The following is a 72,089-nucleotide window of genomic DNA, read 5'->3' as shown; positions in this document are numbered from 1 at the left end:
ATTTAATTAGATGATGATCTGATCCAGGCATAAGCTTAACGTCCTTCAGCCAGCAAAGATAAGTTTTAAGAATGGTCCCTTGCATAGCATATCGTTTCCTAAAAGCAAGAGTTGAATAGTATGTGTAATTTTTGCATGAAACGAGAGACATATTTCAGTACACTGCTGTAAGATCATCTTGAATACCAACCTGTTGTAACTTCTGAAAGGCCTCAAGTAAAAAAAAAAAAAATCTAATTTGATATAGTATTGATGATTTTTGATAAGTTCATTAAGGGGCTCATTTTCAAAGCACTTAGACTTTCAAAGTTTCATAGGTTACTATCAGGCTTGTTTTCAAAAGAGATCGCCGGCGATCTTCCGACACAAATCGGGAGATGGCCGGCCATCTCCTAAAACCGGCCAAATCGGTATAATTGAAAGCCGATTTTTGGACACACTCGCCGGCATTCCGTCGCGGAAGCGGCTAAACTTCAAGGGGGCGTGTCGGCAGGGTAGTGAAGGCGGGATGTGGGCGTGCTTACGAGGTGGCCGGCTTCAGCTGATAATGGAAAAAAGAAAACCTGCGATGACGAGCATTTGGCCGGTTTTACTTGGTCTATTTATTTTCACGACCAAGTCTCAAAAAGATGCCCAAACTGACCAGATGACCACCGGAAGGAATCGGGGATGACCTCCCCATACTCCTCCAGTGGTCACCAACCCCCTCCCACCCAAAAAAAAAAAAAGCTTTAAAACATTTCCTTCCTAGGAGGGGAAGCCAGTCGGCCAGCTCGTAAAAAAAAAAAAGGATCTTGCTGATCAGTTATGTTATGACTTACTTGTTCTGAAGTGCTGTATTTTGTGATACTGTTTTGAGAAATGTTCAAGAAAGACTTCATACAAATTAAAAAAAAGTCCCTGCCGTTCATTTTCCCTTGATTGCTGTCCCTGATGTGCACTTCCCTTAATAGCCGTCTTTCTCTCTGAAAGTGCACTTCTCTTAATGGCCGGCTTTCTCTCCAACATGGAAATCAAAACCGTTTTTGCTCACAGTTTTTTTTAGTAGTAACAGTGGGATTTCAAACCAGCCACCTCTGCATTACAAGACCAGTGATGTAACCACTTGGCCACAGCTCCACTTACTTGGGTGTCCCTCCCTTTTGATTATACCCCTTCAGGTCTCTCTCAGCCAATCACAGTGCGTTAAGCTGTCTGTGAGTGGCTGAGAGAGACCTGGAGGGGTATAATCAAAAGGGAGGGACACCCAAGTAAGTGGAGCTGTGGCCAAGTGGTTACATCACTGGTCTTGTAATGCAGAGGTGGCTGGTTCAAATCCCACTGTTACTACAAAAAAAGCAGTGTGCAAAAACTTTTGATTTCCCTGTTCAGGGAGCAAGACGGCCATTAAGAGAACTGCACTTTCAGAGAGAAAGACGGCTATTAAGGGAAGTGCACATCAGGGACGGCCATCAAGGGAAAATGCACAGCAGGGACTTTTTTTCATTTGTATGAAGTCTTTCTTGAACATTTCTCAAAACAGTATCACAAAATACAGCACTCCTGAACAAGTAAGTCATAACATAACTGATCAGCAAGATCTAAACATCCAGAAGTACCAGTGCAGTACGAATGCTAGCCCCTCTCACGGCCAAATGCCTTGGATTTGACCAGGTTTGAGATGGCCGGTTCCAGCTTCCATTATCGCTGAAAAACAAAGTCGGCCATCTCAAACCCAGCGATCTGTGGCATTTGGCCGGCCCAACCGTATTATCAAAACAAAAGTTGGCCGGCCATCTTTTTCGATAATACAGTTCCGGCCAGCTGTTGCGGCGCCGCCAAAATAGATCGCCGGCAATCGATTTCGCTGGCGCCGTTTGATTATGCCCCTCTGTGTAACTTTGTAAGTCTAAGCGCTTTGAAAATACACCTCTAAATTTCTCATTTTCTTTGTTTTGCATCAAGTTAACCTACAGCACTTTTGGTTTCAGGCAATGATATAGTAGTGGTTTGGGGTTATTTTTGTTTTACCTTTTTTTGTATTTTTTTAAACCATAATGCTGTTCAACTTATTGTGGCTTTCTGTTTTTTTTGCTCCCTCCCCCTCCCCCCCTCCAGAGACCCACAATCTGCCAAAGCAACCACCCCTCGCCCTGGCCATGGGGCAGGCCATGCAATGTCTAGGACTTATGGCCCGATCAGGAGTTGGCTCCTGTGCATTCGCCACCGTGGAAGACTATCTGCACTAACTATGCACAGAGGAAGAGCTCAGCATGGGGCATGTGTTCAGCATAGAGCCAGACCTGGGAAATCATCTCTGCTGATTTTGAATTTGGATTTTTATTTTAATGATTAGTTATGTACTGGGGACAGGTTTCTTCTGTCACTTTATGGCTGCTTCCTAGTTTACAGCATGATGAAACGTGTGTTTTGTTTTTTGTTTTGGGTTGTTTTTTTAATTTCTTTCCTTTTTTTTTTTTTTTTTTTTTGAAACTTCCCAGTGTTAGGAAGAATTTACTTCCCCATTTTCAACCTCTTATAAAAATTTAAAAAAAACAACCAAGGGCACAAAATTGTTTTGATCTAGCAGCACACAGAATAATAGTTCTTATAATTTCACACAGTTTGAATTTGACATTAAAAGTCCCAGTAACTTGAATTAATAGGAGCCATTTTCCCTTTCAACATAATTTGTATAAGTCAAATTGGGAAAGAGCCAAAAACAAACCAAATAATCATTTTAATAGAACAAAAACAAAAATACCACACCCCTTACCTTTTGTGAAGGGGAGAGGGATGTAGGAGGTGTATGTATGTGTTTTTAGCATGTGTGTGAGGTAAAGTTCTAAGCTGGACAAGTTCCCGTTCTCCCATTTAGCACACTGGTCAGTCTGTACTGTGCAACATGCGTAAGCATCTGACAGTTTACAAAAGATAGTGCTGTCAGAAGGAATCCATCTTTCTAAATGTGTTCTGTAAAACTTGAAATACTCAGGAGCTGAGTGAAAATGTTTGTTGCTATTTACAATCCCTTTTGCCCCCTCAGCCTGTCAATCCCAGTAGTTATGTTTTAACATGGTCTTTTCAATTTTGTTTCCTGTTAACTACAAACCGACTTCAGTCATAGACTCACCAGTTTAACTGTTGTATTATAACAGTATTACATGTCAACAGAATGTGTGGTTATGACCTTTATTTATATACGAGAACCAAATATTTAGTCAATTTACATGTCTTAATTTAATCTTTGTACACCTTGCATTTTTAAAAGTGCTTCCATGAGCACTTGATTGCAATAAAAATGTAATGATACCATGATTAACCAGCCATTAAAGATTTACTTCTAGAGATACAATCAACTTGTGGCTCTTTTAAGACTGCTTTCATGTTACTGTGTTAAAATCAGCTTACCTGTGGAGAAAAGTGGAACGGATCCAGCACTTTCTTCATGCTCCTTCCTAATTCCAGTTCATTCAAAAGCCTGGCTAGAATCTGAAATCTAGCATCTTCATGGAATTCTTTCTCCTATTTTATACCTCACACAGAGACAGATTAAGGCTTAGGCAAACTAGGCAAGTGCCTTGGGCCCAAAAGTTTAAGGGGCAGTGTCAGATGTTCTCAGGATTCAAGAGGCTAGGGTTTCCAATTGTCTGGATTTGTTTTCAGCATGCTAAACCAGAAGGATGGCTAAGTGTGTGGATATTTTTCAGAGTTTAGCCCATGACTTACTCACCACTGCTCCGCTTCCTGTTCCAGTGCAGAACAGTGTAGAATCCAGCCAATGGGAAGCCTCTAATAGTCACAGGAAGGGAGGGGCTGAGCTGTAGAGGAAGCTGAGCTCTGCACAGGGTCTTTGGAGTGTTCTTGGGGATGGGATATTGTTAAAAAGGAGGGAAAAGTGTGAAGGGTCTTTCTGTATGCTGAGGAAAAGAACAGGCAGTAAATGCCAGAATTTTACATGATGGTGGGCAGACCTGATGAGAGGCGGGGGCACTGCCTGCATGAGCACATGACATGAGCAGCAGGACAGAGAGATAGAAATGCATGTCAAGTACTTGTGGTTGTTTCTGTGTATCCTGGTGAGTACAGTCTCATAGAATTGAAGCTTCCCTTTGAAAATTTAGGTGGGAATGTGGAACTTCAGTGGTACAAATGTACCTGTGCACATACTAAGTGAAGGGAAGTTTTCAGCCTAGGGAATTTACCCTGTTAACTATTAAATTCCATTATAGTTTATTTTGCTTTTTTCATTTTTGAACCTTTTTTCACATGTAAAATTTTGTAAATTTATATCATGGACCCATTGCCCTTAAATCTCAGTCTTTCTGGCAGTCCATCTTTTGAATCTCTGGTTTGTATCGGAGGCAATAGTGAATAAGAGTTGCCCAGCTTCCCTGGTTCTGAGCCCACCACTGCAGAGCTGCCAAGTTACCAGTTCCAGTCCAGGAGGGAGACTTTTTGTCCAGTCCTGTTTTTGAATTTATATCCCAAGTCTGTGTTTTTGTAGTCTCTGATATCATTAATTGAAATCAGCACTTCAGGTCCCATAATGTACCAGGATAGGGTGGAAGAAATCCAGGACTGGCTCAGAATTTCCCTCTTGGAACTGGGTAACTTGGCAGCTCTTCTCTACCCATTAAGCCTTTCCATTCAAAGCATATGCTTGCATAGTCCCTATGGTCACTCATAAACTATTACTGCTATCATAACCACAGTTAGGCTGCAGCCTGCACTTTTCTCTGATACTACTACTTAACATTTCTAGAGCGCTACTAGGGTTATGCAGCGCTGTACAAAATAAACAAAGAAGGATGGTCCCAGCTCAAAGGAGCTTACAATCTAAAGAACGAAATGTCAAGTTGGGCAGTCTAGATTTCCTGGGTAGAGGTTAGGTGCCGAAGGCGACGTTGAAGAGGTGGGCTTTAAGCAGAGATTTGAAGATGGGCAGGGAGGGGGCCTGGCGTATGGGCTCGGGAAGTTTGTTCCACGCGTGGGGTGAGGCGAGGCAGAAAGGAGAGGTGAAATGATGGTGGGGATGGAGTTCCTGGTAGGGGGGCCCACAAATTTATGTTTGCCTAGGGCCCCTATAGTGTTAGTCCAGCCCTGACCCCACCCCAATCTCAACCCATCCAATTGGGTCATTGTGGTCATGGTTCTGGGTTGAGAGCCATGCAGCTGGGCTCCTTCTAGAATCCTTCAGTTAATGGCCCTGAATACAGTCACTACATTACCCTTTCTGATGACCACAACTCCCAACCCTTGAGAGAATACTCAGACATAATCAGAGACCTTCCCCATAGCAGTGTATAGCATTTACCACATGAACCACAGAGCTACTGTGGGGCTCATTTTCAAAGCACTTAGACTCACAAATTTCCATAGGTTACTGTGTAACTTTGTAAGTCTTAAGTGCTTTGAAAATACACCTCTATATAACTTACATTTAAGGCAAAAAAAAAAATTGCCTACTTTCTAAATTTTGCAACTAGGTTTTGACCAATAATGCTTCTAAAATACTATGAAGTTTAATTTATAAGGACTGGGGTACAGCTGTGAAAAAGTCTTCTGGGGCACAGCCAGCCACCAGTCATAGCTCTGCTCACCCCAACTTGCAGCATCCATGTCTTTTGGTGTCAGAGAAAGTTGGGGTGAATAGAGCTGTTATGAGTGACATCCAAGTCCTGTGAAGCTGTTCAGTTCCCAAAACATCTATTGTGTGGCAGCTGGTTACACATTTATGTCTAAGAAAGCTATTTAGCTACCTAGTAATTCTATTATTTTTTTCCAAAGGGGCGCTTTAAAGTGAATAACTAGATTTCTCTCTGTCTCATCATGTCATTGTCACAGATCAATGATAAGAGTGCAACAGAGTTCACTGGTACATAATAATCTGACAGGATCTGTAATGTGAACAAACTGTATCGACCAGTGGAATTGCTGTTATCCTGTTTGTTGGATTTGGCATGGGATCAAGCTCCACCTTGTTTGATTGTTTTACCAGCAATACTATCTGCTCTCTGCCTCTGGTGTGGAAGCAAACTCCACCTACTCCCCATATACATCAGCACCACAGGCTCTTTAAAATCAAAGCCATGAACTGTTCTACACTGCCCTGACATCCTTCAGTGGAATTGCTTCTATCCTGTTTGTTAGATTAGGTGTGGGAACAAGCTCTACCTTGTTTCATTGTTTTACCAGCGATACTATCAGCTCTTTGCAATACTTCTACCTCTGGCATGGGAGCAAGCTCTGCCTACTCCCTGCATACATCAGTTACCACGGGCTTTTTACCGCAGAACCTAGCAGCACGCCGCCTAAGGTACAAGCTCTAGCACAGCATCTTGAGTAGCGTAAGTTCTGTTTTCTAAATTGAATGTTTTTTAAAATTTATAATGGCCTGGTGTTTTTGTTTTCAGTTATTTCTTATTGAGTAGTTGTAATATGTTATATGGTCATACTTTGGGGTTGGCTGACCAACCTCTAGTTCCCCAGATACCATGACCTTTTCAGTAGGAATTTGATTTACCATTTGAATATTGTACTATCTTACGCTCCGTCATCATGCGCTATTGAATCTTTAAAGCCAACCATTAGAAATAGGAGTTCTACCTGTTTCAGAAAATGAGGTTTTGGTTTTAGTGCACATAATATAATCTTGAATATATTAATTAGGAAAGAACTAATCTTAATCATTTGTCCCCATTCGAAACCTGCCTAATCAGGGATTGGATTAGTGATAGTCAACCTGGTTGTCTAACTGAAACCTGTTTTTTCTCTGAAGTTGACCCATGGATTAATTAAATCTGTCCAGCAGGCTATAAATTGCTATCTTTATCCAGATGTGGTAAGAGAGTCAGAATCGCTTTAGTGGTTCCCAAACCTGGTCCAGGAGGCACCCCAGCCAGTCAGGTTTTCAGGATATCCACAATGAATATTTACAGTGGGGGAAATAAGTATTTGATCCCTTGCTGATTTTGTAAGTTTGCCCACTGACAAAGACATGAGCAGCCCATAATTGAAGGGTAGGTTATTGGTAACAGTGAGAGATAGCACATCACAAATTAAATCCGGAAAATCACATTGTGGAAAGTATATGAATTTATTTGCATTCTGCAGAGGGAAATAAGTATTTAATCCCTCTGGCAAACAAGACCTAATACTTGGTGGCAAAACCCTTGTTGGCAAGCACAGCGGTCAGACGTCTTCTGTAGTTGATGATGAGGTTTGCACACATGTCAGGAGGAATTTTGGTCCACTCCTCTTTGCAGATCATCTCTAAATCATTAAGAGTTCTGGGCTGTCGCTTGGCAACTCGCATCTTCAGCTCCCTCCATAAGTTTTCAATGGGATTAAGGTCTGGTGACTGGCTAGGCCACTCCATGACCCTAATGTGCTTCTTCCTGAGCCACTCCTTTGTTGACTTGGCTGTATGTTTTGGGTCATTGTCGTGCTGGAAGACCCAGCCACGACCCATTTTTAAGGCCCTGGCGGAGGGAAGGAGGTTGTCACTCAGAACTGTACGGTACATGGCCCCATCCATTCTCCCATTGATGCGGTGAAGTAGTCCTGTGCCCTTAGCAGAGAAACACCCCCAAAACATAACATTTCCACCTCCATGCTTGACAGTGGGGACGGTGTTCTTTGGGTCATAGGCAGCATTTCTCTTCCTCCAAACACGGCGAGTTGAGTTCATGCCAAAGAGCTCAATTTTTGTCTCATCTGACCACAGCACCTTCTCCCAATCACTCTCAGCATCATCCAGGTGTTCACTGGCAAACTTCAGACGGGCCGTCACATGTGCCTTCCGGAGCAGGGGGACCTTGCGGGCACTGCAGGATTGCAATCCGTTATGTCGTAATGTGTTACCAATGGTTTTCGTGGTGACAGTGGTCCCAGCTGCCTTGAGATCATTGACAAGTTCCCCCCTTGTAGTTGTAGGCTGATTTCTAACCTTCCTCATGATCAAGGATACCCCACGAGGTGAGATTTTGCGTGGAGCCCCAGATCTTTGTCGATTGACAGTCATTTTGTACTTCTTCCATTTTCTTACTATGGCACCAACAGTTGTCTCCTTCTCGCCCAGCGTCTTACTGATGGTTTTGTAGCCCATTCCAGCCTTGTGCAGGTGTATGATCTTGTCCCTGACATCCTTAGACAGCTCCTTGCTCTTGGCCATTTTGTAGAGGTTAGAGTCTGACTGATTCACTGAGTCTGTGGACAGGTATCTTTCATACAGGTGACCATTGCCGACAGCTGTCTGTCATGCAGGTAACGAGTTGATTTGGAGCATCTACCTGGTCTGTAGGGCCAGATCTCTTACTGGTTGGTGGGGGATCAAATACTTATTTCCCTCTGCAGAATGCAAATAAATTCATATACTTTCCACAATGTGATTTTCCGGATTTAATTTGTGATGTGCTATCTCTCACTGTTACCAATAACCTACCCTTCAATTATGGGCTGCTCATGTCTTTGTCAGTGGGCAAACTTACAAAATCAGCAAGGGATCAAATACTTATTTCCCCCACTGTATGAGCAATGTGCATGCACTGCCTCTCTGTTATGCAGATCTCTCTCATGAATATTCATTGTGGATATCCTAAAAATCTGATTGGTTGGGGTGCCTCCAGGACCAGGTTTGGGAACCACTGCTTTAGTGTATAAAATAGTATTAGAGGTAATTTTAATTGATTTCATTTAATTCTTCTGACATTTTTTCATGTCACATAAGAGATTCCACCTTAACAGATACATTGGGTTGTATTCTGTTATTGTTCTCCTGATAGGAGGTCTAAAGCATATCCTCTTTTTTGTGACTTTGTTGTCAAAAACTCGGTTTCTAATTCTTACAATTTATTACTAGGAGATGTTAATTTGCACTTGGAAAAAGTTAATGATTTTAAAATAATTTAATTGTATTCATTTTTATCTTTGTTGATCTATACCTACTATTTCTATAACTCACGAGAAAGGTCATCAGTTGGATCTGATTTCCTTTTCTGATTCTTCTTGTATTAGGTTGACATATGTTCTCTGGGAACAATCTCTATGGTTGGATCACTATACTTGTTATTTTAGAATTCAATGGAGGGAATTTAAGGGTCATCCCAAATCAGTCAGTTTGCTATTCTTCTAGAGGCAACATTGATCAATCAGCTTTTTGGGACTTGGTATTAAAGCAGTGGGCACAAAATAATAATAACTTTAAGTTAAAGAGCTGAGTTTTCAGATTATCAGTTGGATGCAGTTTTTGAATTTCCTTCTTCTGTCATGTAATGGATTCTAGGAGCCAGAATTTGGAAAGATTTCTCTCCAATTTGCTGGAATGAATTTTGAAATTATATAGTAAGTATATTACATTTTACTATATACTGGATAGTTGTCATTGATGCAAGCAGCTCCTGTCCTTTTGCATAGCTTTGTGCGACTGGATTCAGGAGCAGCTATCTCTAGACTCATTCCAGTTGAGTGAAATAATTGTCATTCCTCTATTGACTGACTCAATTACCTGTTTCCACTATATCCAATTACAGTTCAGTAGCTTTGATTCCATTTTTTACTAAACTAATAGATAGTTTTGTAATGCAACAATTAAATCAGTATTTTTAGAGAAGTTTTCAGTTCTGCATTCTTAAGTCAGGGCTTCAGGCTTTTTTTTTTTTTTTTTTAGTACTGAAACATTTGTCAGTTCTCCGATAGATAACGCTAGATGTTTTTTGAGTGAAGGGGAATGTGCATTGCTGCTATAGTTCGATCTCTCGGCAGCATTTGATTTGGTAGATCCAAAATTCTGTTAGTCTCTTGAGGATGTGCTTGACTGGTCTGGTGATTTCTTTGGTCGTTCTTATAGAGTTAGGGTGAAAGATGTTTTTTCCTGCCCATGGTGGAACATGTGGAGTTCACTAGGGATCACCCCTTTCGCCATTACTTTTTAATGTTTTTTTTTTTTTTTTTACAATCTTTGTCCATTGTTGCAAAGTGACAATTTTTTACATTACATCTATGCAGACAATACCTCAGTTTTGATCCCATGTGACTATCTGGAATTGATCCCTTGTAAGTCATTAGATAATATGCTTTGATACTAATCCAGTGAATATTCCTAGGTCAATTTGCATTTATCAAGTTTCCTCGCTAGTCAAGAAATGTTTCCTTTTAATGAGGAAGCTAAGGTGTAGGCATAGTTATTTTGAACAAGATCAATTTAAATTACTGGTTCAGGCACTTTTTTCTCAATTAGACTATTGCAACCTCCTATACTTAGGATGTAGTAAAGGTCTTAGGAGATTGCAAACTATTCAGCACACGGCAGTTTGTTTGATTTTTGGTTTATCTGTTTATGATAGTATTTCTTCCAGTTATCTAAGATTACATTAGTTGCCCATTGAAGCCAGAGTATATTTTAAGTTGGCTTCTTTTCTGTTTAGGATTTTGCATGGTTTAGCACCAAGATGAAAAGGTGATGCTGGTTATTCATTCCCCTCAGCTAAGGGGAAGAAGAGATTACGTTTATTTGAATTAAGCCTGGCCTTTCAGGCAGCTAGGTTTTGGAATGATATTGCTGATACTTTCACTCTTCTAAATCTTATTTTGTTTAAACATGTACACACTGGAAGGGTAGATACGACAAAGACATTTACATTTTTGAAAAGACAACTAGTTGCAAGTAGAAAATTTTAAAAAACATCAGAAAATTTTCTTGGAGGGTGGTGGATGCCTGGAATGTTCTTCTGCAAGAAGTGGTAGATCAGAAACAATGAAAATCAAAAAGGTGTGTGATAAGCACAGAGTAGAAGAGTAGGCTAATGGTTAGTGCAGCAGCCTGAGAACCAGGGGAACTGTGTTCATGTCCCACTGCAGCCCCTTGTTGACTCTGGGCAAGTCACTTAATTTGCCCCAGGCACAAAGTAAGTACCTGTCTATAATAAGTAAACCGCTTAGATTGTAACCACAGAAAGGTGGTATATCAAGTCCTATTCCCTTTCCTATATCGTATGAAGATGAAATAAAAGTATTTAGCATTTCCACTCACAGTAAAACTTAAATAACTCTCACATTTTAAAGGAAAAAGAGACTGCATCAGTTACAACTCTAACGTAGAGTTACACGGGGACAGAAATCTTACCTGTCCCCACAAGAATTTAATGGTAACACAAAAAAAAAAAAGTCCAGTCCTCCCTCTCTGGGTTTGAGCTGCAGGCAAGGAAGGAACCGACATTGGAACTTGGAACATGCTGGTGCACGATTGTATGACTTGTTTCTGAGTCACTGGCACTGTGTGCTAAAAGGTTCCCACATGCATGTGCCAGTAGGTCTGGTGCCATCTGATGCTTGTGCATGTGTCACAGCTGAGGTCTGTGCATCAGCCCAGGTGCAGACAGGATTAATAGTAACGTAGTAAGTTACAGTAGATAAAAACCTGAACGGTACATCCACTTTGCCCAACTCAACAATGAACATGATATTATATACTTGATTATGGTGTTTCTGGGGATGAAGTCCACCCTGCCCTATCCTTATGTTCCAGCCATTAAGGTTGCTATGTAAGACCTTTCCAGCCCATCCTAAACCAGATTGCCATATATGAGAGACAGACCATACAAATCTGCGACACATACATCCATTTAAGTTCAGGTTTTTTTTTATAACTTCAGAGATTCTTTGTGTTCATCCTACACCTTTTTGAAATCCATCACCATTTGTGTTTCTTCCACCTTCTTAACGGAGGCTTTCCGCATCTGTGCTGTTAAAGCAAGGAGCACTGAAAGAAATTGATACTTGGTAGGTGAGAGGCTGGTGCAAGTGCAGCATACACTTCCACGGGAACCCCGCAGGAATTGCTTCCGTCCCCAAGGGATTCCCACAAACCCTGTTCCCGTGCAGGTCTCTACTCTAAAGACTTGAAAAGGGAGACGATGGAGTACTAACCCACATAGCATCACACATACAACCCTGGCCACCTTTCTGAGCAGACTGATACTGGTCTTCATTGGCCTCATTTACTGTATTACTATAAACAAGAAGTCTGGACTCTTCTGGAGACCAACAACTCCCCTTCCACAAACTACAAACTCACACCTAAAGCCAAGCCAGCACAGCAAGACTAGTCTGTATCCATTAAAAGAAGACAGTTGCAACTTTTCTAAACAGGGCTACAAAACGTATTTTAATGATGAAGAAATATACAAAACTACAAATCCCTTCCATGTATTTTAAAGCACTCAAGCATTATTGTGTACATAAATAAACATTAAGGCTGCTGAAGACCTGCAACATAACCTAAGACTAAGAGGACAGTGAACAGGCTGACAGGCCACTAACCAATCCCTGCACTCAGCCTCTGGGAAGTTTTTAAAGCTCCTTTTAAAGATCATAATGCCACCAGCTGCACATAGCAAATGTACAGGTTTAGCAAACAAAAAAAAAACCAGAGATGGTGATTCACCATGATGCTGCATCCTTGAATTCTTGTTAAGCATTTATACTAGGGTAACAACATTCTGTGGGGGTTTTTTTTTTTAGCACATTTCTTGTAAACCGCTTGATTTTAAGAAGAGTGGGACATCACATTAGAATTAGAACCTACCTTTAAACCTGAATCCCCTCTAATCATATTGCCCAAGTCTGTGGAAGAAAGGCTGATAACTAGGGGCCGGAAGCAATATTCCCTCTAAGCAGAGCACGAGTGATTGCTCATGTTTTAGGAGCATTGCTCTCAAAAAAAAATTTTTTTTTTGTGCTATCTATAGCGATGAACTGCTACTGGTGCTGAAAAATTGATGCTTTTAACACTTGTTGCTCATACGAGAGAAAAAACATTTGCACACACCAGGCCACTCCTTAGAGGAAACATTGGCCAGAAGCACTGTCGCTGCAGCATCCATCCTGGCACTGGAACCAAATCCCTTTCACAACAGCTGAGTTGGGTGCAATACTCACCTTTCAAATAACCTTTCAATCCACAAGCCATCTTGCAAAGGGGCTAGAAACCAGCCTTGCAAAACAAAACAAAACAAAACTCAGCTATCAGAGTAACTAAAGAAAACAAAACAATGCAAAAGGTTTTATTCCATCAGTGCAACCTGGCTGTTTACACTGATACACAGAAGTTAAGATGTATTTTTCTTAACAAGGAATAATAAATTTCAAAATAAAACTCAAACCGGGAAGGTAACGTTTCTTTACAGCTATGTTCTTTTACTGATATCACTTTGAAGTTTTCTAGCAAGCACCACCACAAAATACAAATAATAACTTTAGGCAGGAGGATGAAAACAAGGAAAAATATAGTAAAAATCTATGCAGCGATATATAAGGTTGTCTGAAAGCTGCTTTTTTTTTTTTTTTTTTTTTTAATTCCCCCCCCCCCCCCAAAAGATAAAGACCGTTAACTGTTTGCTCCTGAAATCCTAAGTTTTCATACAGTAAATAAAGAGCACATGACAAATTGGTTTGAAGAGGAGTCGTGCAATGGGACGAGGCCTGCTGTGCTAAGGAGTATGGAGAGTGTTAACCAGAACAGACTTTGCTCAAAGCTCAGAGTGTTATTTGCCTACATGAGCACTGTGTTCAGGCTTTAGGGTGTTTAGGTCTAAAGCTAGTTGCTGGTAGCCCTTGGCATTTTGAGTCCAGGTAACCTTTAGAATTCGTGCTTCCAAGTCTTCAATATGGTCAGAAGGAGGTCAGCTGTTTGTGAACCCGACGCAGCTTAAACCTTTTGGCTTTCTGTTTTTCTTCTGTTCCTGGAAAAGACAAACAAAAGTGTATTATTCTATGCAAACCATAAGAGAAAAGCAATTCCCATGCCTGCCAACTTCTCTGACCCTAAAAGCAGCCTTATAGGGGAGCTAAGCATTTTTTTGGGGGGGGGAAGCCAAAATTCACACAGGTGCATATAGTTTGGAGTGAGGTATTTTTAAGGGATACTGTGAAATATGTGAAAAAGCGGATATTTGAATGACATGCAAAGACTCCAAATTTCACAGGACAACTGCTAGTAATAAGCTAGTTGTGAACAGGAATAAAAAGAATGGGTCAGATACACAAAAGCATTTATCCATATAGTGGCTGCCGCTATTCCGACAAGTGCCCTATCCATCAATTTTCTGTGACATATTTGGACAGTGCCAGGGAGAAGTGAAAACATTCTGCCTAACTATGGATAGCCAGCCATACAGCTACGTGATTTAAGCTTAGTAAGTCCAGCCTATAGTGAGGGAAGGGGATTAAACATACGGCTTTGTTGTATTTTATTTTCATCCTTATGGTTGAGATTTTCCTACTGAACAGAGTATATGCCCTCACACACTGTGGGATGATTATGAAGATTACCATGTAATGAAGCTTTCCTTGCTTTGTATATCCACTCCTACCCTAGCTAAGAATATTCAAGCACCTTTCTGACCTCATGTGCAACTTTCTTAAGTTAGTCGCCTTATTTTCTTACTCCTGTTACTCACTCTATCTTATCTATCCATATATTCCATCTTTGCTTACACCTTATACTGTCTATTAAAATGTTTTAGTGTGTTGACATTGTAACGTAACATACTATGCCATACTTTGTATTGTTTGAATATTTTTACTACTGTAATTATCTATAGCTTATGTTTGAGTGGTTCATTGAGTGTCCCCTCATTTTTGTACTTTATGAAACGGTAAACAATCGATTCACATTTACCTGTTCCATTCCAGAATTTTATAGACATCTGTCGTATTTCCCAAGCCTTCTCTTCTCCAAGCTGATGTGCCGTAACCTCTTTAGCCTTTCCTCGTATCAGAGTAGTTCCATTCCCTTAATCATTTTAGAATACCTTAAACACCTTGTGGGAAAGTATCGGGGGCCTCAGATATTGTATAGGTTGGATATTAAAGACCTCAGACAGAATTTTAAATCTTCAGCAATACTCAACTGAAGGACTCAATATTTGTTAATCTGTATTTCTACTGTACTCTACACAATTTGATTCCTATTCGGTCTTGACTAGACTAGCGTCCTGTGATGGTACAAGAATTTGACTGAAAAGGGCACGTACGATGCTTTTTCCCTACTATAGACTACTATTCTTTAAAAAAAGAACTGAACGAATTCTGTTTCAATGTTTTGTATAAGAGGAAGGTGTGATGACTGGATTCTGTTGGTAGGTGGCAGAGTTTTAGTGAGATAGGTAAGGAATGCTGATCTTGTCCTTAGTCTTAGAGGATTTTTGGTATGCCACTATGCTGAAAAGCAGCATGATGCAAGAGCTGAGGATACAACATTTTCAGGTTGCCAAGGAGAAAAATGTCCAGTTCCTAGTGAAGCTCAGAAGCCCTATGAATCCTAACAGAATATTTCCATCATGGTGAAACACGATCCAAAACTTGGAACACATTATACAAGGAGAATATATATGATAGTAACTCTGGAACAGAAGGGTCTCACTGACTGTACCTTATTGGTGGTGGTGAGGGGAGTAATTTAAAAGAAACATTTAAAATATGTATTCTTTACCATGTAAGATGCTTTCTTTTACTATGTAAGCCGCACTGGACCTGCTGTATGTGGGAAAGAGTGGGGTACAAATGTAATAAATAAATAAAATAACCCGCTTTACCTTACAACTCTAGGCAGGGTACAAAATAAAACCTACAGCGTATCAAATTGCATAACAAAACAAACAAAATCTCCTGTAAATCATGACAAACTGATAAGCATCATGCTGCAGACAACAAGGCACCTATTAATCAAAGGCCTGCACAAATAAAAGTGCTTTCAAGATGACAAATTCCTTGGAAAAGCTAGGGAGAATCAGCATGATTCAAAATCCTTGAATTTTCTCCAAGTATAGTAGTTTATTCTGAAGCAAGCTTGAAATAAGGTAATAAGTAATTCTTCTACTAGATTGAGAACCATGATCCAAAAGCTTCCAGGAAAGTCAACAATGAAATAAACTCTGAAAGGAGTGGGGAGATTGGTAACTTCATAAATGCCAGAAAAAAGCAAAATGCTTGTAAATTCTTAAAATTTAGTATGAAAGGGGATCAAGATGGCATTGGAGGTGGTTGTGCTGCTCTGGGCTCTGTGCACTTAGCATTTTTTCAGCCTACCAAGAATCTCCTTGTGTTTGTTCTCAAGAGGAAGAGAAAGGTTAAGCTTCGGGTCGTACCTCCAGCCCCGGCAATACTGGAGAGCTGTGTAGCTCAGAGTACTAAAGTTCAACTTGCAGCTTCAGGGGCAACAGCTAACCAAAGCATCAAAGGGGCGTCTTACAGCCCTGATCAGCAACTAGCTCCGCTGAGACCTGGAAGCATTTCCCGCGGTGTTGGAGGGCATGGAAGCTTGGATCAGAAAGTCTTTCTCCTGAGCCCCAGCCTTGGAGGAGTGCCAGCCGCTGTGTCTACACCCTGATAGTCAGAAGTTTGAAGCTGCTGATGAGGTAGTAGCTTCAGGAGGTGACATTCATAGCTTGGTGAGATCAGCAGGAACACTATACAGGGCCTGCACACTGTGATGGTAAGGTTTTCAGCTCAAATAAGAAAGATATGGTGAATCACGCTCAGGAGCTGGAACAAGCTTCCAGAATCTTGGCTACAGAACAGAGGTTGGAAGGTTGCCAGAACTTGGGGAATGTTTTGATTAAAGAAAAGAAAATGGAGTACCTTGAGACCCAACTGAGGGAAAACAATTTAAATCTTATTAAATTTCCAAAGTCACTTTTGATATGCTGAAAAAGTATTTTAAACCCTTTAGTGTCCAATGTTCCCATCAATCTGTTCCCATATGGCTTATTACGGGAACTTAAAGGGTTAAGGAGATCCTTGGGTTCCAGAGGACAACCTTCCACCAACAGTAAATGCCTATTATATATCTGGAATAAGAAGATCAGAGGCGAAGGAACACATTGAGTAATGAATCTCACTAAATTTTTTGAAAGCTCATTGGAAGTAATTATAGAGTGTATAACTCCAATTGTTAATTTTGCTCTTGAGATAGATAGAAATAACATTTTGCATTTATAGTTTCAGCAAAAAAAAAAAACAAAAAACACAAATGGACCTTCAAGATTGGAACCATGATCAGCAGCAAGACCAACAAATTGCATCTATGTGGTTTCCGTGTTGGAGCAGGCACTGTGGCATTTGTATGATTTGTTCCATTCTGCTTAGCAGTGCTGTTTGAAGGACTTTGTCACATTTTCTTTGCTTTTGCTGCATTCATTTTTGAACCCTGAGGCAGGCCTAGTTTCACCGAAACACGGCCCATGTTGGGTCTATCTAATTAAAGAACTCTCTATTGTTCCGCGCACATTTTGTCGGCGGTTTCACTGACCTGCCGGGTATTTATCACAGCTTGGCGCTGTAGGGTGCTCTTCTCCTGACGAAGCCCCAGTGGTGAAATGGGACCGTTGGGGAGCCCCTGGTTGGAGCAGCAACAAGCTAAGTAGTTGTGATGATTGTTATCTTTGAATATGGTAGTGTTATTTAACACTAACAGATACTAGAAGCACACAAATGAATATTGAGGTAGGAGGTTGGCAGAGGACCAGTGATTACATGTTTGTGGCCACATTGATATAATCTTATTGATTAAAAAAGTGTCACTGGTCTGAGGTCCTCTCCTCCTCTGTCACTTATTCACAATCGATATATAATGCCTGCTGTTCTCTGGTTTGTCCACTCTTGAAAGCCCATTTGTGCTTCTTTTTTGCTGTTGGTGTACTTTTGAACCCTCTTTTGCTACCTGCATTTTATATTTTGTTATAAGTCTACGCTGTTTATGGGATTTCCTGCACATTTCCCAATTTTTCTAGGGATATGCAATGGAAAGAAAATAATTCTTGTTTTTAAAACTGAGAACTCTTGCTCTGGGAGCGGTATTCCTTTTGAAGTTTCACTGTAGATGTTTACATTTTGAGTGTTTTTATTTTTTTGTTGTTTGAACCCAAACAGCTTCTTAATTTTCTTGAAGCCAAGGAGGTTGGATGTGGGATAAACCTGGGACAAAATCATGTGCTTGCTGGCTGCTGTAGTTGAATTTCAACCACTCATTTTATATATTTGTGGGTCCTTTGTATTTCCTTATCTTGATCCAGGTGGACTAATTTGTCAAAGTTTGTTTTATGTTTTTTCATGTTATTTCGCTATTTCCTGTTATTCAATAATATGTTTGGATGCTATTTTGAAATAAAGATTAAAGTTTAAAAAAATAAAACTTTAGTATTTATTTAAAGTTTCCTGAGTTCCAAAGGTAAACTGTTCCATAACATTGGTCCAGCCACATAAAAAATAGTTGTTCCATATTCATTCAACCTTATAACCTTAAATGAGGGAACTTCTAAATACATTTGTTGAGTAGATCTCAAACTTCTTGATGGGCGGTACACATGCCAACTGGCTGTTAATATCTTTGAAACCATTCTCATCAAGATTTTAAACACTAGAAGCTGGATTTTAAACCTAATCCTAGCATCAACAGGTAACCAGCATAATGATTTCAAAATGGGTTTGATATGTTCATATAGAGTAGTTACTCACCTGTAACAGGTGTTCTCCGAAGACAGCAGGCAATATATTCTCACTGATGGGTGACGTCACGTCGGCCCGGAGGACTTTCCAGCAAAGTCCATGACAAAACTAAAAATGTCCCCCGTCGCGCGGGCGGATGCAGTGCGCATGCGCGCGTCCACTTTCCCGCCCGCCGCGCGGGCACATTCCTCAGTTAATTACAAGAATTAGAGGAATACAACTCCAAAGGGGAGGTGGGAGGGTTGTGAGAATATATTGCCTGCTGTCTTCGGAAAACACCTGTTACAGGTGAGTAACTACTCTTTCTCCAAAGACAAGCAGGCCAATATTCTCACTGATGGGGTATCCCTAGCCCCCAGGCTCACTCAACACAACAAAGAATGGTCAATTGGGTCCCGCAACGGCGAGGACAAAAAACAAAATTGACCTGAAACCAAATTCAACTAACTGAGAGTGCAGCCTGGAACAGAATAAAATGGGCCTAGGGGGGTGGAGTTGGATTCTAAACCCCAAACAGACTCTGCAGCACCGACTGCCCAAACCGACTGTCGCGTCGGCTATGCTGCTGAAGGCAGTAATGTGATGTGAATGTGTGGATCGAAGCCCACGTTGCAGCTTTGCAAATCTCTTCTATGGTGGCTGACTTTAGATGAGCCAGTGACGCCGCCATGGCTCTAACATTATGAGCCGTGACATGGCCATCCAAAGTCAGCCCAGCTTGGGCGTAAGAGAAGGAAATGCAATCCGCTAGCCAATTAGAGATGGTGCGTTTTCCGACAGCAACTCCCCTCTTGTTGGGATTAAAAGAAACAAACAGATGGGCGGACTTTCTGAAGGGGCGTGTCCGCTCCACGTAACAGGCCAGTGCTCTTTTACAGTCCAAAGTGTGCAACTTGCTTTCGCCCGGGCTCATGTGAGGAGGAGGAAAAAATGTTGGCAAGACAATTGACTGGTTCAGATGGAACTCCGACACCACCTTCGGTAGAAACTTTGGGTGCGTGCGGAGGACTACTCTGTCATGATGAAAGACAAGGAATGGTGCATGAACTACCAGGGCTTGAAGCTCACTGACCCTACGAGCTGAAGTAACAGCCACCAAGAAAATGACCTTCAAGGTCAAGTACTTCAGATGACAGGAATCCAGTGGCTCGAAAGGAGTTGTCATCAGCTGGGTGAGAACGACATTGAGATCCCATGGCACTGGAGGAGGTTTGATAGGGGGCTTTGACAAAAACAAACCTCTCATGAAACGCATGACTAAAGGCTGTCCAGAAATCGGCAAGCCATCAACATGTGAATGATAAGCACTGATTGCGCTAAGATGAACCTTGACCGAGTTAGTCTTAAGACCAGACTCGGATAAATGCAGAAGGTACTCAAGCAAGGTCTGTGCAGGACAAGAGAAAGGATCTAGACCGTTGCTGTCACACCAGACAGCAAACCTCCTCCATTTAAAAGAGTAACACTTATGTGTGGAATCTTTCCTGGAAGCAAACAGAACTCTGGAGACACCCTCAGAGAGACCAAAGGAGGCAACCTCTATGCTCGCAACATCCAGGCCGTGAGAGCTAGAGACCGGAGGTTGGGATGTAGAAGCGCCCCCTCGTTCTGAGTAATGAGGGTCGGAAAACAGTCCAATCTCCATGGCTCTTCTGACGAAAGTTCCAGAAGAAGGGGAAACCATATCTGGCGGGGCCAAAAAGGCGCTATCAGAATCATGGTTCCGTGGTCCTGCTTGAGTTTCAGGAGAGTCTTCCCCACTAAAGGGATGGGAGGATAAGCATACAGGAGTCCTGTCCCCCAAAAAAGGAGGAAGGCATCCGACGCTAGTCTGCCGTGGGCCTGGAGTCTGGAACAGAATTGAGGAACCTTGTGAGTGTCCTGGGAAGCAAAAAGATCTATCGATGGAGTTCCCCAAACTCGAAAGATCTTTTTGGCAATAGTCATGTTCAAGGACCACTCGTGAGGCCGCATAACTCTGCTCAGCCTGTCGGCCAGACCGTTGTTTACACCGGCTAGATAAGTGGCTTGAAGAAACATTCCGTTTTGATAGGCCCATAGCCACATCTGCACGGCCTCCTGGCACAGAGGACGAGATCCCGTACCCCCTTGCTTGTTGGTATAATACATCGCCACTTGATTGTCTGTCTGAATGAGAACAATTTTGTTGGCTAGCCGATCTCTGAAGGCCTTCAGAGCGTTCCAGATCGCTCGCAATTCCAGGAGGTTGATCTGGAGATGCTTCTCCTGAAGAGACCAAGCTCCTTGAGTGTGAAGCCCATCTACATGCGCTCCCCACCCGAGGAGGGATGCATCCGTCGTCAGCACTTTTTGAGGCTGAGGAATTTGGAATGGGCGCCCCAAGACCAGATTGGATCGAATGGTCCACCAAGTGAGGGAATTGCGAAAATTGGTGGACAGCCGGACAACATCCTCTAGATTCCCTGTGGCCTGAAACCACTGAGAAGCTAGGGTCCATTGAGCCGATCTCATGTGTAGACGTGCCATGGGTGTCACATGAACTGTGGAGGCCATGTGGCCAAGCAATCTCAACATCTGCCGAGCTGTGACCTGCTGAGATGCTTGTACTTTGGAAACCAGAGACAGAAGTCTGTCTGCTCTGGGTCCTGGGAGATAAGCACAAGCTGTCTGTGTGCACAACAGAGCTCCTATGAATTCCAATTGTTGAACTGGGACGAGATGGGACTTGGGGTAATTGATGACAAAGCCCAGCATCTCTAGCACCTGAATAGTCATCCGCATGGACTGCAAAGTTTCTTGCGGGGAGGTGTTCTTCACCAGCCAATCGTCCAGATAAGGGAACACATGCACTCCCAGTCTGCGTAGCGACGCTGCCACAACTGCCAGGCACTTTGTAAAAACCCTGGGTGCAGACGCCAAGCCAAAAGGCAAAACACAGTACTGAAAGTGCTGTGATCCCAGCCGAAATCGAAGATACTTCCTGTGGGCTGGAAGTATCGATATGTGAGTGTAAGCATCCTTCAAGTCCAGAGAGCATAGCCAATCGTTTTCCTGAATCATGGGAAGAAGAGTGCCCAGGGAAAGCATCCTGAACTTTTCTTTGACCAGATATTTGTTCAGGGCCCTTAGGTCTAGGATGGGACGCATCCCCCCTGTTTTCTTTTCCACAAGGAAGTACCTGGAATAGAATCCCAGCCCTTCTTGCCCTGGTGGTACGGGCTCGACCGCATTGGCGCTGAGAAGGGCGGAGAGTTCCTCTGCAAGTACCTGCCTGTGGTAGGAGCTGAAAGATTGAGCTCCTGGTGGGCAATTTGGAGGTTTGGAAATCAAATTGAGGGTGTACCCGCACCGGACTATTTGAAGAACCCACCGATCGGAGGTTAAGAGAGGCCACCTTTGGTGAAAAAATTTTAACCTCCCTCCGACCGGCAGATCGTCCGGTACAAGCACTTTGACTTCGGCTATGCTCTGCTGGAGCCAGTCAAAAACCCGTCCCTGGTTTTTGCTGGGGAGCTGCAGGGGGCTGCTTCGGTGCCCGCTGCTGACGAGAGCGAGCGGGCTGGGGTCGAGCCTGAACCGGCTGACGGGAATTAGGAGTGTACCTACGATTTCTAGAAACGTAGGGAGCACTTCTTTTTCCCTTAAAAAACTTCCTAGCAGTGGAAGTGGTTGCAGAAGGCGCCCGGCGGGAGAGAGAGTCCATAGCGTTATCACGCTGGTAGAGATGATCAATCATCTCTTCAACCTTCTCTCCAAAAAGGTGATCCCCCCGGCATGGGATATCTGCTATCTTCCGCTGAGTTCTTTCCTCCAGGTTAGAGGCACGCAGCCATGAGAGCCTGCGCATCGCTATACCTTGAGCGGAAAAGCGAGATACCACATCGCAAGTGTCAAAAATGCCCCTGGACAGGAACTTGCGACACGCCTTCTGCTGCCTGATCACTTGGCGAAAGGGTTCAGCTTTCTCCTCAGGGAGTGTATCTACTAAACTCTCAAGTTGCCTCACAGAGTTCCGTAAATGCACACTCGTGAAGAGTTGGTATGACTGGATTTTGGTAGCGAGCAGACCAGCCTGATACGCCTTCCTCCCAAAAGAGTCCAGAGTTGCAAATTCTCGCCCCGGGGGCGCCGAGGAGAAATTCCTGGAACTCTTGGCCCTTCTGAGAGCGGAATCCACCACCGCTGAATCATGAGGCAATTGGGTCTGCATGAGACTGGGTTCCCCGTGGATCCGATATTGGGACTCAACTTTTTTAGGGACGGTTGGACTAGAAAAAGGCTTCTCCCAGTTCCTCAGCATAAGTTCCTTAAGAGTCTCATGAAAAGGAACTGTGGCAGAAGATGAAGGTGGAGATGGATAGTCCAGAACCTCAAGCATTTTGGCTCTGGGCTCGTCCACAATTTCCACGGGGAAGGGGATGGCCTCAGACATCTCCCGAACAAAAGATGAAAAAGACAAGCTCTCGGGAGGAGACAGCTGCCTTTGTGGCGAGGGAGTGGAGTCAGATGGAATACCTTGAGAATCCTCGCCAGAGAACTCCCCATGCACTCCTTCATCATCCTCAGATGAGGTATCATCAGATGGGGCTAAAAGCTCAGACAGAGCCGCCCGAATCTGAGCCCGTCTCGACGAAGAGGCTTGACGGCCTCTATGATGGTGCCGAGAAGTTGATGGTCCCTGAGGCTCCGGGGAAGCTTCCTGCTCCGATGCCTCGGGAGAGTCAACTCGGGAAGTCAAAGACACCGGCACCGGAGGCGGCACCGGTGAGACAGACCTCACCACAGGCTGAAGGCCTGATGCAGAAACATCCGGCATCGGTAATGTCGACACCTTCGACGCCGTCGGCACCGGTGCCTCTGAAAGCATCGACACCGGCCCCGTCGACGCCGTCGGTACCAACAACCTCGATGCCGACTGCCACTGCTGCATCATGTCCATGAAAAATGGGAACATGGCCTGCATACGCTCATCCAGAGCTGGTGTCGGAAGAGGCTGCGGGGTCGGTTGAGGTGTCGGAGGCAGAGTCTGCTGAGGTTGGGGAGTGGGGACTCGGCTGCCAGCGACCCCACGCGTCGGAACCTCAGTAATAGAGGGAGAGTGATCCTCTCGGCACCGATGCTTCTCGGGTATCGAGTGTATCGATGACCCGGAGCTCCCGGTGCCGTGTCTCGAAGGAGATCGACGACGATGCTTCTTGGCCTTCGCCCGACGCATGTCGTCGAGACTCCTCGGCACCGGAGAGGAGGACGTGGAATCCACACGTCTCCTCGGGGCCGGGTCCGACGCAGGACGGTCCCGGGGGGCCTGCACAGCAGGAGGCGCCGAGGCGGGTGGAGACCCACTCGATGCATCACTGCTCCCAGCGTGCATCGGTCTAATGGCAGCCTGTCCCCTGTCTCCCGTTGCCGACGCCTCCTTCGACGTCGACCTCGACGACACCGGCCTCGAAGACATCATCCTCAACGGCACCGACTTCACCGGCGCCGATTTGGAGGGCGCCGACAGACGACGTCGACGGCGGCGCAGACGCCGAAGCACCGGGCCCAAAAATCTTTTCTCTCTGGGCGTCTCGAGAGAGCAGTGTCCGCTTCTTCATGGCGAGACACAATTTACAACTCTCCGAGCGGTGATCCAGCCCAAGGCACTGAATACACCACGAGTGTGTATCAGTGCCAGAGATGGCCCGATGGCAGCGGGCACAAGGCTTGAAGCCGCTGGGCGTCTTCGTTGACATCTCGGGAAAAATTGTCCCTGCCAAATTAAAAGACGCGATTGTGTCTATAAAAAGATGACACAAGAAAACAAAAGAAAAAACGGGAAAAATACCCGACCGAGCGATTTAAATAAAATCGCAGTCTAAAAGAAAGGAAACTTAAACAACGAGAAAAATCTAAGATAACTAAAAAAGGATACTTCGCTTTTTTCTTCTTTCTTCACCTCCGGGCACAGGAGGAACACAAAGACGAAGGTCGAGCTCCGTGTCACCTCAGACGCGGAGAAGAAAAAACTGAGGAATGTGCCCGCGCGGCGGGCGGGAAAGTGGACGCGCGCATGCGCACTGCATCCGCCCGCGCGACGGGGGACATTTTTAGTTTTGTCATGGACTTTGCTGGAAAGTCCTCCGGGCCGACGTGACGTCACCCATCAGTGAGAATATTGGCCTGCTTGTCTTTGGAGAACTACCCAACACCCCTCAGAACTCTAGCCATAGCATTCTGCACAACCTGTAAGGCCTGCAACTAAGAATTTTTTTTAACTCTGTATTAATATAAAAAATTAATAAAAACTGCCATTAAAACCAATACACATCATACCTTGATTCTTAGGTACAATGCTTTGCATACCCCTAGAGCAGCCTCCCTCATCCCCCTATACTCCCTCCTCCCGTAACATAGGGTTCAGCACAAAATTTAAATGACTAGGTATTCACAGTTGTCTCTGTTCTTGCCATTTAATATAGATATCCCATGATCAAATAAATTTCTGCAGTCTATTTCTTCTAAGAGCAATGAGGCACGACATCTGGCACATATAGTCCACTTTAGCAAGCACCTGTGATCTGGATGGGAGGAAAGGCTATTTCCAAGAAGCTGCTAGTAATAAGCGGGCAGCCATTACTATGTGGAAAGTAAGTGGAACATATTTCCCTGGTAACTCCTGCAGCTTGTTGAAAACCACAGAAATATCTAGTGTTAAGAAGAAAAAAAGAGTCTTTCTTCACTGAACCCTGTTCTTATTTCATCAAAAAGTGACAACAACAAAGTTTCCATATCACGATTTATAAGAAAACAAAATTGGTTTATATCCAAAATATCATTAATACCCAAAAACTAGAGGAAACAGGCTGATAATTATCCACCAATTCCCTACTTCCCTTTCAGTCTTGCAAAACTGGCTTCACTGCCACCAGCATGCATCCTTCATCAAAACATCTATTCATTATCTGAACATACACTGGCGCCACTTGCTCTTTCACCTTTTCACTACACTAGGCTAACAAATATCTAATTTGCAGTAGCTGTTTTTCACCCAATTCATAATTTTTCTTGTTTCAAATTTTTTATTGATGACACAGAAAAAGAAACACATCCAATATTCAAGGTACATCAAGAATTGAATCTCAAAACATCCAGCAGAAGAACACAAGAAGGTCCATCATCAATAAATTTTTGAACAATTTTCCCCCTTTCCCGCCCTCTCCATGTTCCCCCACCTAGTATTTAGAAAGAACAATTGTTATATAAATATCCGTAACAACTTATGTCAAATGCAAGAATACAACTTAGAAAATACATTCACCCTCTACACTCCTTCCCACCAGCCCCGGTGGGAGCAGGGAAAACATACTATAGAAACTCAGCGCATGATAGGTTCTCATGGGACAAAAATAAAACTTATCTATCCTAACCCATAAACATCCCACAACTGTTAAAGACCACCACTGCACCAGATAAAATGCTGCAGTGTCTGAGGCCGTGGCTCTTCAATCCCAGACCAAAATAACGACCTCTAACAGACTTAACCCCACAGCATCCCATCCCCCTTCCTCATGAGTTTCCAAGTCCCTAGTGCGTTATGGATAGAGCTTCAGAGAATCTATCAAAGACCTGACTGCGTGCCCCTGGAGATATCCTCTGTAAATATGGCCCCCAGACTGAAAGAAATCGCTTCTGACATTTAGAGGATAGGTGATACCCAAAGGATTCCCATAACATTAAAGAATGCAATTTATTGCGCCAGTACCAAATGGAAAGTGGGTAATCGGAGAGCCAATGATTTAAGATACATTTCTTCCCCAGGATACAAGATTTGCTGGCAATTTGTCCCCACTGCTCCTTAAACCTATTGCTCCAGTGGAATCCAAAAGTGTCCCCTAAATTATTGCCCCTGAGTCTCCATTCAGGGGACACTTTTGGGTTCCACTGGAGCAATGGGTTTAAGGAGCAGTGGGGACAAGTTGTCAGCAAATCTTGTATCCTGGGGAAGAAATGCATCCTAAATCATTGACTGCCCGATTGCCCACTGTCCATTTGGTATTGGGATCTTACCAGGTATTTGTGACCTGGATTGGCCACTGTTGGAAACAGGATACTGGGCTTGATGGACCTTTGGTCTGTCCCAGTATGGCAATACTTATGTACTTATGGCAACTCCATACTGGACAGATACGCTTCACCATCTAAAGTGGAGCATAGAGGCGGAGTATAAATTCCCCAAGAAATCTTTTAAAATACTATTAATATCTCTGCTATGAAAAAGCTCACCCAGAGAATTCCGCAAGGTAGCAATCTTTCTAGGGTCCTTGCTCTAATTTAGCCAGTAGGCTACTACTTTTGTTAGCGAATCTATACAGCTTGTATTTATAACCACCAATACATTTCTGTATGTTCTGATGAAGAAGTTCACTGTGTTTGTTGAGCCTCCAGCAACTGCCCTCTAAGATTAATAGAAGGACCTCTTCCAAGCCTGCTATGCAGTGTTGTCACTTGCCTTTTGAGGCAGAGTACCTCCTATGACGCACTTTCTTCTGAAAACTGGTATAAGGAATGATCTCCCCCCTGAACACCACCTTTGCTATTTCCCAAAACAGGATGGGATCATCTGTATGTTCCCAATCATTTTCTGCATATGATTTCCATTTGGAAAGTAGGATAGGTAAGAATTTTCCATCCCTATAGAGATAAGGGGGAAACCTCCACAGTACTCTACTGCCTGACACAGAACCCAAAGACATTACCAAAGCCACCCATGCATGATCAGAAATCATAAATGGCCCAATCAAACCATCCACTACTGAGGAAAGGAGAGCTCTCAAAATAAGAAGAGTCATCCAGAGTTGGATCTGCTACATCATTAAAGTCACCCCCTATCAAGATGAGGATGTCCTTAAAAGTGTTTATATGGCAAAAGAGACGTTGATAAAAATATTTGATATTTGTCATAACTGTTAGGGAGCATACACATTGCACAACATAGGTTGATTCTCCAATATCACCAAGGCTAAAATAAATCTACCCCCTGGGTCACTTATCACCCCCCACCCTTAGTCTCCAACTTAAGATCTTTACGAATTGAGATTATCACACCTGCCTTTTTATCTACTGCAGGTGAATCAAAAGAATATCCCACCTACCACCTATTCAATTTGGCATGCTCGATAGTATTTAGATGGGTTTCTTGTAGAAAGGTAACTGATCTTTTTATCATTGACAGCTTTAAGAATTGTATGCCTTTTAATTGGGGAATGTATTCCTCCCACATTTCAAGTATAAAAGCTATGTGATCCCAGGGCCAAAAAAAATTTCTCTTAACCCAAAGCAGATAGCATAAGTAGTAATCCCAGAAGGGCGTCCCAGCCACCACCCTCTGAGCAAACCCTCGAAGCCAAGCCATCAAAACTCAGAAGCCCCAGAGGAGCTGCCCTAAACCCTGTGTCCCTCTTATTGCTAATAAAGAGAAAGACAACCCCCCCCCCCCCCATAAACAACCCCTCACCCCATCCCCAATCCTACCTCCAAATTCCCCAATCCAGCCCCCCTCTCCAAAATCTACCAGAAGCACCCAAATTGGGTTCCTACCCTGAGGAGCCCCTCCCTCCCTGTACTAACGCTGCCAAACAAGCCCTCATAGAAAAATTCATCATTTATGGAAAGCTCCCCCCCAGAAGAACCTCAGGGACAGCTATCTCAGAGAGAATGGAGAAAAACCTACAGTACTCATGGACACAGCAAATTATGAGTAATTTCCACCAACAATAATTTAAATACTAGTGAACGAATTGCAGAACAATAAAGCAAGCCTTCCCCCTCCCACAAACTAAAGTGCTTTCACCCTGTCGCTGTCTTGACAAAGAATGAAGTTCACATTTCCATTACCCTCATGCACCTTATCAAATACACGTGGTACAAAGTATAGTGTCGCCAAAAGCGGAGTCTGAGTCACCAACAGATTGGTAATGATTCCCATAAACCAGTTATCAGACAGCAGAAATTATAATTTCCTAGCAATCGGAAGTCTTTCCAAGCACCCTCAACCTCATACATGCTATCTGGTACACATAGCATAGGTCATCATTGGATTACATGAGAGTCAGGACCCCCTGTGTGAACTAACATTAGGAAAAACAAAAAAGGTTTAACCCTAATGGCTGAACTGCAACTAGGTGTGCACACACCCGATAAAATCAAGTTAAGTGCGCCCATAATTATGGTTTATTGCTTGTAGAAATCATTGAGTATATTATGAGAGGATGATACAGAAATAGCACACAAGCGTGATAAAGAGTGTATGAAACGTTGCATACCTGCAACTACATTGGAAGTTGTCAGTGTATACAGTGTGCATAAGGTTGGTGGAGTAAGTGACAGGATTGACCTAGCAATTAAGTCAATAACACTAATATTTCTTTTAGGTGAAGTGTTCATTATTATTTAAAGAAGAGCACTGGTGTGTATTTGCTCACATAAGAATTAAAAAATCTTTCGGAGAAGTTCTATGATCGAGAAACTTGTCCACCCTTAGAGGCGGAATCTACTTTGCAGTGCAGCTTCACTTGGGTGAGTTAACACTGAGAACTTCTCCTTCATTTACAAAACTTTCTTTATATGTTTTCTGGGTCAATCCTTCCACTGTTTGTCTCCTTAAGGTTATACTCTGGTTCTTTGTAAGTGATTGTTGAACTGCAACTAGGAGCAGGTGAATCTATCAGGACTACAAGCCTGAAAGTGCAAAAAGCCCCCCCTCCCCCCAAAAAGGGGGGGGGGGGGAGTATCAGATGAAAAATATATGTCCAAAAAGTCAGTCCCAACTGCAGATATCTAAGCGAGTCTGGAAACAGTGTAGTCCACGAATGTATGCAAAGTCTATAAGCAACGAAATTTTAGAGAGATCCCACAGTATAAGCCAAACTTCTCTCATGGGATGTCTCAGCCAGAGCTTGAGGACTCCAAGTTATCCACAAACTTAGCAGCCTCAGAGGCAGAATCAAATGTTGTAGTAACCCCGTTATTTGAGATGCGAAGTTCGGCGGGGTATGCTAGCGTGAAACGTATCTTCTTCTGCACTAATTTAGAACATACAGGCGAAAATTCCTTCCAGACCACCGAGACCACAACCGAACAGTCTTGAAAGCATAATATCGGTTTGCCATCAAACTGCAGTGATCTACCACTTCGAATCACCTGTAGAATGTCTTGCTTCTGAATATAGTTGAGGACTTTAAAGAAGATGGCTACTGTTGGTCACCCTGCCGGTTCCTGCCGCCGACCAAGACGATGGGCTGTCTCAATCCGCAGGAGCCCTGCTTCTGCTGGAAGTTGTAGGGCCTTCGTTAACCATTTTTCCAAGAAACAGGGTAGGTCTTGATCTGCCAGGGTCTCAGGTAGCCCTACTAATTGGTATTATTGCTCCTCAACCTATTTTCCAGTGTGTCCAATTTATCCTCAAGGCTCCGCAGCTTCCTTGCCACATGGGGTTTGTCTTGCTCTAGAAGCTGCACCATGTCCTCCACCTCCCCAACTCTGCGCTGCACTGTCTGCAGATCCACTGAGAGTTGTAAAACACTGTTCTGTGGTATCTAATTTATTGATAATTAATTGCAATTTGGTTCCCACTGTTTGCTCCAATGCTGCCTGTACTTCCGCCGTGATCTCAGCTGCCCACTCTGAGCTAGGCGAGGGCGATGCGGGAGCACTCTTGTCAGCCACTTTGTTGTCTCCCAAATGGCTCTTCTCCCTGTCCTTACAATTTATGTGGGATGCCATAAAAGATTATCTCCCTGGGTACAAAATGTTAAACAGTCAACAGGGAAGCACTTCTAATTCCACAGTGTAAGTGCAAATTGGGCTATACCTACGATAAGTAGCAACTCAATTTAGGAAAGTCAAGAGCTCCTCAAACCTCCATCTTCACCCCTCCATATCTTTACCGAAGTCTTCATATTTATTTTAACAGTATCTGTTGTCACCAACACAAGTTAGACCACTTATCCTCTCCTTTCAATAGACACACTCCTTCAACCAGCCCTTTTGAGTAATCAAAACGTTCCACAATTTGATCAACCTTGTGCTTAAATGCTTTTACAAAGTCTGTACTGGACAATGCACTGGAAACCACCCTTGAATTGTCCTTACTACTAGGAAACCTAGAAACTACAGTGAAGAATTCCTTCATACTCAAAGATGCTTTCTCAATGGAATAAATGTACTCACTCTGCTGCTCCCCAGTATCTCTCCACACTCGTCCTTCCCTACACCCCATCCCGTGCACTCCGCTCCATGGATAAATCCTTCTTATCTGTTCCCTTCTCCACTACTGCCAACTCCAGACTTCGCGCCTTCTGTCTCGCTGCACCCTACGCCTGGAATAAACTTCCTGAGCCCCTACGTCTTGCCCCATCCTTGGCCACCTTTAAATCTAGACTGAAAGCCCACCTCTTTAACATTGCTTTTGACTCGTAACCACTTGTAACCACTCGCCTCCACCTACCATCCTCTCTTCTTCCCGTTCACATTAATTGATTTGATTTGCTTACTTTATTTATTTTTTGTCTATTAGATTGTAAGCTCTTTGAGCAGGGACTGTCTTTCTTCTATGTTTGTGCAGCGCTGCGTACGCCTTGTAGCGCTTTAGAAATGCTAAATAGTAGTAGTAGGAATCATTAAAAAAAAGGTACATTTTACTATATTAGTCTGCTCCCTATATTCTACTAGTTTTTTTTTAAGTAAATTTCCTGTGTATAGCCTGATGGAAACATACGTCATTCTCTTTCATTTTTCCTCAATTCTCTCTTTAGCAATCTAAGCTCATCATTAAACCAATCTGCCTTAATGATTTCTTACCACCCTTTGCTGCTTCATGAGTGCAGCCTCATTAATTGTATCAAGTAACAAAGTATGAAGCATGATCTAGAATTGGGAATAAAGTGGAGTTTCAACTCTGAAGACTGGATTGGTGAAAGTTTATCCCAGCTTTCTGAGAGCTGAGTACATTCAATTATTCTTGTGGAGCAACTTATATATTTTTTCCTGCAAATCAGCCACAGCACCTTTGAAACCACAATTTTGGAATATGTGCCATTATTCTAGGGTGTTAACTACATCAACATTGGCTGCCAGAGGAGACTGGTGACCCTTACGTTTGAGTGATTTCAAACACAGTCCATAATACCATCTACTTGATAAAAATGAGCACCCCCTGCATCTTATGAAAAGCTTACCTTTAGGGCTTCTTTTATCAACAGGCAAAATAAGGCAGTTGCCCTGGACCTTGCATAATAGGGACCCATTATTAAAAGGCAGCCATGAGGCAGTAAGAGCCCCCCCCCCCTCCAAAAAAAAAAAAAAACCTCAAAAACAACTAAAATGCCAACTTAATTGCTGCTCTTCTCAGCCCTTGTGTAAAAGGAAGGGCAACAGGGTGTTTCAGCAAGAGCAGGACCAGGATTTATCCAATTTCAGCACCAGTCAGAAGCTGGATCTCATTTAGGAACCAACAAACTGCAGCATATTAGGCTTGGTTTCACCACTTTCCACGGCAAATAATAATAGGGTACATACACAGTCTCCAGAGGGACACAAAAAAGAACAATGATGTTGCAGATGGAGCGATCTTTGATCCCTAGATATCTAAGCCAAAGTTTGTTGTTGACGCCGCTGCGTGACGCTTGGCAGTTCTTGGGGAACTGCTTGAAAGTGGATACTGGAATCACGGAATTAATGACCATTAGGGGGAACCCTAAGTTTGTGTCAGGCTTGGAGAATCCAGTATTTAAAAGATGGGAGGAAAGAGGAATAACTTGTTTGGAAGATGTAATTGGAGTCGAGGGACAGATAAAACCGCAAGAGCAAATATTGGGTAATGAGTCGCTGCAATGGGGGGACACTTTTGCTTACTGCCAATTGAAGCACTTTATACATTCTCTAGATGGGGAGAAACTGAGACAAAAGTCGGGGTCCAAGTTGAAAGAATTCTTTGAGGAAATTTCAGATACCGAACCATCCGTCTCTGATGTGTATAAGGCATTAGGGTCAGTGGGGATGATTAAAGATTTGACAACAGTTAAAGAGCGGTGGGAGAAAGATTTGGGAATAGGCCTCCCCAACTGGGATATAAACAGACAAGTGAAAGGTATTGCAAACCAACTGGGATATAAACAGACAAGTGAAAGGTATTGCAAACTTAGTTAGTGGAGCCCATTATCGGGAATGCGCTTTTTGAGTACTTCATAGGGCTTACTTCACACAAGTACAATTAGCAAAATTTGGGGGAGCACAAAATGCAATATGCTCGCGATGGAAAAACGCAGAAAACACATTTTATCATGCATTTTGGAGTTGTGAAACCATACAGGGCTTCTGGTCAAGAGTAGCCACTTATCTGTCAAATTTGCTGTCTTGTGAAGTAGTAGGAACCCCCTCACAGATGTTATTGGATATATATGGGTCGTTCAGAGGAAACACCTAAGAGGAAACATTATTTTTTTGTAAGGGGTGTCTGCTAGCAAAGAAATGTATATTGCAAAACTGGACTTCAGAGGCAGTGCCAGAATTTTGGCACTGGCGGAACATGGTACACCAGCTGCTGATGTGGGAGGCAAGAGAAGCCAGAGGATCCCCAAAACGAAAAACTCAGTTCTTGAAGATCTGGGGAAAATATATAGATACCTTATCAGCTAAGGGTAAGAGTTTTGTACTTAATGTGCTGTAGACACTATATTGATACTGAATGCGGGTCAATTCCCCTTTTTTTAGGATGTTTATGAGTTTTCCATGGGGAGGGAGGGAACAGGAGAGTTAGCGGAGGGAAAAGTTTTTTTTTGGGGGGGGGGGGGAGAAGGGGAAGGGGGGGGGTTGGAGAAAGGGAATAAATAAGAGAAAACAGTAGACCCGAACTGTTTGATTAGAATGGAGTTTCATGACTTGTTGTATATATTGAATATCTGTTGTTGATAAAAGTGTACACTGTTTTCAATAAAAACCGTTGAAACATATATATATACACACATACATCCTTTAGAGGGATGGGATAGGGGAGAAAAACTGGAAAAATACTAAGAGCCATGAATGACAGTTCCTTCAAGAGGAAGATACAATTTTGGGAGACAGATTTGACTGTATGTTTTATATTGTTGTAAAGTTCATTGATGCAATGGATGTTAAAGGCAGTATATAACATGTACTAAATGAAAATTAAACTACTAAATCCTGGTAAAATCTGGGGAGAGAAAATTAAAAAAAAAGAACAATGATACTATTTCTGGATCTGGGTAAACCAAAGCAAAGGAGATGTGTCTTGCCAAAAGTCTAGGAAGGGTTTGAATTTGTGGTCTCTCCATTCACCCTTCCTCTATAGTTTTCCACATGCATTGTGAAGAGCTAGCTAAAATAAAAATAGACAAAGGGATGGGGCCTGATGTGATACAACTGAGGGTACTCAAGAAACTCAGAAGGGTTCTAGTGGCTCCCTTGTCTGACCTTTTCAATGCTTCTTTAGAGTCTGCAGGTGCCAAAGAAGGGTAGAAGTGGTCCCCCTGTACAAGAGCAGAAGTAAGGAGGTAGTTGAGAATTACAGGCCTGTTAGCCTGACCTCAGCTGTGAGTAAACTAATAGAACTGCTTCTAAAACAGAGGATTGTGAGGTTTCTAGAACTGAATGGACTGCAGAACCCAAGGTAGCATGGTTTCATTAGAGGCAGCTCTTGTCAGACAAATCTGATTGATTTCTTTGACTGAGTGACCAAACAGTTGGAAATGGGTGGGGCACTAGAAGTGGTGTACTTGGATTTTAGCAAAGCCTTTGACATGGTTCCGCATAGACGGCTGATAAATAAACTGAGGGCCCTCAGTATGGGACTAAAATGACTGACTGGGCTAAAACTGGTTAAGAGGAAGGAGACAGAGGGTAGTGGTAAATGGAGTTTGACCTGAAGAAAAGGATGTTATCAGCGGTGTACCATAGGGGTCATTCTCGGACTGGCTCTTTTTAACATCTTTATGAGTGATATTGCGGAATGTTTGTCTCTTTGCTGATGATACCAAATTCTATAATAGGGTGGACACTCCAGAAGGTGTGAATGTCATGAGGAAGGATCTAGCGAAGCTTGAAGAATGGTCCAATAATTGGCAACTAAGATTTAACGCTAAGAAATGCAGGGTCATGCACCTGAGTTGCAAAAATCCAAGGGAACGGTACAGTATAGGGGGTGAAGTGCTTCTGTATACAAAAGAGTGGGATTTGGGGGTGATTGTGTCTGATGATCTCAAGGTGGCCAAACAGGTAGAAAAGGTGACAGTCAAAGCCAGAAGGATGCTCAGGTGCATAGGGAGAGGAATAGCCAGTAGGAAAAAAAAAAAAAAAGAGGTGATAGTGCCATTGTATAAGTCTCTGGCGAGACCCCATTTAGAATACTGTGTGCAATTCTGGAGACCGCACCTAAGAAAAGATATAAACAGGATGGTCGGTCCAGAAGGCTGCTACAAAACTGGTCAGTGGTTTTTGTCATACAGTGTATGAGGACAGACTTATAGACCTCAATATGTATACTCTGAAGACAAGTGAGAGAGAGAGGATATAAGAACACTAGTAAAACAGGCCCATTTCTGACACAAATGAAACGGGCGCTAGCAGGGTTTTCCTCGGAGTGTGTATGTTTGAGAGAGTATGTGTGAGATTGACTGTGTGTGAGAGAGAGAGCGTGAATGTGCGAGTGTGTGTGTGTGACAGAGATAGAGTGAGACTGCGGGGTGCGAGTGTGTCTCCTCTGTCCCCCCTCCAGCCACCCAGCGATTCTCCCCTGCTCCCCCTCCAGCCACCCAGTGATTCTTTTTCCCTTGCCCCCCTCCAGCCATCCACTGATGCTATTCTTTCCCCTGCCCCCCTCCAGCCACCCAGCGATGCTCTTCTTTCCCCTGCCCCCCCTCCAGCCACCCAGCGATGCTCTTCTATCCCCTGCCCCCCCTCCAGCCACCCACCGAGTCTCCTCTGTCCCCTGCCCCCCTCCAGCCACCCAGCGATTCTCCTCTCCCCTGCCCTCCTCCAGCCACCCAGCAATTGTCCTATCTCCCCTGCCCCCCCCCCCTCCAGCCACCCAGTGATTCTCCTGTCCCCTGCCCCCCCAGCCACCCAGCGATTCTCCTTTTTCCCTTACCCCCCTCCAGCCACCCAGCGATTCTCCTATTTCCCTTGCCCCCCTCCAGCCACCCAGCAAATCTCCTCTCCCCTGCCCCCCCTCCAGCCACCCAGCGATTCTCCTGTGTCCCCTGCCCCCCTCCAGCCACCCAGCGATTCTCCTCTCTCCCCTGCCCCCCCTCCAGCCACCCTATTTCCCTTGCCCCCCCCCCTCCAGCCACTCCTCCATTTTATATTTCAACTGTTTTTATTGATGATTCAACATTATAAACATTTTAACATTGCCAGTACATCTATCATTGGGCATTATAAGTAATACAGCATAATAACTTGTATACATCAATAAATTCCATCATCAATAGTTTTATGCATCTTCCCCTGGTCCCTTTGCCTACCCTCCCAAACATGCTCATTAACAGCCAAACGTACATTTAAGTGGGGGGTGTTTTGTTAAATATACATCACAGGCATCTTTTATATTCCCCCCTCCTTCACTCCTCCATTTTAATCAGCATATATTAAATTCCCCCCCATGTGCTACAGAAAAGCACTGAGCATTTGTGCGCTCTATAAGGCTCCATCTCCTCAATTGATGACACGTAGTTCCAGAACGTTGCAGGAATGCTTCAAGGCTTGAAGGCTTCACTTTCTCGGCCTCAGAATGTTGGAGGTGCGTTTTATTATATAGAATAAGAATAGCCATACTGAGTCAGACCAATGGTCGATCTAGCCCAGCATCCTGTTTCCAGTAGTGGCCAACCCAGGTCACAAGTACCTGGCAGAAACCCAATTAGTAGCAACATTCCATGCTACCAATCCCAGGGCAAGCAGTGGCTTCCCCGTGTCTGTCTCAATAACAGACTATGGACTTTTCCTCCAGGAAATTGCCCAAACCTTTTTTAAACCCAGATACGCTAATCGCTGTTACCACATGGTATGATAGAGACATTTAAATATCTCCATGGCATTAATGTACAGGAGGTGAGACTTTTCAAACGAAGGAAAACTCTGGAACAAGAGGGCAAATGATGAAGTTAAGAGGTTATAGGCTCAGGATTAATCTAAGGAAATACTTTTAAGGAAAGGGTGGTGGATGCATGGAATAGCCTCCTAGTTGAGGTAGCTGAAACAAAGACGGTGTCTGATTTCAAGAAATCATGGAACAGGTACATGGGGGCATCTTTTACTTACGCATGCTGGAGTTATCGCACGCTAAAAATAGGCATGTGCTAAACGCTAAAAACGCCCATAGGAATACATTGGCGTCTAGCATTTAACGTGCACCTATTTTTAGCGCGCACTAAAAATACCCAGCGTGCCTTAGTAAGAGACCCCCGGGATTTCTTAGGGAGAGGAGATAGTGGATGCTGCAGATGGGCAGATTAGATGGGCAGTTTGGCCTTTATCTGATGTCCTGTTTCTATGTTTGTATAGTACGGTTACATACCCCAAGTGTTGTCCACAAACTGCATGGCAGGCTTTTTGATGGTTCCTTTCTTGTTGGCGAGCGAGAAGAACTGGTTCACTTGAAAAGAGGAGGGAAAAAACAGACCTTCCATGTTAACCCAAACACACAAGTTAGTAAGTAGCATCTCATTGGAAGCAATGCTCAGATCATTCTCTTTACCTGTCGTCCTGTTACTGCCGGGTCCATATAGGCAGCTTTGTATAAAGTCTTTGGCTGCCTGTTCCTGTAGGCTGATCTGGTCCCAGGCTTTCAGCTGCACTGCCCTGTAGCTTTCCTGCAGTCTGGTCAAAGCAAAACAAATCACCATTAGCACAATACATGGTTTGACTTTCTCTGAAGCACACAATGCACACTGGCTTTCAATCTGGAAAATTTCAGAAGTCTATTACGCAAGAGCTGCTTCTGAACTTTTCCTTCCCCTTCAGCCTGAATACTCACAGGATCCAGCACAGAACAAAGCTTTCACAGGATTTTAGATGGATGGTATGTAACAATTAAAAAAAAAAAATTGTTTACAGAAGAGCTTTCTGCCTGCCCTCTCTTCTGCTGCTGCTTTGTGACAGAAAGTTCCTCAGTTAAGAAAAGCAAACAGCTCCAATCTCTCAAGTTACAAGCCACATCTTCTCCACCTGAAGGAAGCCCACAGGCTCTTTTCACAGCCTGTGTTCAGTATCATACCTGTCTTTCGTCAGAAAACAGGAGCAAGCCTCTCGTGACCTCAACACTAGGTTTGTACCATTACTGAAACAGTAGGGAGCATTTTCTGTTTTTATGTTCTCTGGCTTCGGCAGCTGGGGTCATGATTGTTGTGGCTGTCCAGGCCTTACCATGTCTGAGTATGTGAAACCGACGTTTAAGCCATAATGCCGTGGCTTTCTTCAGACACAGCAAAAACTGGACAACCGCAACAATCATCCTCTGCTTTCATTTTTACAAGCTCACGTTTCATGGTTCTGTATCAAGCCTCGACTCTGGTCCCTTTAAATAGAGTTCAGGGAAAGCAACACAATACGTCTTCTATGCTCTATGGAGAACGGATCGCTAGAAATGGCTCGCTAACAGGTATGTTATCTTTATCATTTGTTCATGACAGTTAGTAAGGGTATGTTTTATCAGTAAGTAGGTCATGAAAATATTTTTAGGAGTAATACGAGTACAAAAGGAAGTGTCAGCAGTTTGAAAGTTTTTTTGAGCATCTTAACATTACAACAACTTCACGCCATTTTGTAAGGCTGGCATATTTTTAAAGAAACATTTATCTTTCTTGGTATGTCATTTCATTTAGGTTTATGTACTCATTTTTTTATACCTATTTCTATTTGTCTACAGATGGCTTTACCCCTGATGCAGCCCTTGGTTTGGACCAATATGGCCATACTAAGTCTCTGATTTTATAGTTTTATGTAATAAATATGTATGTTTGTATGAACCTGTGATCTGCTTTGTTCTACTGAAAAAGGTACATAAAAACATAAGTATTGCCATACTGGGACAAACCGAAGGTCCATCAAGCCCAGTATCCTGTTTCCAACAGTAACCAATCCAGGTTACAAGTACCTGGCAAGAGCTCAAAACAGTAAGACAGATTTTATGCTACTTATCCTAGAAATAAGCAATGGATTTTCCCAAGTCCAACTTAATAATGGCATGGCAGTGGTTCCCAAACCTGGTCCTGGAGACACCCCAGCCAGTTAGATTTTCAGGATACCCACAATGAATATTCATAAGAGAGATTTGCATGCAGTGGAGGTAGTGCATGCAAATCTCTCTCATGAATATTCATTGTGGGTAGACGAATAGCAAAGAGGCGCCAAGTGTCTTGCAACAACAGAAGAGATAAACAGAGAGCAGACACAAAGTCCAAACAGATTCTTTATTCATACAGACCCAACGTGGCCATGTTTCGCCAATGAGGCTGCATCAGGGGCAACTTCAGCAGTTGTTCCTTCACAGAAGTGGAGCAGCAGCTTCAATCCTCTGTATGCTGAAGTCATCTTTGATGATCAGTTATGCTATCCGGGCTAAGCCTTTCTTGTCCCTGGTTAGCTGCTTTATGTCACTACCCCTTATGCAACCTTATGGGCGAAACATGGCCACATCGGGTCTGTACGAATAAAGGAGAAATTAGACCTTACATGCTAATTTGCTTTCTTTTAGTCCCTCTGGACCGGCCCAGGATTGGACTGATGGGTTGTGCACGCCTTCCAGCAGGTGGAGACTAAGAAAAATTCTGACTCTAGAGAGCCGATAAGAGCCCTGGCCATGTGACCCTAGCCTCAGTATTTGAATAATAAAGCAGGAAAGAATAGAAAGACCAACCTTCTGTGTCCCGTGGAATCCAAGCAGCCACAAAACATTCTCAAAACGTACTTAAACAACAGCCAAGCCGTGTAACAATGCTCACCACCAACTCCCAACGGAGAAGAGATATGGCTCAAACATAATATTTATTTTATAACTTTTATTTATTTTTTATTATGCAGAACTGTAAACTTGCAGAACAGCTCTGTCGCAGAAGACCGAAAGAACTAAACTCCGAAACTATGTACAAGTCTGTACTCTTGAAAGAACATGGGAGGGATCTGGGCCAGTCCAGAGGGACTAAAGGAAAGCAAATTAGCAGGTAAGGTGTAATTTCTCCTTCCTTAGCATCCCTCTGGACCAGCCCAAGATTGGACTGATGGGAAGTAACAAAGCAGTAGTTCTAAGGGAGGGACCTCAGCAAACCCGCTGTGAGTACTCGAGTCGCAAAGACCGCCTCCTGTCGACACTGTACATCTAGTCTGTCATGTCTAGAAAAAGAATGGAGAGAGGCCCACATCACCGCCTTACAAATATCCGCGGGTGGAACCAAGAACCGCTCCGCCTATGAAGCCGCTTGTCCTCTCATGGAGTGAGCTTTAACACTCTCCGGGACTGCTCTCCCTGTGAGAAGGTAAGCAGAAGCTATCATTTCCTTAATCCACCGAGATATAGTGGGCTTAGAAGTGGCCAAACCCTTACACCGACCAGCAAGGAGAACAAAAAGACAATCCGCGTGCTGAAAGTCTTCAGTAACCCTCTGATAGCGTTTAAGCACTCTCTTTACATCCAATGTACGCAACTTCCTCTGATCCTCCGTGCACGAGGAAGATCCCAGGACAGGAAGGAAGACTGATTGGGAAAATGAAACCGAGAAACTACCTTAGGCAGGAAAGAAGGTACCGGACGAAGAACCATTCGCTCTTTGGAAAACTCCAAAAACGGAGGCCTGCAGGAAAAGGCTTGCAGTTCCGAGACCCTTCTAGCTGAAGCAATGGCCACTAAAAACACTGCCTTGAGAGTCAAATCCTTAAGGGAACAAGAAGACAGCGGTTCAAAAGGAGGACCTGTCAGTGCGGAAAGCACAAAATTGAGATCCCAAGACGGAAAGACCGCTCTGGCCGTAGGGCAAAGAAGACTAACTCCCTTCAAAAAACGGGAGACATCTGGAAGACTAGCCAACGACTTACCACGTATCCGACCTCGAAAACAGGAAAGGGTCGCAACCTGCACCTTAAGAGAAGAAACAATCCTTTATCAAAGCCCCGCTGCAGAAAGTCCAACATCTCCACTACTGAAGCCCGGAAGGGAGCAATACCAGCATCTGAACACCAAGCCTCAAAAATCCTCCAGGTGTGAATATAATTTAGAGACGTAGACGGACGACGCGACCGAAGCATGGTAGCAATCACTGGAGCGGAATATCCTTTCTTAAATGGGCCCATTCAAGAGCCAGGCCGTAAGACAAAATCGAGTTGGGTCTGGATGAGAAATCGGTCCTTGCAATAGAAGGTTCTCGTGAACAGGGAGACGAAGAGGAGGCGAAGACAGAAGACGCTGGAGGTCCACATACCACGGATGTCGGGGCCAATCTGGAGCCACTAGAGAACTACCAGTCCACCGTGTGCCTCAATCCTTTGTAAGAGACGACCCAATAGAGGCCACAGAGGAAACACGTACAGAAGCCCATCAGGCCACTGTTGTAAGAGGGCGTCTATCCCTCCTGCTCTTGAGTCTCTTCGGCGACTGAAGAAGCAAGGAACCTTTGCGTTGGGACTGGAAGCAAAAAGATCTAGCACTGGAGTGCCCCACCAGGCTACTATCAACTGAAATGCCCGAGAGCTGAAAGACCATTCCCCTGGATTGAGGGTGTGACAACTGAGAAAATCTGCCTGAATGTTTTCGACCCCCGCCACATGAGCAGCTGAAATGGCGGACAGGTGAAGCTCCGCCCATGCCATGAGACTTGCTGTCTCCCGTCGCAAGAGCAGACTCTTTGTTCCCCCCTGGCTGTTGACATAGGCCACAGCCGTGGCATTGTCCGACAGAACTCTCATCGCCTTGCCTGCCACCAGGGACAAAACCCCTCGAGAGCTAGACAAATCGCTCTGGTCTCCAAGAAACTGATGGACTGGGACGCTTCCAGGGGAGACCAGAGGCCCTGCGCCAACCTGCCTAAGCAATGGATGTGCAGCAAAATGAAAATTACCATGCGTCCATTTTGGGTCTAAGACCGTACCGCCAGCCAGGGGCGTAGCCAGACACCCAATTTTGGGTGGGCCTGGGCCCAACATGGGTGGGCAGAAGAACTCTGCCCTGTGCCACAAGTGATTTGGTCTCTCCCTTTCTCGCCTGGATGCCATATGGTCTCTCAAATATCCCCCTCACATTGCTCATGTTGGCCCCACAGCCTTCCCCCTGATGCAACTTCCTGTTTCCGTATAGGCAGGAATATATCAGAGGGAAGCCCCTAAGACTGGCACTGATCATTAATGCTATCCACTGTGGAGACTCCAGTGGCATTCCTGTGGTGAAATTCTCCGTCCGCAACCACCAGATGAGACTGCTGTGCTCTTGGGAATGCAGAGGCAACCTCATCTGAAGGGAATCCGTCTAAGAGGACCATCTGGACAGGAGAGAAAATTGGAGAGACCTCATGTGAGCCCTGGCCCAGAGGACTACCTCTATAGCCGCTGCCATGGAACCCAGGACCTGAAGATAATCTTGAGCACAGAGACCACACCTGTGAAGTAAACTTTGAATCATAAGTACATAAGTACATAAGTAGTGCCATACTGGGAAAGACCAAAGGTCCATCTAGCCCAGCATCCTGTCACCGACAGTGGCCAATCCAGGCCAAGGGCACCTGGCACGCTCCCTAAACGTAAAAACATTCCAGACAAGTTATACTTAAAAATGCGGAATTTTTCTAAGTCCATTTAATAGCGGTCTATGGACTTGTCCTTTAGGAATCTATCTAACCCCTTTTTAAACTCCGTCAAGCTAACCGCCCGTACCACGTTCTCCGGCAACGAATTCCAGAGTCTAATTACACGTTGGGTGAAGAAAAATTTTCTCCGATTCGTTTTAAATTTACCACACTGTAGCTTCAACTCATGCCCTCTAGTCCTAGTATTTTTGGATAGCGTGAACAGTCGCTTCACATCCACCCGATCCATTCCACTCATTATTTTATACACTTCTATCATATCTCCCCTCAGCCGTCTCTTCTCCAAGCTGAAAAGCCCTAGCTGAGATCGCAGTTTGAGAACCCTGCCCTGGGAAAGAAAAACACGACCCCACGCTGTGTCGAAGATAACCCCTAAATACTCCAGGGACTGCGAAGGAATTAGATGGCTCTTGGCTGAATTCACCACCCAACCTAGGGACTGCAAGAAATGCACTACTTGGTCCGTGACCTGCTGACTCTCCAGATAAGATTTCGCCCTGATGAGCCAGTCATCCAAGTACGGGTAGACGAGGATCCCATCTTTCCTGAGGGCCGCTGCCACCACTACCATGACTTTGGTGAACGTACGAGCTGTCACTAGTACAAACGGCAGAGCCTGAAACTGAAAATGGTGTCCCAGAATTGCAAACCGCAAGAACTTTTGGTGACCAGTCCGGATAGGAATATGCAGATAAGCTTCCGTCAGATCTAAGGCCGTTAGAAACTGTCCTGTACAAACTGCCACTATCACCGATCGAAGGGTCTCCATTTGAAAACTTGCGACTTTGAGAGCCCGATTGACGGCCTTGAGATCCAAAATAGGACGAAAGGAGCCCTCCTTCTTGGGAACCACAAAGTAAATGGAATAACGACCCTGTCTGTACTCTGAAGGAGGGACTTGGCAAATTGCTTGAAGGTCCAAGAGCCTCTGTAGAGTGTCCCGTACAGCGCCTGCTTTGTGGCGAGAGTGACAGGGAGACTCCAGAAAGGGGTCTGAAAGAGGCTTGGTGAATTCTAAGGCATAGCAGTCTCGAATAACCTCCAAGACCCACTGGTCGGAGGTAATGGGCCCACCTCTGAAAGAACTGTGACAGCTGAGCTCCTACAGGAACCAGAGGAGAGGCCCGCACACCTTCATTGGGACCGGAATAGGGCACTTGAGTCTCAACCTCCCCTACGAAAACCTCAAAAGGACTGAGTTCTGTTGAAAAACCTAGACCTCTGAGCCTGAGCTCCGCGGCTAGGATGAAACCTACGGAAATCTCTCGCCCGACCACGACTAAACAAAGCACCCCGACTAGGCGGGTGAGGCCTATCCTCCGGGAGACAAAGAACTTTCATATCCCCCAAAGAACGGACCAATTTATCCAACTCTTCTGCAAACAACAGAGTACCCCTGAAGGGAAACTTACTCAGTTTAGATTTGGAAGCCGCATCCGCCGACCAACCTTGTAACCAAAGGGAGCGGCGAGCCACAACCACCAACACACCAGAGGATGCTCTGAACAGATCATACAAGGCATCCATCAAGAAGGCAGATCCCATCTCAATCTTGGCCATCTCCACATCTACAGCAGAAAAATTATCTGAGGATCTATCCAAGACTCTCTCCGCCCAGCGGAAACAGGCTCTGGCCACCAGGGAACCTCAAATAGCCGCCTGCACTGCCAAAGAGGAAACATAACTATTCTTAAGAAGAGAATCCAACCTCCTGTCCTGAACATCCCAAAAGGCTGTTCCCCTGTCCACGGGAACCGTATTAAGCTTGGGAACCGCTGAGACTACCACATCCACCACCGGGACCTTAAGAAGAGCCCTGTTCACTTCTGGCACTGGGTAAAGGCGGGTCATCGACCTGGCTGGACGAAAAGAGGAGTCGAGAACATCCCACTGCGCCCTAATAATGTCCCAAATGTCTTGATGCATGGGAAAAGTTCTACCTGAAGATCTAGTGCCTTTGACCAATAGATCAACCTTGCGAATCTCGAGAGTCGGGTTTGGTTGTTCCTCAAAATGTAGAGAGGAGGAGACCAAGGAGATGAGTTCCTGTAAGTCCTCTTTATGAAAAATCCGAGCCACAGAAGGATCTTCTCCCTGGGGAAAGGATTCTGTAGCAGGGTCCGCAGGAACTTGGTCCTCCCAAAACTCCTCTGCTAAGCCCTCCTCCTTCCAGGAAGGGTACATCCTGATCCTGGTCAGACAGTGGATCCGAGCATCTAGGACTTTTAGATGAAAAGATCTGGAGGAGGACTCCCCTACAACTCCTGCCCCAAGACCAGACTTCTTCATCAAGAATGCCTGGTACATCTGGAGGACAAACTAAAGCCCCCCTCCTGAGTCCCTCCAGACTGCACCAGAGACACTGCCTTCCTGCACTCCTGAAGGCTGAACATCAGAGGAGAGCTCGCGTGCTGCAGGCCCTGCAGCTGGAGACGATGGCATTCTGTCGCGCCAAAATCAACGAACCAGGGAGATCTGCAGCAGAACAGGAAGGCGCTGAGGCAGACGCGACCGAACGGGAAGATGAAGAGGCAGGCACAGTCACTGACGCGGACAGAGGAAGAGGCACCGCTGAGACTTCTAGCGCTGTACAAAACTTACACAAGCCGAGGGCGCCTACTCCCCGGCACTGGCAAACAGTACAGTGCTTCAATTTCTCCGCCATAGTGGAGCTCTCCCTGCCCTCAAAGGAAACGCTTTGCACTTTTTTTTTTTTAAGAAGCCGTTCCGAAAAAAAAAAAAACGCAAGGGAAAGGAGGAAATTCAGCACAAAGAAAATTGCTCGTTCAGTCCTCGGGGCACTGTACTTTGTACTCGTTTTGTTTTTGTTTGTTTTTAAACAGCTGAGCAGGAGAAGTAATTCCACACCAAAACAAATAGAGCACAACGGAGCTGTCTGCTCGTTAGTGCTCTGGGGAGAGAAAGATTTTTGGTTTTTTTTTAACGAAGTGGCTGCCTCTCCCAAAGGCAAAAACCCTTTTCCACCGAAAGGGTAGCCCGTCCCAAATTAGTAAAGGGAGATGGGGAGGGACCCGGGGACACCCAATTTTAACACCCCAGAGGCTGAAGAGGAAAAAAAATCTCCTATCTGCCAAACCTCTAGATTCCCCAGGCACAGAAGAATTAATATTTACTTAATTTTTTTGTTTTTTAAGAGAGAGAGACTAATGGGCTCACATCCTACCTGCTGGAGACTGAGAAAATACTGAGGCTAGGGTCACCTGGCCAGGGCTCTTATTGGCTCTCTAGAGTCAGAATTTTTCTGTCTTCACCTGCTGGAAGGCGTGCACAACCCATCAGTCCAATCCTGGGTCGGTCCAGAGGGAAGCTACGGAAGAATCTGTTTGAACTTTCAGTGTCTGCTCTCTGTTTATCTATTCATTGTGGGTATCCTAAAAACCTGACTGGTTGGGGTGCTCCAGGACCAGGTTTGGGAACCACTGGCTTATGGACATTTCTTTTAGGAAATTATTTAAACTTTTTTTAAATCCTGCTAAGCTAACTGCTTTTACCACATTCTCTGACAAAGAATTCCAGAGTGTAATTACACGTTGAGTAAAGAAATATTTTCTCCAGTTTGCTTTAAACTTATTACTTACTAGCTTCATTGTGTGCCCCCTAGTCCTAGTATTTTTGGAAAGAATAAACCCTAACTGCTTTTACCACATTCTCTGACAACAAATTCCAGAGAGTAATTAAATGCTGAGTGAAGAAATAATTTTCTCCACTTTGTTTTAAACTTATTACTTAATAGCTTCATTGTGTGCCCTCTAGTCTTAGTATTTTTGGAAAGAGTAAACAAGCAATTTACCTCTATCCGTTCCACTCCACTCAGTATTTTATAAACCTCTATCACATCTCCCCTCAGTCATCTCTTCTCCAAGTTGAAGAGACCTAGCAGGTTTAGACTTTCCTCACATTCCCTTTATCATTTTTGTCACCCTTCTATGTACCTTTTCTAATTCCGCTATATCTTTTTTCAGATGTGGTGACCAGAACTGCACACAGTATTCGAGGTGTGGGTTACATCATGGAGCGATACAAAGGCACTATGACACTCATTTTTGTTTTCCATTCCTCTCCTAATAATTCCTAACATTCTACTTGCTTTCTTAGCTGCCGCTGCACACTGAGCAGAGGGTTACACTCATACTGATCGCCTCACATAGATAGAGGAAGGACCTATACTTCTCTGTCAGGGACAGCCAGAAGCAATGCCCAGTCCTTCCCATTGGTCTATCCTCGGCACCAAGAGTATCAGGGTAGCATTTCACCACTACCAGAGTTTTCCACAGCAGGTTAAAATCCCTTTGACCTATGATCTCTGTACCTGGCATCCACAGCCTCTGCTTCACTATCTTCAGAGCTTCTGGCCTCACTTTCCGTGACATCATCTGTGGGGGGAATAAGGGTACAGTTAAACATACATGATGTGCAGACATGTAAGTGGGAAGACATAAAGATCATCTATTAGCAGTCCTTCTCTTCTATGTTTAAAAATGGTCAAAGCAACAGTTAATCATTCAATCTGGATAATAACCAAAAGTAACAGCACCATAATTCCAAACTCAGCAATCCTCTTCCTACGTTGAGGTCTCTCTGGACAGGCTACCTCTGCTCCTTAGCAGAGAGTACTATCAACAGAGCAGGAGAAACAAAACACATCGTAAACCAGCCAACAGTGTACAAAAGATGGGGCATCTTTGTTGGGGAAAAAAAGGGATCAAATGGTTACACTGCAAAACTAAGGTGCATTCTTAACATGTGCTACTGTTAAAACGTGTCTTTTAGCACAGATCCCATTTTATGTAAAAAGACCTAGTTACATTAACTAGGGTTAAGAGTAAAATAACACGTCTTAACAGTAGCTCACATTAATAACTATACCCCTAAATATCATTATCAATGTACACATCTTTTCAAGATGAGATGTTTTCCCCCGTTTCAATATTAAGAATATAGGAGCAACCAGTAATTAAACTAAGTTTCTTACTTGTAACAGGAGTTCCCCTGGGAAAGCAGAAAATAAGTTAAAAAAAAAAAAAAAGAGGCGGCAAGTGCACCACACAAAATAAGACAGAAAAAGAGTGCACACTAAAAAGGCAAACAGAGCTCTGTGTTAAAAAAAACTATTTAACATCATAAAGTGATCACAAAAAAACCTCAAAGGTAGTCACCGACTACATTTTTCTATACGTGGGATTGCTATTAACGTGCACTTTTGATAAATATGTACTGTATATGCTTTTATATTGTCAGTACAGATGTTTTATGTTTATTTTTGATATTTATTGTATACACATTTATTAGGATTTATTTATCGCCTTTTTGAAGGAATTCACTCAAGGCAGTGTACAGCAAGAATAAGTCAAATATAAGCAACAGACAATTACAGCAATAAAAATATTAAAACAATACAAAGTATAGCATAGTATGATACATTACAATGCCAACACAATACACAATAAAACATTTTAATAGACAGAATGGGATGTAATCAAAGATGGAACATATAGATAGATGAGACAGAGTAACAAGAGTAAGAAAATAAGGGACTAGTTAAAGAGAGTTGCAAATGAGGTCAGAAAGGTGCTTGAACATTATCTTGGCTAGGGTAGGAGTGGATAAACATGTCCCGTTCTACTATGTGCAGCTGGTATCATTTACTTCTTCCGTTAAAGACCTGGCTGAAGAGTCAAGCTTTCACCTGCTTCCTAAAGTACAGATAGTCTTGTGTTAAGCGAAGCCTTTCAGGGAGTGCATTCCAGAGCATGAGGGCTACTCTGGAGAAGGCTCGCTTGTGGGTATCACATTGTGTGATATCCTTTGGAGAGGGTGTGGTTAGGGAAAACTCCTTCTTGTTTTTAATTATGGTATTTCATCTGATATATTTATGTTTCAGTTTAATATATCTAACATCTACCTCTGCTGAAGCCTTTTTGGCAAAACACGTTGGGTTTCATGTGATCACTACGATATATATATATTTTTTTTTTAACAGCGCTGTTTTGTTTTTTTAACACATACTCCTTTTTTTGTCCAGCAGAATAAGTTAGCCACATACTAATGACATCTTCCAACAATACCATGGATGGAATATTTCTAAAGCTAAGAGAGGCTTGAAAAGGGGCCTTCTAAGAATGTGTCAGCCACCACCCACTATAGTGCCCATTTCTATTCCAGCATATTCTAGTTGTAAGCAAGTTCATTCCAGAGGAGAAGATGGATGTGTCTGTGTGACTCACTTATCCTGCTGTCCACAGAGAACCATCATTACAAGTAAGTACCAGTAACTTAACTTTCTTCATGGACAAGCAGGATTTTAGACTTAAGGGGATATAGTTTAGTTAAATGTATGGCTGCTAGAGGTGGCCAAGAGACATAGGAAGTTTTGGGCTGTGATCTCGTTGGCAGAGATGCAATGGGTTAATGAAGTTATGTCCACCCAATGGAAGGGGAAGAAGGCCTTCGACGAAGTCCTTCTGATATCCACCCCAATGAACTTCAGGGACAGTGCATATTGGATGTGTGTCTTCTCAATGCTGGCTTCCTGGTAAGTAGGCCCCACAATGAGCTAGCCATCCAGGTAAGGGAAGACGATCCATATCCCTTTCTTGTGGAGGTGTGTGGCTATTACTGAAACACACTTGGTGGAGACACTTGCTGCCTAGGATAGACCAATGGGTAGGACTGGGCATTAATTCTGATCATCCTGACAGAGAAGTATAGGTCCTTCCTGTGTGTGAAGCAGATCAGTATGAGTGTAAGCATTCTCAAGGTCCAAGGACTCTAACCAGTTATCAATTTGGAGAAAGAGGGAAAACAGTCCCCAGGGAGTGCATCTGAAATTTCTCCTTGTAGTTGAACCTGTTGAACTTCCAGAGATTCATTATGAGGCACAGGCCCTCTGTTTCCTTGAGGATCAGGAAGTAGCCCTGGATGACCTCTATGAGATGAACAGGCTCTGCAGCTCTTTCTTGTAAAAGGGAGACTTTTACCAGCAAGAGTTGCAGGTGTCCTTTGAGAAGGAGGGTGGTGCACAATGAGATGGGGTGAATCTGTTGGTCATGATCTCCCAAGAGGCTGATAAAAACATGAGGTGCTCCTCCCCACCCCACTGAAACAGCACAGAGAGATAGGGGTGCAGTCTTTGCTGGAAACTATGGTTTTATGGGTGCTGCTTGGGGCATCTGCCACCTGTTGTAATTACTATAGCATCGCGACAGAGGAAAGGACTTGCGGAACTGCACACACTATAATCTTTGTTTATTAAAAATACATTCAGACCTTCGGAGGTGAGGGTTTTAAGGGTGATGTAATGATCTTTAATTACACTGATAGTGTCATTAACCTTGTCGCTGAAGATGTTTTCCCCAGTGCAGGGCAATTGGGGGATCATCTAGATAAGAGGTGCATCTGCAAGGTGCTCCTGGATGTCTTTCCTTAGGCCAGAGGCTCTGAATATGTCACACAGATGTTTCTAATTTTGTTTATAAATGATTTTTGCAGGCCATACGAAACTTTAGATATTGTAGATTATAAACATTTATATAAACAAAATATACACAGAAAAATAAAAGTCATGAAATGAAATGCCTCTTTTGTGGCACAGACTGCAGTGAAGAGGAGAAGGGAGTTTAAACAATTCAATCTGTACTTTACCTTGTTCTTGTGTGGTATGTTCCTCATCTGCCCTAAAAGAAAAGGTTTTGTTTAGCACACGATAAGACTTCTGATTTGAGCAATGCACAGCCTCTGGAAGCATTTCAACTATGCAGCCTTATTCTTCATTGTGTAAATGCCTCTGATAAAGAAGCGTGTACACTAGGAGAAGGGGGCAGAGGTTTCCTTAGTCCAACTACACAGTAGGAAATCCAACTTATCAGTGCCAGCATTTTACCAGGATACCAAAAGGAGCTCAGATCTAACATTTCACCATCTGTGGCTCTGAAACAGGGTGCCCCTTCCTGCTGCTCCCAGCAATTCCCAAGAAATCCTGGTTAGCACTTGAGCTCTCCTGGAGTCAAGTGTGAGGCAAGATAACAGCATGCCTTTTAAAGTGTGTTTCATAAATGACATTACTGCACTGATTCTGAGAGCTCTAAACTAAGCATACACCTATTAAGTAACTCCACAGAGATAGGAGCTACCACTCTTCTGACTTTTAAACAATTTCCTGATAGAGACATTACTAAAAGAAAAAAACAAATAAGAAATGAGAAGCATGCCAGAATGAGTGTACTTCCCAGGAGCAGAATGTAATATTTACCTAGAGCAGGCCGTGGAGGTGATCTCTTCCAGAACAGTATTTGGTAATAACTTTCTTTTCTAGGGAATATATGTGGAATCAAGATAAATACATTCAAGACATTGGCAGCACGCCCCCTTTCATTTATCTTCCTTTAAACCCTGCTATGCTAGATGCCTTGACCACATCTTACAGAAACAAGTTCAGTAGCTTAATTGTGCAAGAAGTGAAAACATACAGTCTTTGTACTGTTTGACATGGTTAATTAAAGTCCCCTATTTACCCATTCTACCCCAATCATGATCTCATAAACTTCTATCAAATCTCCCCTCAACTGTCTCTTCCTAAGATGAAGAGCCCTAAGCCCTTTAGCTGTTTTCTCGCTTCCCTTTATCATTCTCTGTACCTTCTAGACCTGCTAGATCTTTTTTGATATGGTGCAATCAGAACAGTACACAATACTCAAGGTGCAGTTGCACCACAGATTAATAATATTCTCTATTCCTTTGCAAATGATTTTTTCCCTAAGAAATATTTGGATTTTCTTCCAGTAATGTTTCTGCCATTACCTTTTGTTCTTTGAAAAGTTCCTCTCGACGCCGTCTCTTTTCTTTCAGCAAAGCTTTCTCCCTTTAAAATAAACATCACAATGACATTACAAATTACTGATAATACTTCTGAAAAGTTTATTTTGTGTCAGAAAAATCCTCCTTTCATTCTCACAAGCAAAGCATTACACAGGAAAAATCAGTATTAAGTAACCCGAGGAAAGGCATCAGCAGGGGAATGTCTTTCCTAATAACAAGAACAGCAGTGGATGCAGCATTGTTCAAACAAAACTACTCATGCCAAGCGACTCGGTCATCAGAAGAATTGACTTAGGAATGTGGAGCAGGACTGGAAGAAGACAAGGTGGTCAAATTCCTACCATGATCCTAAGCTGACTAGAATCCAAACCAAATTCTTAGCATTTTTGGAGTAGAAACCGATATGGTCCACTTGGGAACCAATAGTCTGGCTAGGAACCAAATCAATAAAACTAAGAGATTGAGTTCAAGAAAACAGGTCTTAGAAAACATTTCTGTCCTTGCTCACTGCCTAAGATCAACATATAGTAATAAGTAGCGAACATGGCTCGAGGAATTCTTTCCAACGCCTCTACGTGGATGCATACACACACACACATGGGTCTTGTGTCTGGGGAGATTTTCAGGCCAGCTGCATATACCCAGCGTCCTCCTGGGTGACTCCCAGACATCAAACCACTTGGGTCTCTGCTCCTGCTACCCTATACTCCATCCAGCCACTTTCAGGTGCTGGGAATGTTTGCAGCCCACCTGTATATTCCTTCCACTGTCCTCTGGAGTGATTTCCAGATTCACCCTAAAGCACTTGGGGTTCTGCCCCTGCTACCCTGCGCTTAATCTAGCCATTGCCAGAACCTGCATAGGTTTGCTTCACTACACTTTCTCTTCCTGATGCTAAGTCTTTCTAATCTTATTCCATTTCTCAAAATACTATTTATATCAAGTCCACACTGTTCATTCTCTATTTTTGTCACCTCACCAGCCATTTTGTCTTCTACCTTCTACTTGGCTGTTCAGCTTCAACCTTTACTTCCTCTCATTCAGTCATCTGCATTCTCTCTGAGCACATCTCATTTTTGTTACTCGTCATGCCTCCCCTACTTTTTATCCTACTGTCCTGCTTCTTCTCCTCCTCTCAACTGGGTATACCAATCCCAATTCTGGCCCTCCAAGGCAACTCTCATTTCATCTGCGTAGATCAAATCAAAACCCCTCTAAGCTTATTTCTATTACTCTCCTTCCTCCCTCTTTTCCCCTCTCTTATGTGCTCTGTGGAATGCCCAATCTGTCTCCAACAAGTTTGTGTACATTAACAATCTCTTTGCATCACCTTGCTCTGAAACATGGATTTTCCTTGAAGATTCTGCTTTAACTGCTGCCCTCTGTTCTCCCATACATCTCACCTGGTTGGCTATGGTAGTGGCACCAAGCTGCTGCTTTCCTCTACTTGTAAGCATCCACCTCTTCTTCACTTCACCTGCCTAGTCTCACTCCACTACCTCTCCAGGCAGCTGTCATTTACTGACCGACCCCCCCCCCCCCTCCCAAGGTACTGGGGGTGCCGACCTCTCTTGCCTATCACCACCACTTCTACCACACCACCTTCGCTCGCTCCTGGAACTCTCCCTCCAAGTCCAATACCGATAGCGACTGCGTGATCTGGATGAGGCAACAGCGTGACCAGCTGCCCAAGAGCTTATACTCCCTATCACTGGCATCCGCAGAGACTCACCACGTACTGGGGCGCTGGCCTCTCTTGCCACCCAGAGTACTGACAGAATTGCAAAATGAACTTGTAGAACTATCTCTCTATATAAAACGCACCTCCAACGTTCTAATGAAGCCTCACTTTCCCAACGTTCTAAAAGTGAGGTGGCTGAGATTGCTTTTCCTCCATCAGTGTATGCCCCGCCCACGCGTGAAATGTGATGACAGCGAGGGCGGAGCACTGACACTGAACGAATGGCATCGGAAGAAGGGAGGAGAAAGAGCAGCACAACCGATCTCAGTTTCTGTGCAGCAGGGAGACAACGAACATCACTCTGATGCCCGTGCTCCAGCTGCAGGTATGTGCTGCCTCTATAAAAAAAACCCTCCCAGCTAACAACTAACTCACAGCAGGCAGAGGAACGGAACGCCAGAAGCAGAGCCGTCCGAGCCACATAAACAGACACTCGCCACCACCCTCCTCTATCACTTTCACAGAAACACACACACACATCCAGTTACACCCACCTCAGCCTGCAGAAGGAATCTTCCCTTTCTGAGAGCTTTCCTTTGCAATCAGAACCATGAAGGTCCTGTAATTTTATGAGCTCCACAGTCCCCATGGAGTTCAGTCCGCAAAGAAAGCAAAAACAGCAAGTAAAAATTTCTGCTTCAGTATTCCTGTCTGCTGCATTTTGCAAGCACAGCAGAAGGGTGAGGTGAGGGGGGTTTAAAACGTATTTATGGCACAGAACCCAAAAAGGTTGTTTAACTACGGTCCACTAAAGGGTTTATTTTGCTGCAAGCAAGAATGTTGACTCCACTCAGACCCTCCCCCCTCTTACATTAAAACACGCCACAGTTCCCCCCCCCCCCCTCCTCCCCACACCTTTACAAATGTAAGAAACAATTACACTACAAATAAAACTTTAAAAAAAAAACTTTGGCTTTTTAAAATCATTTATATCCCTTAATATCAAACAGAAAAACAAAAAAGTAAAAAAAAAAAAAACAGATGCTAGCGCCCGTATCATTTGTTTTGGAAACGGGCCTTTTTTTACTAGTTGTTAGTAATATACACTTTATCTTTAAAATCAAGCATGGTACCAGAAAATTTGAGGATGGCCAATGTAACGCCGATTTTTTAAAAAGGTCCAGTGGTGATCCTGGAAAATTATAGACCGGCGAGCCTGACGTTGGTGCTGGCCAAAATGGTAGAGGCTATTGTAAAGAACAAAATTACAGAGCATACTCAAAAGCATGGATTAATGAGACAAAGTCACATGGATTTAGTAAAGGGAAATCTTGCCTCATCAATCTATTACACTTCTTTGAAGGGATGAACAAACATATGGAAAAAGGTTAGCCGGTCGATATTGTGTATCTGGATTTTCAAAAGGCATTTGACAACGTACCTCATGACAACTCCAGAGGAAATTGGAGAATCATGGGATAAGAGGTAGTGTACAATTGTGGATTAAAAATTGGTTAAAAGAGAGAAAACAGAGAGTAGGGTTAAATGGTCAGAATTCTCAATGGAGAAGGGTGAAAAAATGGGGTTCCGCAGGGGTCTCTGCTGAGACAGTTGCTTTTTAACATATTTATTGTATCTCACATTTTCCCACCTTTTTGCAGGCTCAATGTGGCTTACAATGAACAAGAATGGTGGAAATAAGTTAGAATTAGACAATTAGTGTTACAGTAGGATCTTGGGTAACAAGATAATGAAAAAAAGAACATGAGCGTGGTACAGCAAGCAGATATTGTAAGACATTTCTGATTATATGTGGAGGAGTTGTGTATTTATTTTTATTACATTTGTACCCCGCGCTTTTCCCACTCATGGCAGGCTCAATGCGGCAGGCAATGGAGGGTTAAGTGACTTACCCAGAGTCACAAGGAGCTGCCTGTGCTGGGAATCGAACTCAGTTCCTCAGTTCCCCAGGACCAAAGTCCACCACCCTAACCACTAGGCCACTCCTCCACTCCATTGGTTGATCTTTGTGGTATGCCTTGTTAAATTGATGGGTCTTCAGTAGTTTGCGGAAGTTCGTTAATTTGTAGATCGTTTTTAATTTCCTCGGCAATGCGTTCCATAACTGTGTGCTCAAGTAGAGATGGGAATAACTAGTGAGGTAATTACATTTGCTGATGACACAAAGTTATTCAAAGTTGTTAAATCGCAAGAGGATTGTGAAATATTACAAAATTGAGGATGTTATAATGCCTTTGTATCGCTCCATGGTGTGACCACACCTTAAATATTTTGTGCAATTCTGGTCGCCTCATCTCAAAAAAGATATGATGGAATTAGAAAAGGTACAGAGAAGGGCGACGAAAATGATAAAGGGGATGGGACGACTTCCCTATGAGGAAAGGCTAAAGCGGCTAGGGCTCTTCAGCCTGGAGAAGAGATGGCTGAGGGGAGATATGATAGAGGTCTATAAAATAATGAGTAGAATGAACAGGTAGATGTGAATCAATTGTTTATGCTTTCCAAAAATACTAGGACTAGGGAGCGCATAATGAAGCTACAAAGTAGTAAATTTAAAACGAATCGGAGAAAATATTTCTTCACTCAATGTGTAATTAAACTCTGGAATTAGTTGCCAGAGAATGTAAAAGTAGTTAGCTTAGCAGGGTTTAAAAAAAGGCTTGGATAGTTTCCTAAAAGAAAAGTCCATAAGCCATTATTAAAATGAACTTGGGAAAAATCCACTGCTTATTTCTAGATAAGCAGTATAAAACGTATCGTAATGTTTTACAAAATGGGATCTTGCCAGGTACTTGTGACCTGGATTGGTCATTGCTGGAAATAGAATGCTGGGCTTGATGGACCTTTGGTCTGTCCCAGTATGGCAATACTTATGTACTTATCCCAATCACCGCTGCTTCTACCACACCACCTTCGTTCCCTGCTGGAACTCTCCCTCCACATCCGATAGGAGGAGCACACCCAGTACTGAAAGCAGACGCGTGGCAGATGAACATCAAGCCCACAGGGTCCCACAAACCCCTACCTGAGGACCTTGGGGATGACTGAAAAGACACAGCTAGTGGACAGCCAAGAAAAGCCACCACTGCTCCCTGCTGGAACACTCCCTCTGCATCCAACTCTTAGTAGAGGAGTGCGCCCAGTATCGCCGGTAACAGAGTAACGAACGAGAATCAGGCCGGCAGGGTCCCACAACCTCCTACCTCTGGAGTAAGAGAAGAGTCAAAGCCGGCGGACAGCCACGTAAAACACAACTGCAGTAACCTCCAAGGATAATACTTTGCCAATACTTCACACGCAGCCTACGAACAATCCGCCACTGAAGAGAAAGTATCGCCTGGCCAGTACGGAGAAATCCTCTTCTCCTTAACCTACCAGCTGTCAGGTCTCAAAGCAGCAACTAGGTTTGTGAGCCCTTGGGCCGCTGCCAAGGAGCGGCAGTGGCAGGCAAAACCACCCCAACCAGCACTGGGTTAACATACACACAAAGCAGGGACTGCAGACAGGGATAAGCAAAGCAGGAACACACTGGACAAGAACACTTGGACTGGAACACAGGACTAGCGCAAGGCTTCACCTGTACTTGACCACCCTTCCCCAGCAGTTACATAAGTACATAAGTAATGCCACACTGGGAAAAGACCAAGGGTCCATCGAGCCCAGCATCCTTTCCCTCGACAACGGCCAATCCAGGCCAAGGGCACCTGGCAAGCTTCCCAAACGTACAAACATTCTATACATGTTATTCCTGGAATTGTGGATTTTTCCCAAGTCCATTTAGTAGCGGTTTATAGACTTGTCCTTTAGGAAACCGTCTAACCCCTTTTTAAACTCTGCCAAGCTAACCACCTTCACCACGTTCTCCGGCAACGAATTCCAGAGTTTAATTACGCATTGGGTGAAGAAAACTTTTCTCCGATTTGTTTTAAATTTACTACACTGTAGTTTCATTGCATGCCCCCTAGTCCTAGTATTTTTGAAAAGTGTGAACAGACACTTCACATCCACATGTTCCACTCCACTCATTATTTTATATACCTCTATCATGTCTCCCCTCAACCGTCTCTACTCCAAGCTGAAAAGCCCTAGCCTCCTTAGTCTTTCTTCATAGGGAAGTCGTCCCATCCCCGCTATCATTTTAGTCGCCCTTCTCTGCACCTTTTCCAGTTCCACTATATCTTTCCTGAGATGCGGCGACCAGAATTGAACACAATACTCAAGGTGCGGTCGCACCATGGAGCGATATAACGGCATTATAACATCCTCACACCTGTTTTCCATACCTTTCCTAATAATACCCAACATTCTATTCGCTTTCCGAGCCGCAGCAGCACACTGAGCAGAAGGTTTCAGCGTATTATCGACGACGACACCCAGTTCCCTTTCTTGGTCCGTAACTCCTAACGTGGAACCTTGCATGACATAGCTATAATTCGGGTTCTTTTTTCCCACATGCATCACCTTGCACTTGCTCACATTAAACGTCATCTGCCATATTGAGCCCCTGGGTGCAGGCGGCCGGCAGGACTTACCGGACTGGGCAGGAACTGGATACCAGCAGGAAACACACAACAGTCAGAACTAAAAGCTGCCAGGCAGCCACTAAAAAAGGAACACAGACACAAGACAAGGGAATGCAAACCAAAAACAAGACTAGGAAATAAGCAATAAAACCAAAGCTAACTACACACAAACAAACTAGAATCAGGCAAGAAACTCAGGCTAGAACTGGACTAGGCAGAAATTCACAGAGCACACCCACATACCAGGAACCTTAGACGATGCCAAGGCAAACATAGAAGTTTCTAGGTGATTAATAAAGCCCATCAGCTGCTAAAGCTCAGCTGCAGCAATCACAAGGCAACTACAGGTGCTGTTCAGGTACAAGCAGGGAAAGCAATTCTGGCAGCCCTGAAGATCTGGACTGAACTGGGCTGAAGTCTAGAACAGGTGACAGTAATCAGACAGTCCATTGCAGCCACCAGGTCTGGCCACCAGAGGGCGAGGTGAGCACAGACAAGGAAACGGTCACAAACCTGACACCAGCATCACTGACGAAACTGGGAGCGTCCATCAAAGATAACATCAACAAGACATGTGTCTCACCTCTTGACTAGTTCATCAGAACTTCTGCAGCACCACACCACCTATAGGCAGGAGAGCTCCTTCCCCTCTCCCTCATCCACCTGATACGGGGTATATCCGTCCAGTTACAGTAAAAAATAAATCAATCAAAGGCTGGCCTACTAGGCTCTCACACACACTCAAATAAAGGTGGTCTACCAAAAACTCTCACACATTCACACACACAATAAAGAAGATCTACCAAAAACTTATATACACACACACATACTAAAAAAACAACAACACAAAAAGAAAGCCCTCACACCCAAGAGTTAAGATGTACACTACAAGAATACTAATAGGGTTAGCTACCCTAATGCTAATAATATCCGCTGATGCCCTAACCCAAGGAGAAAACAACAATATACCAATACTATGCAAACTCCGAGAGGCATATTTTCAAAGCACTTAGCCTTCCAAAGTTCCATAGAAACCTATGGAACTTTGGAAGGCTAAGTGCTTTGAAAATATGCCTCTATGTCACCCAATGGGAAGAGCCGCCCTCTCCCCAGGGAGAACCCAAACAATCAGACAGGGTAAACCAAAAAATAAAAATCACTCACTCGGAGCCCAAACACAACAGAGGGCCAAAAAAGAAACCCAAACCAACATCAAGTAACAAAAATTACCACTGTCGAAATAATGGAGGACGACTACCTACCAATAACAGTGGGATACATCAATGCCAGATCAGTGGCAAACAAAACAGAAACTATAAAGGACTGGGTAACCAACAAAGACCTCGATCCGGTTTGCCTCAACGAAACATGGATCCATGTCAAAGAAGACCCTATCATTCTAGATATATGCCCACCAGGATATAAACTATACTGGACCAGATATGGGAAAACAGGTAGGGGAATTGCATTAATCTACAGATCCTTTTTCACAGCCGAAGCCTCTGTGGAATCTAAAACTACAACTGGAAATCGCCTCATTTAAAATCAAGGATCAAACTCTACACAACCTTGTTGAATCCTATTCTACAGGCCCCCTAGGATCTTCGAAAACGACCCAAACAAATTTCATGCACTTCAACTCAAACATATGTGTAGCTAACCCCAGTACACTGCTAATAGAAGATATTAATCTACATCTAGATGCTGCAAAGAATGTGATGAATTCCTTCAACTATGAGACTTCCGGCAACCATCAGCGACTACAATCCACATCAAAGGACAAGCTATAGACTTACTAGCCTACAGATTCTTACATGACAATGACTTCAGAATACAGAACCCGAGATGGACAGAAATTCTTTGGTCTGATCACTTCAAACTAAACATGACCCTTTACTGGAAAGGAGAAACTGCAAAAGCGGAAGACAGAGGTCCACTACTTATTGAGATATATATAGAGAGAGGAGTAGTGTGACCAGCAAGGCTCTTCAAAAAACACCAAGACAGATATATGTTTGAGAAAACTTTATTCTTGTTCTTGTAATACCCGACATGGCACTGTGTTCCGGTTAAGTGCCTGCCTCAGGGGTACTATAATAGACAAAACAATAAATATATAACATGCAAACCTATATTAAGTAAAAGGTATAAAAATAATGCAACATTTGTTTTAGTACATATACACAAACATAAATGTATAAAATAACTAATATGAGGTATATTGGCAGAACTGATGTGACATTTACAATATGAAAAGGGGGAAACATGGGAACATTAGTTAAACCAGTATGACACTTATAATAGAATAAAGAGCGTACGTAACATACCACTACATTAAAAAAAAAAAAAAGTAACCAAGATTAATAAAATATGGTGATTAATAGGAAAGACAATAAATGTGTAAAAGGATAATTAAAACGAGGGGACCGAACCTCTGTGTAAAGATAAAAGGGCGCAAAAAAAGAAAAAAAAACACTGACGTCAAAAATGTGACATCAGCAAATGACGTGGCAGGTCAAGAGGGATGCGGGTTTAAAGAGAGTGAAAAATAAAAAATAAAAACAAAGAGAAAAAACACAAGATATAAAAATGCGCATATGAAGAAGGTGCATGATGAATAGTTGTGCATGGGAAATAATATTATGTGTAAGAGCGCACCCATATACTCTTATGAATATGTACATGAATACATATACATCCATTCATATAGATACACATCAAACATATAAATGACAAGTGACCGATTCACCCGCAAATGCACAGTAGAGACTTCCCTCTCTGTCCCGCCCTCGCATCAAGACGTGATGACTTCAGAGGGCAGAACAGAGAGGGAAACGAACACTGCCGCTGGAGACGACACAACATCGCCGGCGCACCAACCTCCACTCCCCCCCCCCCATCCCCAACGCCGCTCCCGCCCCCCTCCGTATCGGGCCCCCTGCACTGACATGACAGCGCCTCTCACCTCCTCTCATGTCAGTGCAGGGGGCCCGGAAAGGAGGGGGGAGGGAGCGGCAGCGAGGAGGGTAGCTGGTCATGGGGGGAGGGCAGGGGAGAGAGAGAGGAGGGTTGCTGGACATGGGGAGAGAGCAGGGCAAAGAGGAGGGTTGCTGGACATGGGGGGAGAGCAGGGGAGAGAGCGGGGGGGGGAGGCCAAGGGAAAGAGGAGGGTTGCTGGATATGGGGGGAGGGCAGGGGAGAGAGGAGGGTCGGTGGACGGGGTGAGGCCAGGGGAGACAGGAGGGCTGCTGGACATGGGGGGAGGGCAGGGGAGAGAGGAGGGTTGCTGGACATGGATCGGGGGAGGGGAGAGAGGAGGTTTGCTGGACATGGATGGATGGAGGTGAGAATTATTACATTTTGCAAAACACAAATCTCGCACGTTTTAACGGGCTTAACAGCTAGTTAATGTATATACATATGCCCGCCCCACACTGGCATGCATGTACAAAAGGAAAAGTACTTGTGTTTTAAAACACATTCAAAAAATATGAATATAAATGCATCATCTTACATGAGTATATATATATATATATATATATATATATATATATATATATATACACACACACACACACACAGTGCAATCCACTTAAGTGCAAGGGTCTGGGACCAAAGAAATACATGCAGTTAACCGGAGCGTGCACTTAACCGTTGTGACCCAAAGAAGCTTAACATCTGATAAACATATGTACAGTACTGTTTATTATGCGTACAGTATACAGTCTCCGTTAACTGACGTTAGGCTTACTTGAAGTAATCAGTCATAGTCCTCTGTACGCTATTGTGTCTGTGAGTTCCATAGACTACGTCTGCCAGACGGTAAAAACTGTCATAGCACTGATCCAGTGGCCTCCAGATAGGCCCGCACGGTGTTGAGACTCTCCAGCGCTCTTGCAAAAGTGAAAGGAGGTTGTTGAATTTCGTCAGCATGTGCCTCGCTGCTCATGTCATCATCTGTTTCATCATCAGCCGTTGCCTGCGTGTAGGCGCGTATCTCGGCATCAGTGCTGTCGTCAGCTGTTTGTAGATTGTAATCAACAGCTACGTAGTGATGAAACTCCTCTTCAGTAATACCGGCTGGAATGTCAATAGCCTGTTCATGTGACGCGTTTGCAACAGCTGCATCTGTTTCATCCCTCTCCACATCCTTAACAAAGCTTGCCCACTTGTAGCAGTTCACAATGGTTGCCTTATAACATGATTCCAGGCTTCTTTCTGCATTTGTAGGGAATCCAACAGTGATAGACTACGAGCCAGTTCAACAGCATGTTAATCCTTGCCAGTCTGGTCATCCATAACGCTCATCAGACGACATAGCACAAGAGCCCGATAACGTTGTTTGAAATTGGCTATTATACCCTGATCCATAGGTTGGATCAGAGAGGTAGTGTTTGGTGGCAGGAAGACCACCTTGACGTCAGACAGCCTGACATCATCACTGTGTGCAGCACAATTATCACACAACAACAGAAACTAATGCTTTTCTGCCCGCATTCTAGTGTCTAACTTCTTTAGCCACTGCTTCCAAATTTCCCCAGTTATCCATGAATTTGCGATAGCCTTGTATGACACGGGAAGTCGCTTAACATTCTTGGAGCAACGGGGCTGTTTGATCTATCCAATGACGAATGGTTCCAACTTCTCACTCCCATCGATATTGCAGCAAAGGAGGATCGTCAGTCAGTCCTTCGACTTTTTACCTCCTGTAGTTTCGGTTTGTTTGAATGCACGTGTTCCATCAGGAATCGCTCGCCAGTAGAGACCGTTTTCATCAGCATTGAAAATGTCACGCGGTGCAAACTCGTTCAAGATGGTAGGAAGAACTGAAACAACCCAATTTTCAGCACCAAAGTCATCAGCGTCTTGTTTTTCACCATGCTGTTTCTTGAATTTTATGTTGTTCCTCTCCTTCCATCTTTCCAACCATCCAACAGTGGCTTTGAATTCAGTTACTCTAAGACTTTCAGCTAGCTGACTAGCTTTCTCCATAAGCAGTGGACCACTGACAGGAAACTGTCTGCTACTGACTTGAGAAAACCACCGAAGAAGAGCATCTTCTACAGCCCGTTTACATTTCCTGTGTGGATCTGTATTGTTTTGGCAGTCTTCCAGAAGCTGGTCTTTCTACTTCAAGATACGTGAAATTTGACTGGGATTGACACCATATTCTTTAGCAATAGATGCTTAACTTTGTTTTCTAATTTTTTAAGAACTTCTATTTGTTCAGCCAGTGTTAAAGTCTTACAGTTGTGCGACGACTCCACTTCTTTCACTTATTCTGCCTATGGCAGTTAACCGAGATTTCAAATTTACCGCACCTTTGTCACGCGCCAGTTGACTTCCATATTCCATGCGTGTGCTTATGCGGAGTCTTTCCTACAGAGGAAAGGTCTTAACCATGCATATAAGCGAATATTTCACTTATCAGTGGTGCGCTAAACCGAAGTTTGTCCCCATAGAAACTGATGGTGCCAAAAACGGGAGCGAAGTAGAGCATGCAGTTAAACAGAGCATATGCTTATGCTTATCCGACGTGCACTTAAACGGAGTGCACTGTACTCGACTATATCTGAAGAAGGAAGAGAGTCACCCTAGTGATATCCACTATCAGCAAGGGGCGCTAATACAAAAGCTTTGCAGTTGTAGAGGGAAACAGATTCTGAAGCGGTTCCCAAACCTGGTCCTGGAGGCGCTCCAGCCAGTCAGGTTTTCAGGATATCCACAATGAATATTCATGAGAGATTTGAATATACCGCCTCCACTACATGCATATCTCTCTCATGAATATTTATTGTGGATATGCTGACAACCTGATTGGCTGGGGTGCCTCCAGGAGCAGGTTTGGGAACCACTGATCTGGAGTGATTTTAAGAGTAGTCTAGTCAGAGGTTTAAAACAGTGAGCTAAGAACCAAGGAAGCTAAGGTTCAAATCCCACTGATGTTCCTTGTCAACATGAGCAAGTTATTTAACCCACAAACTAAGACTGTAAGCTACATAAGTATTGCCATACTGGGCCAGACCAATGGTCCATCAAGCCCAGCATCCTGTTTCCAACAGTGGCCAATCCAGGTCACAAGTACCTGACAAGATCCCAAAAAAAGCACAATACATTTTATGCTGCTTAACCTAGAAATAAGCGCAGATTTTCCCCATGTCCAGCCATCCAAACCTTTTTTAAACCCCTTTAAGCTAACTGCTTTTACTACATTCTCTGGCAACATGTGCCTACTTTGTTGAAGCTGTCTGGGAGCTAGCACAGACCACTGTCCTATCAACACTGTTTATCTGCTTAGCCTCAAGTTTACCAATTTGCACAAGTTGCAAAATTATATTGAAAAACTTAAGTCATCAAGGTCTTCCCACAGATACATACTTGGGATATGCGTGAAATGAATGACTTGCACACACAAAAAGTGCATTTTTTAATTCAGCTCCAAAGTAAAGGTTGTCTTGCCAACTGGCAACAGATTTGTCCAACTGGTCGATACAAACGGGGGTTTAGCCCACTGCCTGCATGTGGCTGTAGACTTTCTTTCTTTCCTTGACAATGCAATAGGAAAATCAGAACTAAAAGTCCCTGCATGCAAAGTGGTAAAACGAAGAACGATCAATCTGCTAGTACCATTAGGTAAAGGGAATTCTATTTTCTCCTCACACTCATTACTAACTTGGAACTGCTGTTCCCCTTGTACAACAACAACAAAAATAGGTCCTGGGATGATGAAAACTTGAGCTCCGACCCCTGGGCAGCTATAGTCGGGGGCAAAGCTATTCCGCGCTGCAAGGCAATGTATAAGGCACTAAAGCGATACACAGCAAAATGCATCGAGGCAGCTTCTCTCCATTACCTCTGCGCGGATTCCACCGCCAACCTCCTCTTCTCCACCGCCTCTTCCTTGGCTTTTCGAAAGCTGAGCTCCTCAGGACCATCTTCATCTCCACTATCTGTGGCCTGCAGTTCCTCTTTCTCAGTAGCTCTCTTCCGCGCCGCCATGCTGCTCTCTGACCTCTCACCTCCGACCTCAAGCTTCACGTGACCGGCCTCGGCCTGGCAGTTCCCCCCCCCCCCTCAAGGAGGTTTGATTGAGAACAGCACTCGGCGTGACGTCACAGGTTTGAAGGCACTTAGGCTAGCCTGAATTTCCCTTTCCCCGCGCGGCCGTCGTATTTCTGCGTGCCCACGCTGGCGTCCACTCAAAACAAAGCAAACAAACCTATGAGCTGCTGCATCCACATTATTGTTCTTTATTGTTGTTGGTAGCATTTTTATTTAATCTCACTTATTTTTTTTTTCAAACATTCCAGGTTCTGCAGCATACGGATGTACACAGAGGAAGTATAATAACGGAATAACTTTTCATAGGTGGAGTAGTAATTTGTTATAACATTTTGTACAAATCCTCCCCCCCCCCCCCCCCCCAAATAAATAAATAAATCAGCTCTTGTTCTATATTTGAGCCAGGGCAAGAATTCTCTCCTTCCTCATCCCCCTGGACTCCTGCAGTTCTCTTCTTAGCTCCATTTCCTGGCTGATGCTGACACAAAAAATCATTACACTTGGCTGCTGTCAGACCTTGAGCATCTGCTGGCGCTTGCCCCCTCTGAAACTTCTGAAGAGATGCTGGACACCACAGGGGAAAGGGAGAAATACTGGCATATAAACCCTCACTTTGTTTCCCTGTATTTTAAGCTGAGGAATTCATTGCTAGAGGATGAGGTAAAAGTAGTTAGGGTGTCTGGGTTTTAAAAATGTAAAATGTTGTGAAGCTGGTCACCCAGACTCCAGCCAGGGCTGACCCTGCTTAGCTTCCACCACTCACATGGTCACTCTCCTCTCACATATCCCCTTACCCTCTGTTAACCTATGCAAACTTTGGTATTTTGGGACAATAATAAATCTCATATCCTGGAAAGTGCAAGCATGAAGATATTATCTTGTCGTGTTGGAGGGCACTCCGGTGCCAGTCTCTTTCTCTCTCTCTCTCCCCCTATCTGGAGGCACATGTGGTGGAAGTGTGTACCCCAGAGGAGTCAAGAGGCAAGCTAAGCACTCCCTATCTGGAGGCAGATGCATGGCACAGGAGCATAGAATCAAAGAAACTGATAGAATGCTAAGCAGGAACCACCCTGGCTGGATGGGTAACCTGCAAACACATGATCAGTGTCAACAGTCAAAAGCTTTGTTGGAGCATCCATGTGAAAGGGATTGGAGAGCACCAGAGCCCACCAGACAGAAAGGCCCACCACACACAGAGAGAAGAACCACCCAAGGGCCACACTTGGCACATTCTCTGTTGTTTCCTTTTCTAGCAAACATCAAGCGGAGGTCACAGCATGGACCCCAAGAATCTGTTCTCATTCATGACTCATCAATTAAAGAAACAACAAGAGGAGGAGTCTCTTGCTGCCTCCCAGGCCCAGCAGTAATCCTTATTGAATTTGTTCAAGGACCTGTTGAATATCATCTTCAAACTGTGAAGCACAGAAGGTTTGAAATTTGAACTCACCTTTAGATAAACCTGTTCAGGAGGGACTTGGTGCAAATCTTTATATTGAACCTGTGCAAACTTTGGTATTTTGGGACAATAATAAATCTCCTCATATCCTGGAAAGTGCAAGCATGAAGATATTAATTTGTCGTGTTTGAGGGCACTCCGGGGCCAGTCTCTCTCTCTCTCCCCCTATCAGGAGGCACATGTGGTGGAAGTGTGCACCCCAGAGGAGTCAAGAGGCAAACTAAGCACTCCCAATCTGGAGGCAGATACGTGGCACAGGAGCATAGACCGAAAGAAACTGATAGAAACCTAAGCAGGAATCACCCTGGCTGACCATTTGATGGGCAACTTGGGGACACATGACCAGTGGCAACAGTCAAAAGTTTTGTTGGAGCATCCATGTGAAACGGATTGGAGGGCACCAAAGGAAACCAGGGCCCACCACACACAGTGAGAAGAATCACCCAAGGGCCACACTTGGCACATTCTCTGTTGTTTTCTTTTCTAGCAAACATCAAGGGGAGATCACAGCATGGACCCTAAGAATCTGTTCTCATTCATGACTCATCAATTAAAGAAACAACAAGAGGAGGAGTCTCTTGCTGCCTCCCAGGCCCAGCAGTAATCCTTATTGGATTTGTTCAAGGACCTGTTGAATATCATGTTGAAACTGTGAAGGACAGAAGGTTTGAAATTGGAACTCACCTTTAGAGAAACCTGTTCAGGATGGACTGGTGCAAACCTTTATATTGAACCTGTGCAAACTTTGGTATTTTGGGACAATAATAAATCTCCTCATATCCTGGAAAGTGCAAGCATGAAAATATTATCTTGTCATGTTTGAGGGCACTCCGGGGCCAGTCTCTCTCTCTCTCCCCCTATATGGAGGCACATGTGGTGGAAGTGTGCACCCCAGAGGAGTCAAGAGGCAAGCTAAGCACTCCTTATCTGGAGGCAGATGCATGGCACAGGAGCATAGACCCAAAGAAACTGATAGAAAGCTAAGCAGGAACCACCCTGGCTAACCATCAGATGGGTAACCTGAGGACACATGACCACTGGCAACAATCAAACATTTTGTTGCAGCATCCATGTGAAAGAGATTGGAGGGCACCAAAGGAAACCAGAGCCCACCAGACAGAAAGGCCCACCACACACAGAGAGAAGAACCACCCAAGGGCCACACTTGGCACATTCTCTGTTGTTTCCTTTTCTAGCAAACATCAAGGGGAGGTCACAGCATGGACCCCAAGAATCTGTTCTCATTCATGATTCATCAATTAAAGAAACAACAAGAGGAGGAGTCTGTTATTGCCTCCCAGGCCCAGCAGTAATCCTTATTGCATTTGTTCAAGGACCTGTTGAATATCATGTTGAAACTGTGAAAGACAGAAGGTTTCAAATTTGAACTCACCTTTAGATAAACCTGTTGAGGAGGGACTAGTGCAAATCTTTATATTGAACCTGTGCAAACTTTGGTATTTTGGGACAATAAGAAATCTCCTCATATCCTGGAAAGTGCAAGCATGAAGATATTATCTTGTCATGTTTGAGGGCACTCCGGGGCCAGTGTCTCTCTCTCTCTCTCTCTCTCTCTCCCCCTATCTGGAGGCACATGTAGTGGAAGTGTGCACCCCAGAGGAGTCAAGAGGCAAGCTAAGCACTCCCTAGCTGTAGGCAGATGCATGGCACAGGAGCATAGACCCAAAGAAACTGATAGAAAACTAAGCAGGAACCACCTTGGATGGGCAACCTGGGGACTCATGACTAGTGGCAACAGCCAAAAGTTTTGTTGGAGCATCCATGTGAAAGGGATTGGAGGGCACCAAAGGAAACCAGGGCGCACCACACACAGTGAGAAGAACCACCCAAGGGCCACACTTGGCACATTCTCTGTTGTGTTCCTTTTTTAGCAAACATCAAGGGGAGATCACAGCATGGACCCCAAGAATCTGTTCTCATTCATGACTCATCAATTAAAGAAACAACAAGAAGAGGAGTCTCTTGCTACCTTCCAGGTCCAGCAGTAATCCTTATTGGATTTGTTCAAGGACCTGTTGAATATCATGTTGAAACTGTGAAGGACAGAAGGTTTGAAATTGGAACTCACCTTTAGAGAAACCTGTTCAGGAGGGACTGGTGCAAATCTTTATATTGAACCTGTGCAAACTTTGGTATTTTGGGACAATAATAAATCTCCTCATATCCTGGAAAGTGCAAGCATGAAAATATTATCTTGTCATGTTTGAGGGCACTCCGGGGCCAGTCTCTCTCTCTCTCCCCCTATCTGGAGGCACATGTGGTGGAAGTGTGCACCCCAGAGGAGTCAAGAGGCAAGCTAAGCACTCCCTATCTGGAGGCAGATGCATGGCACAGGAGCATAGAATCAAAGAAGCTGATAGAAAGCTAAGCAGGAACCACCTTGGATGGGCAACCTGGGGACACATGACCAGTGGCAACATTCAAAAGCTTTGTTGGAGCATCCATGTGAAAGGGATTGGAGGGCACCAAAAGAAACCAGAGCCCACCAGACAGAAAGGCCCACCACACACAGAGAGAAAGGCCACACTTGGCACATTCTCTGTTGTATTCCTTTTTTAGCAAACATCAAGGGGAGATCACAGCATGGACCCCAAGAATCTGTTCTCATTCATGACTCATCAATTAAAGAAACAACAAGAGGAGGAGTCTCTTGCTGCCTCCCAGGCCCAGCAGTAATCCTTATTGGATTTGTTCAAGGACCTGTTGAATATCATGTTGAAACTGTGAAGGACAGAAGGTTTGAAATTGGAACTCACCTTTAGAGAAACCTGTTCAGGAGGGACTGGTGCAAATCTTTATATTGAACCTGTGCAAACTTTGGTATTTTGGGACAATAATAAATCTCCTCATATCCTGGAAAGTGCAAGCATGAAAATATTATCTTGTCATGTTTGAGGGCACTCCAGGGCCAGTCTCTCTCTCTCTCTCCCCCTATCTGGAGGCACATGTGGTGGAAGTGTGCACCACAGAGGAGTCAAGAGGCAAGCTAAGCACTCCCTATCTGGAGGCAGATGCATGGCACAGGAGCATACACCCAAAGAAACTGATAGAAAGCTAAGCAGGAACCACCCTGGCTGACCATTGGATGGGCAACCTGGGGACACATGACCAGTGGCAACAACCAAAAGTTTTGTTGGAGCATCCATGTGAAAAGGATTGGAGGGCACCAAAAGAAACCAGAGCCCACCAGACAGAAAGGCCCACCACACACACAGAGAAGAACCACCCAAGGGCCACACTTGGCACATTCTCTGTTGTTTCCTTTTCTAGCAAACATCAAGGGGAGGTCACAGCATGGACCCCAAGAATCTGTTCTCATTCATGACTCATCAATTAAAGAAACAACAAGAGGAGGAGTCTCTTGCTGCCTCCCAGGCCCAGCAGTAATCCTTATTGGATTTGTTCAAGGACCTGTTGAATATCATCTTCAAACTGTGAAGCACAGAAGGTTTGAAATTTGAACTCACCTTTAGATAAACCTGTTCAGGAGGGACTTGGTGCAAATCTTTATATTGAACCTGTGCAAACTTTGGTATTTTGGGACAATAATAAATCTCCTCATATCCTGGAAAGTGCAAGCATGAAGATATTAATTTGTCGTGTTTGAGGGCACTCCGGGGCCAGTCTCTCTCTCTCTCCCCCTATCAGGAGGCACATGTGGTGGAAGTTTGCACCCCAGAGGAGTCAAGAGGCAAACTAAGCACTCCCAATCCAGAGGCAGATACGTGGCATAGGAGCATAGACCCAAAGAAATTGATAGAAAGCTAAGGAGGAACCACCCTGGCTGACCATTTGATGGGCAACTTGGGAACACATGACCAGTGGCAACAGTCAAAAGTTTTGTTGGAGCATCCATGTGAAAGGGATTGGAGGGCACCAAAGGAAACCAGGGCCCACCACACACAGTGAGAAGAATCACCCAAGGGCCACACTTGGCACATTCTCTGTTGTTTTCTTTTCTAGCAAACATCAAGGGGAGATCACAGCATGGACCCCAAGAATCTGTTCTCATTCATGACTCATCAATTAAAGAAACAACAAGAAGAGGAGTCTCTTGCTACCTCCGAGGCCCAGCAGTAATCCTTATTGGATTTGTTCAAGGACCTGTTGAATATCATGTTGAAACTGTGAAGGACAGAAGGTTTGAAATTGGAACTCACCTTTAGAGAAACCTGTTCAGGATGGACTGGTGCAAATCTTTATATTGAACCTGTGCAAACTTTGGTATTTTGGGACAATAATAAATCTCATATCCTGGAAAGTGCAAGCATGAAAATATTATCTTGTCATGTTTGAGGGCACTCCGGGGCCAGTCTCTCTCTCTCTCCCCCTATATGGAGGCACATGTGGTGGAAGTGTGCACCCCAGAGGAGTCAAGAGGCAAGCTAAGCACTCCTTATCTGGAGGCAGATGCATGGCACAGGAGCATAGACCCAAAGAAACTGATAGAAAGGTAAGCAGGAACCACCCTGGCTAACCATCAGATGGTCAACCTGGGGACACATGACCAGTGGCAACAGTCAAAAGTTTTGTTGGAGCATCCATGTGAAAGGGATTGGAGGGCACCAAAGGAAACCAGAGCCCACCAGACAGAAAGGCCCACCACACACAGAGAGAAGAACCACCCAAGGGCCACACTTGGCACATTCTCTGTTGTGTTCCTTTTTTAGCAAACATCAAGGGGAGATCACAGCATGGACCCCAAGAATCTGTTCTCATTCATGACTCATCAATTAAAGAAACAACAAGAGGAGGAGTCTCTTGCTGCCTCCCAGGCCCAGCAGTAATCCTTATTGGATTTGTTCAAGGACCTGTTGAATACCATGTTGAAACTGTGAAGGACAGAAGGTTTGAAATTTGAACTCACCTTTAGAGAAACCTGTCCAGGAGGGACTGGTGCAAATCTTTATATTGAACCTGTGCAAACTTTGGTATTTTGGGACAATAATAAATCTCCTATTATCCTGGAAAGTGCAAGCATGAAGATATTATCTTGTCGTGTTTGAGGGCACTCCGGGGCCAGTCTCTCTCTCTCTCCCCCTATCAGGAGGCACATGTGGTGGAAGTGTGCACCCCAGAGGAGTCAAGAGGCAAGCTAAGCACTCCCTATCCAGAGGCAGATGCATGGCACAGGAGCATAGAACCAAAGAAGCTGATAGAAAGCTAAGCAGGAACCACCTTGGATGGGCAACCTGGGGACACATGACCAGTGGCAACAGCCAAATGTTTTGTTGGAGCATCCATGTGAAAGGGATTGGAGGGCACCAAAGGAAACTAGAGCCCACCAGACAGAAAGGCCCACCACACACAGAGAGAAGAACCACCCAAGGGCCACACTTGGCACATTCTCTGTTGTTTCCTTTTCTAGCAAACATCAAGGGGAGATCACAGCATGGACCCCAAGAATCTGTTCTCATTCATGACTCATCAATTAAAGAAACAACAAGAAGAGGAGTCTCTTGCTACCTCCGAGGCCCAGCAGTAATCCTTATTGGATTTGTTCAAGGACCTGTTGAATATCATGTTGAAACTGTGAAGGACAGAAGGTTTGAAATTGGAACTCACCTTTAGAGAAACCTGTTCAGGATGGACTGGTGCAAATCTTTATATTGAACCTGTGCAAACTTTGGTATTTTGGGACAATAATAAATCTCCTCATATCCTGGAAAGTGCAAGCATGAAGATATTATATTGTTGTGTTGGAGGGCACTCCGGGGCCAGTCTCTCTCTCTCTCCCCCTATCTGGAGGCACATGTGGTAGAAGTGTGCACCCCAGAGGAGTCAAGAGGCAAGCTAAGCACTCCCTATCTGGAGGCAGATGCATGGCACAGGAGCATAGACCCACAGAAACTGATAGAAAGCTAAGCAGGAACCACTCTGGCTGACTATTCAATGGGCAACCTGGGGACACATGACCAGTGGCAACAATCAAAAGCTTTGTTGGAGCATCCATGTGAAAGGGATTGGAGGGCACCAAAGGAAACCAGGGCCCACCACACACAGTGAGAAGAATCACCCAAGGGCCACACTTGGCACATTCTCTGTTGTTTTCTTTTCTAGCAAACATCAAGGGGAGATCACAGCATGGACCCCAAGAATCTGTTCTCATTCATGACTCATCAATTAAAGAAACAACAAGAAGAGGAGTCTCTTGCTACCTCCCAGGCCAAGCA

At 44.1% G+C, this 72,089-nt stretch overlaps 2 protein-coding genes across 2 annotated transcripts in view; one reads left to right on the top strand and one right to left on the bottom strand.

Annotated features, from left to right (window-relative positions):
• LOC115475447 (ran-binding protein 9-like) overlaps positions 1 to 2,706 on the top strand; it is a 39,027-nt gene extending 36,321 nt beyond the window's left edge. The window contains exon 6 of the mRNA XM_030211175.1: positions 2,098 to 2,706. Coding sequence (XP_030067035.1) covers positions 2,098 to 2,228 — 131 coding nt within the window. The 3' untranslated portion in view covers positions 2,229 to 2,706. The remainder of the gene's footprint in view (positions 1 to 2,097) is intronic.
• A 10,309-nt stretch (positions 2,707 to 13,015) lies between these two features.
• Positions 13,016 to 64,394, bottom strand: LOC115475441 (nucleolar protein 7-like). Its single transcript, XM_030211159.1, has 8 exons — positions 64,228 to 64,394; positions 51,132 to 51,192; positions 50,584 to 50,642; positions 49,977 to 50,008; positions 46,645 to 46,708; positions 37,223 to 37,344; positions 37,043 to 37,120; positions 13,016 to 13,721 (listed from the first exon to the last, which is right to left on the bottom strand). Exons 1-8 carry the CDS (start codon positions 64,371 to 64,373, stop codon positions 13,651 to 13,653), a joined length of 633 nt encoding a protein of 210 aa, XP_030067019.1. The 5' UTR covers positions 64,374 to 64,394; the 3' UTR covers positions 13,016 to 13,650.
• Between the last annotated feature and the right edge of the window lie 7,695 nt (positions 64,395 to 72,089).

This window comes from Microcaecilia unicolor, chromosome 1 (assembly GCF_901765095.1).
Source record: "Microcaecilia unicolor chromosome 1, aMicUni1.1, whole genome shotgun sequence".
In the NCBI taxonomy this organism is placed as follows: domain Eukaryota; kingdom Metazoa; phylum Chordata; class Amphibia; order Gymnophiona; family Siphonopidae; genus Microcaecilia; species Microcaecilia unicolor.
The sequence above is the reverse complement of the archived record's forward strand: the minus strand, read 5'-3'. Positions and strand labels throughout refer to the sequence as shown.

Excerpts from the sequence above, each read along its gene's own strand:
- LOC115475441 (XM_030211159.1), bottom strand. The coding sequence starts at position 64,373 with ATGGCGGCGCGGAAGAGAGCTACTGAGAAAGAGGAACTGCAGGCCACA. Across the intron at positions 50,009-50,583 it reads ACCTCCACGGCCTGCTCTAG|GGCAGATGAGGAACATACCA; the intron begins GTAAATATTACA and ends CTTTTCTTTTAG. Across the intron at positions 13,722-37,042 it reads GTTTGTGGACAACACTTGGG|GAACAGAAGAAAAACAGAAA; the intron begins GTATGTAACCGT and ends TGTCTTTTCCAG.